The 72,089-nt window shown below is 39.2% G+C and overlaps 2 protein-coding genes, 1 long non-coding RNA gene and 4 other non-coding genes across 8 annotated transcripts in view; 3 read left to right on the top strand and 4 right to left on the bottom strand.

Moving 5' to 3' along the window:
- Positions 1-5,996, top strand: part of odr4 (odr-4 GPCR localization factor homolog) — a 16,864-nt gene extending 10,868 nt beyond the window's left edge. Inside the window, exons 9-14 of one of the 2 annotated variants that reach the window (XM_061890386.1) lie at positions 1,428-1,475; positions 1,706-1,825; positions 1,900-2,011; positions 3,990-4,193; positions 5,466-5,519; positions 5,896-5,996. In XM_061890386.1, the coding sequence (XP_061746370.1) occupies positions 1,428-1,475; positions 1,706-1,825; positions 1,900-2,011; positions 3,990-4,193; positions 5,466-5,519; positions 5,896-5,966 (609 nt within the window). In that variant the 3' untranslated portion in view covers positions 5,967-5,996. Of the gene's footprint in view, positions 1-1,427; positions 1,476-1,705; positions 1,826-1,899; positions 2,012-3,989; positions 4,194-5,465; positions 5,520-5,601; positions 5,859-5,895 lie in introns of those variants that run through there. The other variant, XM_061890385.1, reaches the window with a different exon arrangement.
- A 14,953-nt stretch (positions 5,997-20,949) lies between these two features.
- LOC133545166 (nuclear cap-binding protein subunit 1-like) lies at positions 20,950-31,764 on the top strand. Its single transcript, XM_061890537.1, has 7 exons — positions 20,950-21,568; positions 26,722-26,825; positions 26,912-27,024; positions 27,140-27,242; positions 29,691-29,784; positions 29,848-29,951; positions 30,020-31,764. Exons 1-7 carry the CDS (start codon positions 21,497-21,499, stop codon positions 30,246-30,248), a joined length of 819 nt encoding a protein of 272 aa, XP_061746521.1. The 5' UTR covers positions 20,950-21,496; the 3' UTR covers positions 30,249-31,764.
- Positions 31,765-49,792: 18,028 nt separating this feature from the next.
- Positions 49,793-60,138, top strand: LOC133545007 (uncharacterized). The gene is made up of 3 exons (XR_009804700.1): positions 49,793-50,035; positions 51,332-51,504; positions 57,232-60,138. It is a non-coding gene; the product is annotated as an uncharacterized LOC133545007 (long non-coding RNA).
- Positions 60,139-64,806: 4,668 nt separating this feature from the next.
- On the bottom strand, positions 64,807-64,970 carry LOC133545705 (U1 spliceosomal RNA). Its single transcript, XR_009804922.1, has one exon. It is a non-coding gene; the product is annotated as a U1 spliceosomal RNA (small nuclear RNA).
- Positions 64,971-66,850: 1,880 nt separating this feature from the next.
- On the bottom strand, positions 66,851-67,041 carry LOC133545706 (U2 spliceosomal RNA). The gene has a single exon (XR_009804923.1). It is a non-coding gene; the product is annotated as a U2 spliceosomal RNA (small nuclear RNA).
- Positions 67,042-67,562: 521 nt separating this feature from the next.
- Positions 67,563-67,695, bottom strand: LOC133545709 (U8 small nucleolar RNA). Its single transcript, XR_009804926.1, has one exon. It is a non-coding gene; the product is annotated as a U8 small nucleolar RNA (small nucleolar RNA).
- Positions 67,696-68,564: 869 nt separating this feature from the next.
- Positions 68,565-68,728, bottom strand: LOC133545704 (U1 spliceosomal RNA). The gene has a single exon (XR_009804921.1). It is a non-coding gene; the product is annotated as a U1 spliceosomal RNA (small nuclear RNA).
- Between the last annotated feature and the right edge of the window lie 3,361 nt (positions 68,729-72,089).

Raw genomic sequence — 72,089 nt, 5'->3', positions numbered from 1 at the left:
TGTTGTCAGCACATCTTTCGTTTTTAAAAAATGTATATTATGTTTATAAAGTCAGTAAGTACGTCCCTGGACACATGAGAACTTTGAATATGACCAATGTATGATCCTGTAACTACTTGGTAATATAATATATGTTTATATTATTTATTATTATTATTTTCTATCGTGAGCAAACTGTGGTGCTGAAAATCCCCCAGGGATCAATAAAGTACTTTCTATTCTATTCTATTCTATCCATACCTAAATGTGTGGTATCATCCAAAACTAATGTCAAGTATCAAAGAAGAGAAGAATAAGTGATTATTACATTTGAACAGAAGTGTAGATAGAACATGTTCAAGCAGAAAATAAGCAGATATTAATAGTAAGTAAATAAGTAGATTAATAATATATTTTTTATAGTTTGTCCCACATAATGTGTATAAAATAATAGGTGTATAAATTATGTTACTGCAGACTAATTAGGAGTCTTTGTTTGTTTACTTCCTAGTAAAAGACAAGTTGTTTAGTATGTCCAACATTGTATTTAAGGACAAACTTGCAATAATAAACATATATTTCATGTACACTTAACAATTTTTTGTTAAAAGAAAGCCAATAACGACATTTTTTGTTAAATGATAAATGGGTTGTACTTGTATAGCGCTTTTCTACCTTCAAGGTACTCAAAGCGCTTTGACACTACTTCCACATTTACCCATTCACACACACATTCACACACTGATGGAGGGAGCTGCCATGCAAGGCGCCAACCAGCACCCATCAGGAGCAAGGGTGAAGTGTCTTGCTCAGGACACAACGGACGTGACGAGGTTGGTTCTAGGTGGGATTTGAACCAGTGACCCTCGGGTTGCGCACGGCCACTCTCCCACTGCGCCACGCCGTCCCCTTTGTTGTCCCCTTTATTTAGAAAAGTACCCAAATGATTTTGGTACCGGTACTGAAATATGTAGTCTAGCAGCAGTGTGTAGAGTGTTTTGCATTTTTCCTTATTAATGGGTGTTATTTGGAATTATTTATGCTGATTGGACGTTTTTTAGAATATCCACAAAAGTTCAGTGACCATGTCTGTTGACATTTTGTGTTTGGTTGGATTTATATATTTTTTCATGATTAGGGAAGGTTGTTTGTTTGATTGATTGATTGAAACGTTTATTAGTAGATTGCACAGTACAGTACATATTCCCTACAACTGACCACTAAATGCTAACACCCCAATAAGTTTTTCAACTTGTTTAAGTCGGGGTCCATGCATGGGGTCATATATAAATGAATGCTGTGTATTGAAAAAGTCATGTTGTCCACTAGATGGTGACAAAATGCAGCGTTAAAAATGAAAGCGGGCCAGATTCCTTCCTAAAGTCAGTAGTTTGGACACCTCCGACCTGATGTCAAGTGGGGCTAACATCTTGCTATGACTTTTGCAGAAGAGGAACGTGAGACAGCTTTTCAGCGCCCAGCTGCTCATCACACCGGTGAGACAAACACACAGTTACTTTTTAACTACTTTTTCTGACATGTTTTGTTCAAAATATGAAAATATACAAAGAATGTTTTGAATTAGGCTGATTTGCATATTTAATGCCTCTTTGTTTATAAGTTTTTGGCTGTATATTGATATTATAAATGTATGTATGTATGTATATTGATGACTATACCAGGGTTTCATTGTGTAAAACGAAGGCGCGGTGTGTGTGCCGGACAGGACGAGGGCAGGTTGACCAGTGTGGTCCAGCAGTGCGGAGGCAGCCTGGCCCTCAGAGGTGTGGTCCACAGCCGGGCTTACCTGCACAACAACAGACCCAAGGCCAAAATGGCGGAGAAGGTCACAAGTCGGGGCGCTAGACATTTCCAGCAGAGAGAATGTGCTTGTCACCAATCCTCCTTGTCTTCATGCAGCTGCTGAAGAGAGACGTCCTCTCCACCATGGCCACCAGACTTCATATGTGGCTTGAAGAGCAGCTCAGCTCTGAAAACCTGGTCAAGGGAGTCACCAGAGACCAAGGCACAGGTGTGTCTCCTGACCTCCAGCATCACCTTGGCATGTCCTGTCTGGGATTGTACTTCATGCATGTACCAACCTTAGTAACTTTCATTGAAATTTATTGATTAATACTTTTATGAGTAGATTGCACAGTACAGTACATATTCCATACAACTGACCACTAAATGCTAACAACACCCCAATAAGTTTTTCAACTTCTTTAAGTCGGGGTCCACCTTCATCAATTCATGGTAGCCATAACCTTTTTGCAGCCAACTCTATTCCCAACACTGAATTAGTCATCTGACTCTCCATTTGAATCGTATTCAATTGATTTGTCACAAATATTACTTTGAAGGCTTACAAGCTGATTACAAAAAAATGCTAATCAAATTTACTGCAAAAGAAGGGACTCATTTAAAAACGGATTAAAAATAAATCTACTGTAAATTCCAGACTATGAGACTCTACTTTTTTCCTACGCTTTGATCCCTGCGGCTTATAAAGCGGTGCGGCAAATTTTTTATTTAATTTTTTCCCCCTGATGGCCATAAGTCAGAGTTAAAAAAAACAAAACAAGCAAGTGACAGTAATTAGGGACCGATGTCCCTTTGGAACCGAGGACCCTATTGAACTTCTATGGTTTTATTATTATTATTCCATCCATTTTCTACCGCTTATTCCCTTTTGGGGTCGCGGGGGGCGCTGGCGCCTATCTCAGCTAAAATCGGGCGGAAGGCGGGGTACACCCTGGACAAGTCGCCACCTCATCGCAGGGCCAACACAGATAGACAACATTCACACTCACATTCACACACTAGGGCCAATTTAGTGTTGCCAATCAACCTATCAATCAATCAATCAATGTTTACTTATATAGCCCTAAATCACTAGTGTCTCAAAGGGCTGTACAAACCACCACGACATCCTCGGTAGGCCCACATAAGGGCAAGGAAAACTCACACCCAGTGGGACATCGGTGACAATAATGACCCAGTGGGACGTCGGTGACAATGATGACTATGAGAACCTTAGAGAGGAGGAAAGCAATGGATGTCGAGCGGATCTAACATGATACTGTGAAAGTTCAATCCACAATGGATACAAAACAGTCGCCAGAGTCCAGTCCAAAGAGGATCCAAGACACAGCAGCGAGAGTCCCGTTCACAGCGGAGCCAGCAGGAAACCATCCCAAGCGTAGGCGGACCACTATCCCCAGGTGCATGTCTTTGGAGGTGGGAGGAAGCCGGAGTACTCGGAGGAAACCCACGCATTCACGGGGAGAACATGCAAACTCCACACAGAAAGATCCCGAGCCTGGATTTGAACCCTAACCCTAACTTTATTATTACACTCCCGCCTCTTTGAGCTGTAATTTGACCCCCTTAACATGCTTCAAAACTCACCAAATTTGACACACACATCAGGACTGGCGAAAATTGCAATCTAATCAAAAAACCAAAGCTCAAAATTGCGCTCTAGCGCCCCCTAGGAATAAAACACAGACAAAACTGTCTCTAACTTCCAGTAGCAATGTCGTAGAAACATGAAATAAAAACCACCATGTAGGTCCCGGTTAGACCTATATTTCATCCACTGAGACCCCCCGGCTAAAATCAACAGGAAGTTTGCTATTCCCACTTCAATACAACAACTGCATTACATTCACCATGCATGAGAGTCTCAAAATGGCGGCACCAAAGCGTCCTTATAAAATGCCCAAGCCACTTTACAACTGTGACTACTATGAGACTGATGTATAACACATCTGTATACAACTTTTTCTCTGTGTAATAATCCATCCATCCATCTTCTACCGCTTATCCGGGCTTGGGTCGGCGGAGCAGCAGCCAAAGTGGTCCCGTCCATCGCTGCTTGCAGCTTTAATTTTTATTGTGATTTTAATATTTTTTCTAGCACAGACCTGAGAAATGTGCTTTCAGTAAGAAAGATTGAAGCCTCTGTTTTCCCAAGTGAGCGTTCATCTTCTTGTCTTCTCTTTCAGAGACCTTCTCCCTCCCTCACCGAGTCTTTTCTCCCGTGCAAGTGGGCGGGCCTCTGTTTGTGTGCGACTACCAGTTCAAGGGCGAGGACCCCGTGGAGGTGATTGACAGGTTGAAGGAAATGCTGGACATGGATGCCGCCCACAAGGACTTGGACACCCGGCTGGAGATGGCTGCTGAGATGCTAGAAGTGCACCAAGCGGCAGGTGGGTGAGGCTTTTCCAGGTCCTGTTATGAAGAATTGAAGCCCAGTGGAACCTAAAAGGTGGAACGTTACCCATCGTGAGATGCACCACCTCTTTTTCCCATTTGAAACTAAACGTAAATGACAATAAAAGCCAGGTCCGGTCTATAAGCCGCTACCTTTTTCCTACGCTTTGAACCCTGCGGCTTATAATATATGCAATATTATGTTAGACCCACTCGACGTTCATTGCACCGGTCTCCCCTAGAGGGGCTGGGGGTTACCCACATCCTCTCCAAGGTTTCTTATAGTCATTCTCATCGACATCTCACTGAGTTTTTCCTTGCCCTTATATGGGCGCTGATCCGCAGATGTCATTGTGGTTTGTGCAGCCCTTTGAGACACTTGTGCTTTAGGGCTATATACATAAATGATTGATTGATTATAAAACAGTTTGCCTAATGTGGCAATAATGCAAATAATAGAAGAACAAAACAAGCAAAAAAGGTGAGTTATTGTTTGTGCTACGGCGCCATCTTTTGGAGGAGTTTGCTCACTGCAGGTGCGAGTGTGCCACTCTGTTAGAAGTGGTTTTCAACCGGAAGTAGAAGTGCCGTTCCGTCTTCTAGCCGTCTATAGCGTTCCTGCTCATAAGGATTCTTCATTCATCACACCAAGCAACGATTGTAAGTTTTACAATATAACTAAAACAATTCTTATTTGCTAAAGTGTCTCATGTGCGATGTCTGTAGGAGTGCACATTTGTCATACTATAGTATCTAGCATAGTAAGCTTTAGCTAAAATGCTAACATGTTTGCTAGAGTATTTGTTAGTATTATTAACTTACATTCTTGTTGTATTGTTTCACTTTCACAAATTTCTCAGTAAATTCCCCAAAACGTCAGCGTGGAGTTATTGAGTCTGTTTTGTTGATTGGAGAGCTAACTTGCACAGCTAGTGGGTCGATGACCATGACTTCTGTTTTGTTTAATCAGCCGTTTTACTGCCCTGTTACAGACACCCAATTAAGATATGTAAATAAGCATTTACAGAATATTTTTATGTAAATAAATTATTTCACAACATATATATCTGCGACTTACAGTCTGGTGTGGCTAAACTATTTTTATTAGTGGATGCGGCTTATTTAGCGGTGTGCCATTTGGTCTAAAAAAAAAAGCGATCCATAACATTTGTAAGTGTAGATTTTGGATTGTCAGTGTTTTTAAAGTTATTTAAGTCATTAGAGTATTCATCACGATGTATTTAATGATGATATTGAATTGTTTCCAGAGGCCGCTGTGGAACACACAGAAGTACACGAGCCCAAGACAAAGAAGTACATAGGTAAAGGACAGCTGCGGCACATTGGTTTGCAGCTGGAAATGATTCCCATTCAGACATTGTCTTCTTTATGTCACAACTCCAGATTTCCACAGGATGCCAAATGTCATCTATTCAAGTCAATGCTTTCTTTCTACCCACACAGGGCTTCTAGATTTTCCCGCCGTCGGTGCAATTTTACAGAATTGTTCTTGGGTTGAACAGGAAGTCATGCACCCACACAAAATAAATGATCCGGTTTACTTTCAAAATAAAATAACCCCTCCTTTGCAGCATAAATGTCAGCACTACTCAGCTGCACCGCATCCTGTGGAAATCCTGAGTTAAGGACTAAAGAGCAGCTTCATACTTACACTCTCTGCTCTTCTTTGTTGTCCAGGGGTCGTCATGGCAACAGCTGTCGCCCTACTCGCCGCGGCAGCCTCCACGCTCTATCTGGCCGACCTATGACACGGCAATATAAACAGTTTTTAAATTGTATTGTCTGTGTGCTTCAGTTCATGTCTTTAAACACATGCTGGTCATCTTAGAGCAGCAAACACAATATACAGCTTAGTCGACTTCATATTCTTAGATACTTTTTTTATTTGTTTTTACACATACATATACATTATGTAGCTGTACATATATACATACAATATATAGATGCACATATATACATGCAATGTACATATATACATACATATACTAATATTTGTATGTTTTCTAGAGCTTTTAGCACATCTAATTTAATGATTTCTCATGCCCTTTTTGATACAACTAGAAAAAAATGAATGTCTAGGTGTATGTATATATATATATATATATATATATATATATGTATGTTTGTATGTTTATATATATATGTATTCATTTGCTGCCACTTGTCCCTTTTGGGGTGCTGGAGCCTATCTAAGCTGCATTTGGGCGGAAGGCGGCGTACACCCTGGACAAGTCGCCACATCATTGCATATATATGAATATAGGTAGGTATGTATGTGTATAAATATCAATCAATCAATCAATGTTTATTTATATAGCCCTAAATCACAAGTGTCTCAAAGGGCTGCACAAACCACGACACATGACATCCTCGGTAGAGCCCACATAAGAGCAAGGAAAAACTCACACCCAGTGGGACGTTGGTGACAGTGACAATGATGACTATGAGAAACCTTGGAGAGGACCACATATGTGGGCCCCCCCCAGGGGACCGAAAGCAATGGATGTCGACACTGATTTTATGACCTAGTATATACAATAATATAAACCAAGTCATTGAATTTCATTTAGGATTATTTCATATTTTTATTTAAAAAATATATTTTTTTTTAAAAATATTTTTTAGATACAGTCAATAAATAATGTGAACATGTATCATAACATGGAAATCTAAGAGAACGTGTTGTGAATGAGGATACTTGTGGACTGGGAATTTTTTTTTTTTATACACATGCGCTCTGAATACGCACTATTGATTGATTGATTGAAACTTTTATTAGTAGATTGCACAGTTCAGTACATATTCTTTACAACTGACCACTAAATGGTAACACCCCAATAAGTTTTTCAACTCAAGTCGGGATCGGGTTCCACGTTAATCAATTCATGGTAAAAACATAATGAGTGATCCATCAAGCTGGATTTGAACCAGCCCCCTAAAAAACTCAGCATACGCTAATACAGCTTTCCACTTTATCAACTGAGTTATCGAAAGGATTAGCTGTTACTGCACACCGACACATGCTTTCGTTCATTGAGCTCAACGCATGAGCCTCCCACCAATTATCAATTTGCTTTTACACACACCATCCTGACCTACATTTGGTACTTCTTAAAACCGTAACTTAAAAGGGTTGGCTAAACAGCTACCAAGGTTCGAGGCAATAGGCGACCATGTTAACCACCCAACCGTAACTTAAAAAGGTTGGTTGAACAGCTATAAGGACTGTGCAGTCAATCTGCGGCCGGGCAGCCCTTCGCTGCTGTTGCCCGGTCTCATTAAATATATAATTTATGTTCCAAATAGCATCACTGATGTCAATGGCGACATTTGATGATTATTTGACAAAGTAAAAAATCCTGCGGTATAAGAGTCTTTGGCATCTTTGGCAGTCTGCTCTTTGTAGTTTTACATTCAATCAGGAGGTGTCTTCTGCCAAGGCATTTACTCTCCTGAAGGAATAAATAAAGTACTATCTAATCTAAATTTATTGATGTCTTGGACAATTTCTCAATCGGTGGAGAATTGTTGAAGTAATAACATGTTGAAATGACAAATGGTAATACGGAATTTCGGGAAAACAGAGAATTTTTCCACTTCTGATTAAGAGGAAAGCTTTGACGGTGGAACAGTTAAAACGCGTTGAAAATGTGGAAGGAGTAGTCGACAGGAGAAAGGGTGGAAATAGGGCTTCAAAAAAGCAGGAATTCTGGAAAATCCTCAACTTTTTTGGACAAGGAAAAGGGGAAGTTTGAATTTCCAGAATGGTGCAATGTGTCGAAGGTGGAATGGTTTAATTAGGTTAAAACGTGGAAATGTTGTATTGTTGTATCTTTTTTTGGTTGTTATTTTTTGTTTTTTTTATTAAACTTTAAAAACTAGATGAGGCAATTCCTAAAGGATTTGCGTGTAAATGCTCCAATGCTGAATACAAACTGATATCCTTGAATATTTTTAACATTGTTGAAGTCAAGCACAATTCTTAAACAGACTGAATATTTTGAAGCTGGAACAGTTGGAATCAGATGGAAAATGTGGAACTTTGAAGGATGACCCATTGATTTCAATAGGAATTTCCCAAAATTTAGTCCATGAGTACTGTATCTTCCAACAACAACAACAACAGTAGTGACCTGCTAGTCCTTATAGTTGTTCAACCAACCCTTTTAAGTTACGGTTTGGTAGTTAACATGGACTACGATTGAAACCGTGATTCAAGATGGTGTGTGGAAAAGTTAAATGCCTGTGTTAAAGTTAAATGCGTGTTGTGCCCTCTGGGCAACAGCAGTGAAGGTCTGCCCGGCCGCAGACTGGCTGCGTAGTCCTTATAGCTGTTCAACCAACCTTTTTAAGTTACGGTTGGGTGTTTAACATGGGCGCCAATTGCCTCGTACCTTGGTAGCTGTTTAGCCAACCTTTTTAAGTTGCGGTTTCAAGAAATACCAAATGTTGAAACCGTAGGCCAGGATGGTGTATGTAAAGGCAAAATGCCTGTGTCAGTCTCCCAGCATTGGAGCATTTGTACACAATTCCTTCAGGAATTTCCTCATCTACTTTTAAATGGTTAATAAAAAAAGGAAAGTACCAAAAAAGATACAACAATACAACATTTCCACATTTGCTTCTACACAGTCTTCTTTGCAGCGACTACTCCTTTCACATTTTTCAACATGTTACAACTTTCAAAGTCCAAGGGTTTTGATTTTAATAGAACATTGACAACCTACTTCACTGTCTGACATTTTTTGGACAGCATATCAAAATCACCAGTCAATGGTAAAACAAATATCAAATGTCACATTTTAACAGAGCCTTCGCAAAAAAGTTTGCTTTCACAATTTTATCGTCAGAGAGACTGACACGGGCATTTAGCTTTTCCCCACACCATCCTGACTCACGGTTTCAACATTTGGTACTTGTTAAAACCGTAACTTAAAATGGTTTGCTGAACAGCTATCAAGGTACGATGCAATCGGCACCCATGTTAACTACCCAACCGTAACTTAAAACGGTTGGTTGAACAGCTGTAAAGGCTATGCGGCCAGACTTCCAGGTGACCGGTCATTTCATTGCTCCTGTTGCCCAGAGGGCACAGTATGCATGGGCTGCCTGTGCAATATCTCAATTCCTGATTATTGTGAATGATAATTAGTGGATGACCTGACAACTTCGATGCATCGATGTATACATCGAACCCAATAAACAAAATCCTGTGTTGGTCTGCAGTAACAGCCAATCCTTTTGATAGCTCAGTTAGTAAAGTGGAAAGCTGTATTCGCTTATGCTGAGTTTTTTGGGGCGCTGGTTCAAATCCAGCTCGATGGATCACTCATTATGTTTTTACCATGAATTAATTAACGTGGAACCCGACCCGACTTAAGTTGAAAAACTTATTGGGGTGTTACCATTTAGTGGTCAATTGTAAAGAATATGTACTGAACTGTGCAATCTACTAATAAAAATTTCAATCAATCAATCAATAGTGCGTATTCAGAGCGCATGTGTAAAAAAAAAAAAGAAAAATTCCCAGTCCACAAGTATCCTCATTCACAACACGTTCTCTTAGATTTCCATGTTATGATACATGTTCGCATTATTTATTGACTGTATCTAAAAATTATTTTTAAAAATATAGTATTATTTAAATGAAGATATGAAATAATCCTAAATGAAATTCAATGACTTGGTTTATATTATTGTATATACTAGGTCATAAAATCAGTGTTAGTTGAGTCTGTCCATAGTTGCCTGTAGGGATTTTTAATGTCCAGCAGATGTCAGTATTTAGTGACACAGTATCAATACAGTTTAGCAATGTGTCAAAAGGCCTCATCAACCTATAACTAATGATCACACAAGTCTGGAGATTTCAAGGCTTTTATCTGCACTGAACATTGACAGCCTTCTTTACTTTCAAATATTTTTTAAAAAAATCATTCAATGATAACCACCTATCAAACGACAAATTCAGTATACAGTGTTACATTTCAACAGAAAATTAATTACCATTGTTGTTTGTTATCTGGAAGATTGACACAGGCATTTAACTTTTCCACACACCATCCTGAATCACGGTTTCAATCGTAGTCCATGTTAACTACCAAACCATAACTTAAAAGGGTTGGTTGAACAACCATAAGGACTAGCAGGTCATTGCTGTTGTTGCTGGAAGGCACAGTACTCATGGACTAAATTTTTGGGAAATTCCTATTGAAGTCAATGGGTCATGCTTCAAAGTTCCACTTATTCCATCTGATTCCAAACGTTCCAACTTCAAAATATTCAGTCTGTTTAGGAATTGTGTTCTTGACTTCAACAATGCTAAACTAATTCCAGGATTTCAGTTCATCATCAGCATTGGAGCAATCACACGCAATTCCTTCAGGAATTGCCTCATCTAGTTTTTAACGTTTAATTTAAAAAACAAAACAAAATAACAACAAAAAACTTAAGTCGGGATCCACGTTAATCAATTCATGGTAAAAACATGAGTGAGCTGGATTTGAACCAGCGCCCTAAAAAACTCAGCTTAATCTAATACAGCTTTCCACTTTATCAACTGAGCTGTCGAAAGGCTTAGCTGTTACTGCAAACAGACAAAGGGTTTTGTTCATTGAGCTCAACACATATGGGTCTCCCACCAATTATCATTCAGACTAATCAGGAGTTGAGATATTACACGGGCAGCCAATGCATACTGTGAACTCTGGGCAACAGTAGCAATTGAAATGACCGGTCACCTGTGAGTCTGGCCGCATAGTCGTTATAGCTGTTCAACCAACCTTTTTAAGTTACGGTTGGGTAGTTAACATGGGCGCCGATTGCATCGTACCTTGATAGCTGTTCAGCAAACATTTCAAGTTACGGTTTTAACAAGTACCAAATGTTGAAACCGTGAGTCAGGATGGTGTGTGGAATAGCTAAATGCCCGTGTCAATCTCCCTGATAATAAAGTTATGAAAGCAAACTTTTAAACGAAGGCTCTGTTAAAATGTGATATACGATATTGATTTTACCATTGAACGGTGATTTTGATATGCTGTTCAAAAAGCGTCAGACAGTGAAGTAGACTGTCAACGTTCTATTAACAGCAAAACCCTTGGACTTTGAAAGTTGTAACATGTTGAAAAACGTGAAAGGTGTAGTCGCTGCAAAGAAGACTGTGTAGGAGCAAATGTGGAAATGTTGTATTGTCGTATTTTTTTTGGTAGTTACTTTCCTTTTTTTATTGAACGTTTAAAAGTAGATGAGACAATTCCTGAAGGAATTGTGTACGAATGCTCCAATGCTGGGAGACTGACACAAGCATTTTGCTTTTACACACACCATCCTGGCCTACGGTTTCAACATTTGGTATTTCTTGAAACCGTAACTTAAAAGGGTTGGCTAAACAGCTACCAAGGTACGAGGCAATTTGCGCCCATGTTAAATACCAACCGTAACTTAAAAAGGTTGGTTGAACAGCTATAAGGACTACGCAGCCAGTCTGCGGCCGGGCAGACCTTCGCTGCTGTTGCCCGGCGGGCACAGCATGCATGGGCTGCCCGGCGGCCGGGCAGACCTTCGCTGCTGTTGCCCGGTCTCATTTGATGATTATTTGAAAAATTAAAAATCCTGCGGTATAAGAGTCTTTGGCATCTTTGGCAGTCTGCTCTTTGTAGTTTTACATTTAATCAGGAGGTGTCTTTTGCCAAGGCATTTACTCTCCTGAAGGAATAAATAAAGTACTATCTAATCTAAATTTATTGATGTCTTGGACAATTTCTCAATCGGTGGAGAATTGTTGAAGTAATAACATGTTGAAATGACAAATGGTAATACGGAATTTCGGAAAAACCGAAAATTTTTCCAGTTCTGATTAAGAGGAAAGCCTCGACAGTGGAACAGTTAAAACGCGTTGAAATATGTGGAAGGAGTAGTCGCCAGAAAAAGGGTGGAAATAGGGCTTCGGAAGAGCAGGAATTCTGGAAAATCCTGAACTTTTTTTGAACTACGAAAATGGGAAGTTTGAATTTCCAGAATGGTGCAATGTGTCGAAGGTGGAATGATTTGAATAGGTAACAACACGTGGAAATGTTGTATTGTATTTTTTTTTTATTTAAGATGTAAAACTAGATTAGGCAATTCCTGAAGGAATTGCATGTAAATGCTCCAATGCTGAAGATGAACTGAAGTCCTCGAATATTTTTAACATTGTTGAAGTCAAGCACACAATTTCTGAACAGTCTGATTTTTTGAAGTTGGAACAGTTAGAATCAGATGGCAAATGTGGAACTTTGAAGGATTTCCCATTGATTTCAACATGAATTTCACAAAAATTTAGTCCATGAGTACTGTGCCTTACAGCAGCAATAGTGATGACCTGCTAGTCCTTATAGCTGTTCAACCAACCCTTTTAAGTTACGGTTGGGTGGTTAACATGGTCGCCAATTGCCTCGAACCTTGGTAGCTGTTTAGCCAACCCTTTTAAGTTACGGTTTTAAGAAGTACCAAATGTTGAAACCGTAGGTCAGGATGGTGTCTGTAAAAGCAAATTGATAATTGGTGGGAGGCCCATATGCGTTAAGCTCAATGAACGGAACCATGTGTCGGTGCTCAGTAACAGCTAAGCCTTTCAATAGCTCAGTTGATAAAGTGGAAAGCTGTATTAGATTAAACTGAGTTCTTTAGGGCGCTGGTTCAAATCCAGCTCGATGGATCTATCATTATGTTTTTACCTTGAATTGATTAACTTGGATCCCGACTTAAGTTGAAAAACTTATTTGGGTGTTACCATTTGGTGGTCAGTTGTACAGAATATGTACTGAACTGTGCAATCTACTAATAAAAGTTTCAATCAATCAATCAATAGTGCGTATTCAGAGCGCATGTGTAAAAAAAAAAAAAAAATTCCCAGTCCACAAGTATCCTCATTCACAACACGTTCTCTTAGATTTCCATGTTATGATACATGTTCACATTATTTATTGACTGTATCTAAAAAATATTTAAAAAAATATATTTTTACCTAAATGAAAATGTGAAATAATCCTAAATGAAATTCAATGACTTGGTTTATATTATTGTATATACTAGGTCATAAAATCAGTGTCGACATCCATTGCTTTCGGTCCCCTGGGGGGGGTGCCCACATATATGGTCCTCTCCAAGGTTTCTCATAGTCATCATTGTCACTGTCACCAATGTCCCACTGGGTGTGAGTTTTTCCTTGCTCTTATGTGGGCTCTACCGAGGATGTCATGTGTCGTGGTTTGTGCAGCCCTTTGAGACACTTGTGATTTAGGGCTATATAAATAAACATTGATTGATTGATTGATTGATATTTATACACATACATACCTACCTATATTCATATATATGTTAAGTTAATAATACTAACAAATACTCTAGCAAACATGTTAGCATATTAGCTAATGCTTACTATGCTAGATACCAGAGGTGGGACCAAGTCATTGTTTTGCAAGTCACAAGTAAGTCTCAAGTCTTTGCCCTCAAGTCTCGAGTCAAGTCCCGAGTCAAGACAGGCAAGTCCGAGTCAAGTCCAAAGTCAATACTGGAAAGTCTCAAGTCAAGTCCCAAGTCCTGCATTTTGGGTTTCGAGTCATTTCAAGTCTTTTTAACCACAGACTAATATATGTACACACATTGTGTATGCTTTTAAAACGCTGTATGTATTTATTATTCAAAAAAACAGTGCACTTCATAATAGCACTATTAACCAGTTATTCTAAACATTCAACTCATTCCTTTACAGTATAAACACATCTGAAAAAACAAGTGCAACTGTACTTATTTGCACAAAAGTGTTAACATTGTATTTCCATGGAATATTGCATTGTAACTAGTTCCACAGCAGTTTATATCATGTTGTTACCTTATCTCATTGATCTCATCTCATACTGTATGTGTTTATGTGTGCGAACACATGAAAAACCACAAATACATGAACATAACAATGAACAGTGCTGTACTTGTGAGATGTCAGGGCTCTATGGAATATGTACACATATTCTTATTATAGTATACATTTTAACTGACCTTTATTTGACTATGTTTGTCTTTTTGTAGGTGGCTAAAATACGCGGTCCTGCTGACCGCCGTCTAATGTTACGTTACTGTGTGTGATACATTCATTAACGTAACGTTATGTGTAGGTACCTCATGCAACCCTGCTTAAAAAAAAATCACTTGACAATAAGTATGAATAAGGTAACATCTGCAGTGGACGCAACAGATTGCCGTGTTTGCAATGACGTTATAACCATAGACATCTTATAAGTAGACGCAGAATTGGCTGCTGTGACGCAAACAATTTGGCCGCCATCTTGAGGTGGTGATGAGGAGCCGGCAAACAGCCTGAACTGACATTTGACAGGTAGAAAACAAAGATGCTGGGCTGGTATTCAGCGTTTTCCTGCTCAATTGAGCGGACTGTTGAAAATAGGAATTGGAGGATTACTTTTCACAAGTAAGAATTTACATTAACATACTATTGGTTGTATTTTGTGAAAAGAATATTACCACGGAGTTAAGCAGGAGCAAAGAACTACAATATTTGTATGTGAAAATCACAAAGAAATCTTCTGGGGGAGGATGACCCCCCCTACAGGTATTTGGTTTACAAACTTTCAGGCCCACCTAAAACAAAATTCACCAGCCGCCATTGATTATGATGCATTCTCATTTTATTGTAACCACAGATAAGTCTTCAAGTAACAATATTCAAATACTAACTTTGTTGAGTAAGACAGAATGGTTTTATTCTGAATCCAGTGAAACAGATTGGTGGTTTTAGCTGACATAAAGACTTTCAGGTGTTTATATATGTTGAAGTATTTGGCAGACACTTTTATCCAAAGCAACATACATGAAAAATACATATAAAACAATCACTGTAAACATGATCATTTAAAGGAAGAATGTAATACAAAATATTAATACAAAGTTTCAAGACAGAATAAACTCTCTGCTGTTGCAGCAACAGAGATAAAGTCTATGACAGTGGTTCTCAACTTTTTTTCAGTGATGTACCCCCTGTCAACATGTTTTTAATTCAAGTACCCCCTAATCACAGCAAAGCATTTTTGGTTGAAAAAAAAGATAAAGAAGTAAAATTCAGCACTATGTCATCACTTTCTGATTTATTAAACTGTATAACAGTGCAAAATATTGCACATTTGTAGTGGTCTTTCTTCAACTATTTGAAAAAAAAAAAAGATGTAAAAATAACTAAAAACTTGTTGAAAAATAAACTAGTGATTCAATTTTAAATAAAGATTTCTCCACATAGAAGTAATCATCAACTTAAAGAGCCCTCTTTGGGGATTGTAATAGAGATCCATCAACTTACTTCTAAACATTTCTTCACAAAAAAAGAAATCTTTGACATCAATATTTATGGAACATGTCCACAAAAACATCTAGCTGTCAACACTGAATATTGCATTGTTGTATTTCTTTTCACACTTTATGAATTTACATTCATATTTTGTTGAAGTATTTTTCAATAAATATATTCATAAAGGATTTTGAATTTTTGCTATTTTTAGAATATTAAAAAAAATATCATGTACCCCTTTGCATACCTTCAAGTACCCCCGTTTGAGAACATCTGGTCTATAGGTCCATAAGATATATAGATATGTAATGTATTCATACATTGTTTATGTAGGATATATGCATGTATATATAACCTAATCATATTGTTTCTTCAACTTCAAAATAGCTGACTGTTTTTTCCCCTTCTTTGAGATTATATTCCCAGTTTTGATCTCAGACGTCTGGTCACTTATAGCATATAAGAATATTCTATTTCTGTTAAAGAAATTATGAACACACCAAGACATGTGTCCTTTATCATATGACAAAAAAGCGCGTGAATATAAGTGGTATTCAGTGAAGTAAGATGTATGAAATGCACTGACAGTTCATTTTCCTGCCAAATAAATTGCACTGAGTGGAGGGGATCACCACTCCAAGATGGCGGCCCCGCGTCTCGTCACGTCAGCGCCAGTAGGCAGTAGCGCTCGATGCTGTGTCTACTTATAAGATGTCTATGGTTCTAACGTTAGCAGTGAGTTTACAGCCTCACTGATTCAACTAAACAGCAAATAAAAGTTACGTTACTCAGCCAATAAACGTTAGCTTACATTCAAAACTTACCCTTCTTTGTGCAACTTCAAATGTCGAACAAAGTTGTAAATTGATGCGTCTCCGTCTGTAATCTTCCAACGAACCGCATGCTTTGCTTACTGGAATTCGTTTTTTATTGACCAAGTCGTAGTTTTAATACCCGAACGAAACAATTTTTGGCATAATTTTTCCTCATTGGCGTGTTGTATGAGAGCTCTTCTTCGTTGGTTTTCATGCAATTTGATTGGCTGAATACTCTGTGATGAAAGTAAGGTGGATTTAATTTGATTGGCTGTTGTTCTGACAGGTAGCGCACAGGCTGTCATCGCACACACGCTGGCAGACACGGGGCGCTCCTGAATAACTCTTTAATCGTTGGGTTTTGGGGAAAGTAGCAAGTCATGTCAAGTCAAAAGGCTCAAGTCCAAGTCAAGTCACAAGTCATTGATGTTAAAGTCTAAGTCGTGTTGCAAGTCTTTTTACATTTTGTCAAGTCGAGTCTAAAGTCATCAAATTCATGACTCGAGTCTGACTCGAGTCCAAGTCATGTGACTCGAGTCCATACCTCTGCTAGATACTATAGTATGACAAATGTGCACTCCTACAGACATCGCACATGAGACACTTTAGCAAATAAGAATTGTTTTAGTTATATTGTAAAACTTACAATCGTTGGTTGGTGTGATGAATGAAGAATCCTTATGAGCAGGAACGCTATAGACAGCTGGAAGACGGAACGGCACTTCTACTTCCGGTTGAAAACCACTTCTAACAGAGTGGCACACTCGCACCTGCAGTGAGCAAACTCCTCCAAAAGATGGCGCCGTAGCACAAACAATAACTCACCTTTTTTTGCTTGTTTTGTTCTTTTATTATTTGCATTATTGCCACCAGCGAAGAAAAATTGCTACATTAGCCACTTTGTTTTATAATCAATCAATCAATCAATGTTTATTTATACAGCCCTAAAGCACAAGTGTCTCAAAGGGCTGCACAAACCACAATGACATCCGCGGATCAGCGCCCACATAAGGGCAAGGAAAAACTCAGTGAGACGTCGATGAGAATGACTATAAGAAACCTTGGAGAGGATGTGGGTAACCCCCAGCCCCTCTAGGGGAGACCGGTGCAATGAACGTCGAGTGGGTCTAACATAATATTGCATATATTATAAGCCGCAGGGTTCAAAGCGTAGGAAAAAGGTAGCGGCTTATAGAACGGACCTTGCTTTTATTGTCATTTACGTTTAGTTTCAAATGGAAAAAAGAGGTGGTGCATCTCACGATGGGTAACGTTCCACCTTTTAGGTTCCGCTGGGCTTCAATTCTTCATAACAGGACCTGGAAAAGCTTCACCCACCTGCCGCTTGGTGCACTTCTAGCATCTCAGCAGCCATCTCCAGCCGGGTGTCCAAGTCCTTGTGGGCGGCATCCATGTCCAGCATTTCCTTCAACCTGTCAATCACCTCCACGGGGTCCTCGCCCTTGAACTGGTAGTCGCACACAAACAGAGGCCCGCCCACTTGCACGGGAGAAAAGACTCGGTGAGGGAGGCAGAAGGTCTCTGAAAGAGAAGACAAGAAGATGAACGCTCACTTGGGAAAACAGAGGCTTCAATCTTTCTTACTGAAAGCACATTTCTCAGGTCTGTGCTAGAAAACATATTAAAATCACAATAAAAATTAAAGCTGCAAGCAGCGATGGACGGGACCACTTTGGCTGCTGCTCCGCCGACCCAAGCCCAGATAAGCGGTAGAAGATGGATGGATGGATTATTACACAGAGAAAAAGTTGTATACAGATGTGTTATACATCAGTCTCATAGTAGTCACAGTTGTAAAGTGGCTTGGGCATTTTATAAGGACGCCTTGGTGCCGCCATTTTGAGACTCTCATGCATGGTGAATGTAATGCAGTTGTTGTATTGAAGTGGGAATAGCAAACTTCCTGTTGATTTTACCCGGGGGGTCTCAGTGGATGAAATATAGGTCTAACCGGGACCTACATGGTGGTTTTTATTTCATGTTTCTACAACATTGCTAATGGAAGTTAGAGACAGTTTTGTCTGTGTTTTATTCCTAGGGGGCGCTAGAGCGCAATTTTGAGCTTTGGTTTTTTGATTAGATTGCAATTTTCGCCAGTCCTGATGTGTGTGTCAAATTTGGTGAGTTTTGAAGCATGTTAAGGGGGTCAAATTACAGCTCAAAGAGGCGGGGGTGTAATAATAAAGTTAGGGTTAGGGTTCAAATCCAGGCTCGGGATCTTTCTGTGTGGAGTTTGCATGTTCTCCCCGTGAATGCGTGGGTTTCCTCCGAGTACTCCGGCTTCCTCCCACCTCCAAAGACATGCACCTGGGGATAGGCCCCTCCCACCTCCAAAGACATGCACCTGGGGATAGGTTGATTGGCAACACTAAATTGGCCTTAGTGTGTGAATGTGAGTGTGAATGTTGTCTATCTGTGTTGGCCCTGCAATGAGGTGGCGACTTGTCCAGGGTGTACCCCGCCTTCCGCCCGATTGTAGCTGAGATAGGCGCCAGCGCCCCCCGCGACCCCGAAAGGGAATAAGCGGTAGAAAATGGATGGAATAATAATAATAAAACCATAGAAATGTAATAGGGTCCTCTGTTCCAAAGGGACATCGGTCCCTAATTACTGTCACTTGCTTGTTTTGTTTTTTTTAACTCTGACTTATGGCCATCAGGGGGAAAAAATTAAATAAAAAATTTGCCGCACCGCTTTATAAGCCGCAGGGATCAAAGCGTAGGAAAAAAGTAGAGTCTCATAGTCTGGAATTTACAGTAGATTTATTTTTAATCCGTTTTTAAATGAGTCCCTTCTTTTGCAGTATATTTGATTAGTATTTTTTTGTAATCAGCTTGTAAGCCTTCAAAGTAATATTTGTGATAAATCAATTGAACACGATTCAAATGGAGAGTCAGATGACTAATTCAGTGTTGGGAATAGAGTTGGCTGCAAAAAGGTTATGGCTACCATGAATTGATGAAGGTGGACCCCGACTTAAAGAAGTTGAAAAACTTATTGGGGTGTTGTTAGCATTTAGTGGTCAGTTGTATGGAATATGTACTGTACTGTGCAATCTACTAATAAAAGTATCAATCAATCAATTTCAATGAAAGTTACTAAGGTTGGTACATGCATGAAGTACAATCCCAGACAGGACATGCCAAGGTGATGCTGGAGGTCAGGAGACACACCTGTGCCTTGGTCTCTGGTGACTCCCTTGACCAGGTTTTCAGAGCTGAGCTGCTCTTCAAGCCACATATGAAGTCTGGTGGCCATGGTGGAGAGGACGTCTCTCTTCAGCAGCTGCATGAAGACAAGGAGGATTGGTGACAAGCACATTCTCTCTGCTGGAAATGTCTAGCGCCCCGACTTGTGACCTTCTCCGCCATTTTGGCCTTGGGTCTGTTGTTGTGCAGGTAAGCCCGGCTGTGGACCACACCTCTGAGGGCCAGGCTGCCTCCGCACTGCTGGACCACACTGGTCAACCTGCCCTCGTCCTGTCCGGCACACACACCGCGCCTTCGTTTTACACAATGAAACCCTGGTATAGTCATCAATATACATACATACATACATATATAATATCAATATACAGCCAAAAACTTATAAACAAGGAGGCATTAAATATGCAAATCAGCCTAATTCAAAACATTCTTTGTATATTTTCATATTTTGAACAAAACATGTCAGAAAAAGTAGTTGAAAAGTAACCGTGTGTTTGTCTCACCGGTGTGATGAGCAGCTGGGCGCTGAAAAGCTGTCTCACGTTCCTCTTCTGCAAAAGTCATAGCAAGATGTTAGCCCCACTTGACATCAGGTCAGAGGTGTCCAAACTACTGACTTTAGGAAGGAATCTGGCCCGCTTTCATTTTTAACGCTGCATTTTGTCACCATCTAGTGGACAACATGACTTTTTCAATACACAGCATTCATTTATATATGACCCCATGCATGGACCCCGACTTAAACAAGTTGAAAAACTTATTGGGGTGTTAGCATTTAGTGGTCAGTTGTATGGAATATGTACTGTACTGTGCAATCTACTAATAATAGTTTCGATCAATCAATCAAACAAACAACCATCCCTAATCATGAAAAAATAAATAAATCCAACCAAACACAAAATGTCAACAGACATGGTCACTGAACTTTTGTGGATATTCTAAAAAACGTCCAATCATTATAAATAATTCCAAATGACACCCATTAATAAGGAAAAATGCAAAACACTCTACACACTGCTGCTAGACTACATATTTATTAGTGTTGTCCCCATACCAATATTTAACGCTGTATTTTGTCACCATCTAGTGGACAACATGACTTTTTCAATACACAGCATTAATTTATATATGACCCCATGCATGGACCCCGACTTAAACAAGTTGAAAAACTTATTGGGGTGTTAGCATTTAGTGGTCAATTGTAGGAAATATGTACTGTACTGTGCAATCTACTAATAATAGTTTCAATCAATCAATCAATCAAACAAACAAACAAACAACCTTCCCCAATCATGAAAAAAATAAATAAAGTGTCAACAGACATGGTCACTGAACTTTTGTGGATGTTATAAAAAACGTCCAATCAGCATAAATAATTTCAAATGACACCCATTAATAAGGAAAAATGCAAAACACTCTACACACTGCTGCTAGACTACATATTTATTAGTGTTGTCCCCATACCAATATTTCGGTACCGGTACCAAAATCATTTGGGTACTTTTTTAAATAAAGGGGACAACAAAAAATGTCGTTATTAGCTTTATTTTAACAAAAAGATGTTGAGTGTACATGAAATATATGTTTATTATTGCAAGTTTGGGTGTTATGTTTTATTTTGAAGTATTAGTTTTATTTTGAAGAACCGGATGTCTGGTGCAGGAAGTGACTGCGTTTTTTTCGGATACGTTTTCGGACTTTTGCTTATGAGGTAATAGTTCTTCATTGCTCTGTGTTTCTTGTGTAAATATTATTTCTAAACTCTCATAATACTTTAAAAGTAAGAATATTAATGTTGTAGGTATAAGTGATGTGTTGTTTTAAGTATTTTTTATGCACCATTTTGTTAAGTAAGGATTAGAGCGTCGAATGTTTGAAATGTTTGGTCATAATTACACATGGTATTTACGCAGGTATCACTCCGCCAGAAAAGTAGAGACCTGTGTATGTGTTTCATGTTTCCAAAACAGGTATGTGGATTTGTGTATTATTATTATTATTTGTTTTGTGATAAAACGTTTTTGTTAATGTAATTTAAATTATTATTTTTGTATAATGAATGTTATTTCCTCTTCTATCGGACTCCACAAGTATCCTCATTCACAACATGTTCTCTTAGATTTCCATGTTATGATACATGTTCACATTATTTATTGACTTTATCTAAAAAATATATTTTTATTTAAATGAAGATATGAAATAATCCTAAATGAAATACAAGGACTTGGTTTATATTATTGTATATACTAGGTCATAAAATCAGTGTCAGTTGAGTCGGTCCATAGGTTGCCTGTAGGGATTTTTAATGTCCAGCAGATGTCAGTATTTAGTGACACAGTATCGATACAGTTTTGCAATGTGTCAAAAGACTACACATCGCCTCATCAACCTATCACTGATGATAACACAAGTCAAGAAATGTCAAGACTTTTATCTGCTCTGGACATTGTCAGTCTTCTTTACTGTCCGAGACTTTTTGAATAGTCAATAAATCATAACTATCTTTCAAATGGCAAATTCGGTATGCAGTGTTACCTTTCAACAGAACTTTGTTTAACCTTGTTGTCTGTTATCTGGATGATTGACACAGGCATTTAACTTTTCCACACACCATCCTGAATCACGGTTTCAATCGTAGTCCATTTTAACTACCAAACCGTGACTTAAAAGGGTTGGCTGAACAACTATAAGGACTAGCAGGTCATTGCTAATGTTGCTGGAAGGCACAGTACTCATGGAGAAATTTGTGTTGGAGTCAATGGGACATCCCTCAAAGTTCCACATTTTCCATCTAATTCCAACTGTTCCAACTTTCAAATATCCAGCCTGTTCAGGAATTGTGTGCTTGACTTCAACAATGTTGAAAATATTTGAGGATTTCAGTTTGTCTTCAGCATTGGAGCATTTATACGCAATTCTTTCAGGAATTGCCTCATTCAGTTTTAAATGCTTAATAAAAAAAAAGGAAAATAAGTACAAAAAAAGATACAACAATACAACATTTCCACATGTTTTAAGCTATTCAAACCATTCCACCTTCGACACATTGCACCATTCTGGAAATTTAAACTTCCCCTTTTCATAGTTCAAAAAAAGTTTAGGGTTTTCCAGAATTCCTGCTCTTCTGAAGCCCTATTTCCACCTTTTTTCTGGCGACTACTCCTTCCACATTTTTCAACGCGTTTTAACTGTTCCACCGTCAAAGCTTTCCTCTGCATAAGAACTGGAAAAATTCTCGGTTTCCCCGAAATTCCGTATTACCATTTGTCATTTCAACATGTTATTACTTCAACAATTCTCCACCGATTGAGAAATTGTCCAAGACATCAATAAATTTAGATTGGATAGTACTTTATTTATTCCTTCAAGAGAGTAAATGCCTTGGCAGAAGACACCTCCTGATTAAATGTAAAACTACAAAGAGAAGACTGCCAAAGATGCCAAAGACTCTTATACCGCAGGATTTTTTATTTTTCAAATAATCATCAAATGAGACCGGGCAACAGCAGCATGCCCGGCCGCCCATGCATGCTGTGCCCTCCGGGCAACAGCAGCGAGGGTCTGCCCGGCCGCAGACTGGCTGCACAGTCCTTATAGCTGTTCAACCAATCTTTTTAAGTTACGGTTGGGTAGTTAACATGGGCGCCGTGGTGCATCGTATCTTGGTAGCTGTTCAGCCAACCCTTTTAAGTTACGGTTTTAAGAAGTACCAAAAGTTGAAACCGTAGGTCAGGATGGTGTGTGTAAAAGCAAAATGCCTGTGTCAGTCCCCCAGCATTGGAGAATTCATACATAATTCCTTCAGGAATTGACACATCTACTTTTAAACGTTTAATGAAAAAGGGAAATAACTACAAAGTCCAGGATTGTCCAAAATTCTTGCTTCTACAAAGCCTTTAACATTTTTCAATATGTTACAATTTTCAAAGTCCCAGTGTTTTGCTTTTAAAAGAACATTGACAGTCTACTTCACTGTCTGACACTTTTGGGGCAGCATATCAAAATCACCAGTCAATGGTAAAACCAATATCAAATGTCACATATTAACAGAGCCTTCGTTTTAAAGATTGCTTTAACAATTTTTTTTTGTCAGGGAGACTGACACGGGCATTTAGCTTTTCCACACACCATCCTGACTCACGGTTTAAACAATTGGTACTTGTTAAAACCGTAACTTAAAATGGTTTGCTGAACAGCTATCAAAGTACGATGCAATCGGCGCCCATGTTAACTACCCAACCGTAACTTAAAAAGGTTGGTTGAACAGCTATAACGACTATGCGGCCAGACTCACAGGTGATCGGGCATTTCATTGCTACTGTTGCCCAAAGGCCAGAGTGTGCATGGGCTGCCTGTGCAATTTCTCAATTCCTGATTAGTCTGAATGATAATTAGTGGGACCCGACAACATCGATGTATGCGTCGAGCTCAATGAACAGAACCATGTGTCGGTGCGCAGTAACAGCTAATCCTTTCGATAGTTCAGTTGATAAGGTGGAAAGCTGTATTAGCTTATGCTGAGTTTTTTTAGGGCGCTGGTTCAAATCCAGCTCGATGGATCACTCATTATGTTTTTACCATGAATTTATTAACGTGGAACCTGACACCGACTTAAGTTGAAAAACTTATTGGGGTGTTACCATTTAGTGGTCAATTGTAAAGAATATGTACTGAACTGTGCAATCTACTAATAAAAGTTTCAATCAATCAATAGTGCGTATTCAGAGCGCATGTGTAAAAAAAAAAAAAGAAAAATTCCCAGTCCACAAGTATCCTCATTCACAACACGTTCTCTTAGATTTCCATGTTCTGATACATGTTCACATTATTTATTGACTGTATCTAAAAAATATTTAAAAAAAGGCATTTTTATTTAAATGAAGATATGAAATAATCCTAAATGAAATATAACGACTTGGTTTATATTATATACTAGATCATATATATAACAGGTTGCCTGTAGGTATTTTTAATGTCCAGCAGATGTCAGTATTTAGTGACACAGTGTCAATACAGTTTAGCAATGTGTCAAAAGGCCTCATTAACCTATAACTAATGATCACACAAGTCAAGAAATGTCAAGACTTAAATCTGCACGGAACATTATCAGTCTTCTTTATTGTTAAAGACTTTTTAAAGAATCAATGAGTCAAGACCACCAATCAAATTACAAAGTCAGTATGCAGTATTACTTTCCAGAAGAACTTTGTTTAATCTTGTTGTTTGTTATCTGGAACATTGACACAGGCATTTAACTTTTCCACACACCATCCTGAATCACGGTTTCAATCGAAGTCCATGTTAACTACCAAACCGTAACTTAAAAGGGTTGGTTGAACAACTATAAGGACTAGCAGGTCATTGCTATTGTTGTTGGAAGGTACAGTACTCATGGACTAAATTTTGGGAAATTCCTATTAAAAACAATGGGTCATCCTTCAATGTTCCGCATTTTCCATCTGATTCCAACTGTTCCAGCTTCAAAATATTCAGCCTGTTCAGGAATTGAGTGCTTGACTTCAACAATGTTAAAAATATTCAAGGATTTCAGTTTGTCTTCAGCATTGGATCATTTACACGCAAATCATTTAGGAATTGCCTCATCTAGTTTTAAATGCCTAATAAAAAAAAAGGAAAATAAGTACAAAAAAAGATACAACAATACAACATTTCCACATGTTTTAAGCTATTCAAACCATCCCACCTTTGACGCATTGCACCATTCTGGAAATTCTTTTCATAGTTCAAAAAAAGTTCAGGGTTTTCCAGAATTCCTGCTTTTCCGAAGCCCTATTTTCACCCTTTCTCCTGTCGACTACTCCTTCCACATTTTCAACGCGTTTTAACTGTTCCACCGTCAAAGCTTTCCTCTTAATCAGAAGTGGAAAAATTCTCTGTTTTCCCGAAATTCCGTATTACCATTTGTCATTTCAACATGTTATTACTTCAACAATTCTCCACCGATTGAGAAATTGTCCAAGACATCAATAAATTTAGATTAGATACTACTTTATTTATTCCTTCAGGAGAGTAAATGCCTTGGCAGAAGACACCTCCTGATTAAATGTAAAACTACAAAGAGCAGACTGCCAAAGATGCCAAAGACTCTTATACCGCAGGATTTTTTTATTTTTCAAATAATCATCAAATGAGACCGGGCAACAGCAGCGAAGGGCTGCCCGGCCGCCGGGCAGCCCATGCATGCTGTGCCCTCCGGGCAACAGCAGCGAAGGGCTGCCCGGCCGCCGGGCAGCCCATGCATGCTGTGCCCTCCGGGCAACAGCAGCGAAGGGCTGCCCGGCCGCCGGGCAGCCCATGCATGCTGTGCCCTCCGGGCAACAGCAGCGAAGGGCTGCCCGGCCGCAGACCGGCTGCGTAGTCCTTATAACTGTTCAACCAACCTTTTTAAGTTACGGTTGAGTAGTTAACATGGGCGCCAATTGCCTCGTACCTTGGTAGCTGTTTTCCCAACCCTTTTAAGTTACGGTTTTAAGAAGTACCAGATGTTGAAACCGTAGGTCAGGATGGTGTGTGTAAAAGTAAAATCCCTGTGTCAGTCTCCTAAGTAACAAAATTGTTTAAGCAAACATTTGGGTGAAAGTTCATCAAAAGCTATCATTCCACATTGGGTTTGCCAATGACTGATTAATTTGATATGCTATTCACAAAGAGTGAGACAGCAAATGGATGGACATTGAAACATATCTTGAAGTGCTACAGTACAAAGTAATATTTGAAACATTAAAAGCTTAGCCATTGAAGCAGATTAAACCATCCGTACATCCATTTCTACCGTTTGTCTCTCTTGGGGTCAAACATTAGGACTAAAACGCCATCAGTGAAGCATAAGAATAACAAAACATATTAAAAGTCTATTTATTGTAGTTATTTAATAAAACTCAGTCAAAGGATTTCAGTGTGTGTATAAGTACTTTTGGATCACAATAAACAATACCGCGATGATAACTGTGTGAATGTTGGTCACAATAACAGCGATATGAAAGGTTTTTATTGTTGCATCCTTGTATGATGTGCACAGATCAACGGGTAATTGCACCCACATGACATGATCGGCCGAGGGTGAGGACGCCCTTAATGACCGTGTCTTCCCTGCCTTTTGCAGATTGTCTTACCACCAGAGGATAGTGGATATTGTCCCGCCCACCTTCTCGGCCCTCATCCCGGCCAATCCCATCTTCATCGACAAATACACAGAAGAAAAGGCCTGTAAGCCGTTGGCTGGTTTAAACACCAAACCATAAAGAAAGGTGGCGTCACTTCAAGGTGAATAACCCAACCTTTCCACATGGCAGCTTCGTTGCTGGGCTATCCCATCTCCATCACTGTCGGCAACGCCATCAAGCGTCCAACGAGGAGATCCTGACCGTCCTCAAAGACGTGCCCAACCCAAACCAGGACGACGACGGTCGGTTCTGTTGCTTTTTTTTGTCGTGCATTGTGGTGCTTCAACATCTTTACATATGAGATTGTTAAACCTGAGTGTTCTTTGTGATAAAAGTTTGTCTTTCGTCTCTTCCCAGATGAAGGTGAGAGCTTCAACCCCCTGAGGGTGGAGGTATTCTTGCAGACGCTTCTTCACCTGCCAGCCAAGTCCTTCAGCCACTCTTTCAGCGCCCTCGGAAAGTACGTTCACCGCTTTAAAAAGACTTGGGCCTCATATTATTAACATTGCTTTTGATTGATGTATTTATTTATTTAACATGATTTACATATGTGAACAAGTCACATCAGTGTTTTGCAACCTTTTTTGAGACAAGGCCCATTTCTTTCATTGAAAAAACGCGGAGGCACACCACCGGCAGAAATAAAAAAAATTCAAAACGAAACTCAGTTGGCAGTAAAAAGTCGTCGTCGCAATTGTTGGATATGACTTTAAAGCATAAGCAAGCATGCATGACTACAGCTCTTGTCTCAAAGTAGGTGTACTGTCACCACCTGCCACATCACACCCTGACTTATTTGGACTTTTTTAATCTTTTCCTGTCTGTGGTGCTTTACTTCTTGTCTTGCGCTCCTATTTGTGTGGCTTTTGCTCTTTTTTGGGTATATTTCTGTAGCAGTTTCATGTCTTCCTTTGAGCGACATTTTCCGCATCTACTTTGTTTTAGCAATCAAGAATATTTCAGTTGTTTTTATCCTTCTTTGCGGGGACATTGTTGGTTGTCACGTCATGTTCGGATGTACATTGTGGACGCCGTCTTTGCTCCACATGAAGTCTTTGCTGTCGTGCAGCATTCTGTTTTTGTGTACTTTGTAGCCAGTTCAGTTTTAGTTTTGTTCCGCATAGCCTTCCCTAAGCTTCAATACCTTTTCTTAGGAGCACCTTTTGTTTATTTTTGGTTTAAGCATTTGACACCTTTTTACCTGCACGCCGCCTCCCACTGTTTCCGACATCTACAAAGCAATTAGCTACCGGCTGCCACCTATTGATATAGAAGAGTATTGCACGGTTACTCTGCCGAGCTCTAGACAGCACCGACACTCAACAACTGATAAATATGGGTGAATAAACACGACGTCTATTCTGGTTCACAACTTTTAATCAACTGCCGCACAGAGGAAAAACCGGAAACACTTTTTCCTTCCCGCCAATCAACACTGCGCATGCGTTAACTCCGTATCCCGCCGGTGTGGCGCAGTGGGAGAGTGGCCATGCGCAACCCGAGGGTCACTGGTTCAAATCCCACCTAGAACCAACCTCGCCACGTCCGTTGTGTCCTGAGCAAGACACTTCACCCTTGCTCCTGATTGGTGCTGGTTGGCGCCTTGCATGGCAGCTCCCTCCATCAGTGTGTGAATGTGTGTGTGAATGGGTAAATGTGGAAGTAGTGTCAAAGCGCTTTGAGTACCTTGAAGGTAGAAAAGCGCTATACAAGTACAACCCATTTATCATTTATAAACACTGCGCATGCGTTAACCCAGTATATGGAGAAACATGTTAACAATCTCCCTATCTTTTATATGAAAAAAATAAATAGCACATGTTTCTTTTAAACTACTTTTAAACTTTCATGCAGAGAAGGAAATCACAACTAAGTCAATTTGCCAAAACTGTGTTTATGAAACAGTTATTAGCAGGTGACTTTTCAAATGATGCTACATATTAGCAGTAATGCTACTTCTGGTAGCAACGCTTTTGCCCCACACATGACAAATTCAAGTTGTCTATCCGACATATTCCCGCTTGAAGCCGAACCATCGCCAGACCATGGACCCCCTGCTGTTTTTCTTGGGAATTAATTCTTCCTTCATTTGTTACGAGATTCGCACCTTCTTTCTCCGCAACAACCTGCTAGCATCACAGCTAACGTTAGCCACGCCGCGACCTCTCCGCTGGGCGAGGGCGTGTATGTATGAGGTGACAGTAAGTGACCTATGAATGTGCGCCTGCCGGTCTGTAAGGAGACAGGAAAGAGCGAGTGTAATGCCCGCAGCTGTGTGAGAACGTCTACTCGAATATTACGATATAGTCATTTTCTAGATCGCACAGAGACAAACCCGCGATATATGTCGTATATCGATATATCGCCCAGCCCTAGTTTGAATATTTCATTTATTTTTGGGTTGTACCACTGGATGGATCTTAGTGGTACAGTTTGAGAATCACTGAGTTGGACTATTTTAATACTCTCTGGATTTCCTAAGCAAATATATATTTTAGAATTCTGCAATCATGACAAAACTCAGCTGGACACCTGAGGGCGGGACCACATTACACCAGTTTTAAAGGTAAAACTGCATTGGCTCCCCGTCCATTTCAGGGTGGATTTTAAAAGTTCTATTATTAGTTTTTCCATGTCTCTGTTTATGTCCACAACCTTGTACTATCCAGGAGAGAGAGGCATGATTTCTAATCTAGAATGAACTTTCACCAACTCAGAGGCGATGCAGCAGCTCGGTATGTCAATATAGCAGCAAATGGCAGTTAACTGTGTCTGTGATCAGAGCGCTGGTAAAAATAATTAGTCTGCATTAGCACTTATAACAACAATATCAATAGTACTCCGTTAATTGTGTCACTCTGTCACTCATTGTTGAGCGAGGGAGTAAACTGTTGTCTGCAATCTGCAGGTTTCACAAGATCCTGAAGAACCTGGCGGAGAGCGACGAGGGCAAGCTGCACATCCTCAAGGTGGTCTATGAAGTGTGGAAGAACCACCCGCAGGTACGACGTGAGCATTCACCTCACGGGTAACCTTCCTGCTCACCGGGCCGTTTTCTCTCGCAGACGACCGCCGTTTTGGTGGACAAAATGATCCGGACGCAGATGGTGGACTGCGCCGCCGTGGCCAACTGGCTCTTCTCCCAGGACATGGCTCACGAGTTCACCAGGTAGCTCACGACGGCCATGGTCTTCCTCATCCACAAGCCCAACCACGTTGCATTTGTTTCGCATGCAGACTTTACATTTGGGAGATCCTGCACTCCACCATCCGGAAGATGAACAAACATGTCCAGAAGATCCCGAAGGAGCTTGAGGAGGCCGAGGACAAGCTGGAAAAACAGCAACATAAGAGGGTAGGTCATCTTTTCCCTCCTCGTCGCACTCATGCTTGTGGTGTTGTACGGCGAAAGCCACTTATTGTATCCTGTGGTGCACCCCAGGGGTCAATCCCGGGACCAAAATGATTCAATTCATATATTTAACGACATCTGTATTGCCTCAAACTAATACAGTATACAGATGACTGCATTGTGCTCAGGGGAAAACACAGCAAGTCATGAAAACAATTACTGTAGAATATAAACAAACAGATTATCTTTGAATTTAAGCAAAGCCAAAGTTATTTTATTGGGAAACACGCACAGTCGAGCAGGGCAAATTCCCTGTGTGTTAAACATACTTGGCCAATGATTCTCATTCTGTAAAGATACTTCAACGTAAATAGGTGGCTCAGATCAGGGGTGCCCCAAGCGAATTGTATTCATATAGCGCTTTCCTCTAGAGACTCTTTTAAATAGTGAACCCCGTTATCTACATATTTGAGATACATTTAAACCAGTGTGGGAGGCGCTGGGTAAAGTGTCTTGCCCAAGGACACAACGGCAGCGGGGCTCAAACCTGAAACCCTTCAAGTTGGTGGCACGGCCGCTCTACCAACCGAGTCATGCCGCCACAACAAGTGGGGCCCATGGACCTATATATGGGTCCTTTAGTCATTAAATTGAGGTTATTTGTGTTTCACACTTAAAATGAGAGTGGCCTGATCCTAAACTGACATCGAATATCTGTGTGTTATCAGCCATAAAACAAGTATCGGATCATATCAGTTTGCTTGTAAAATGTCCGATACAAACAGTCCTGCAGAGTGTTTACGCGCGCAAAGCTGGCCAACTATTTAACATCTAAATGTCCTCTAATAAGCACACAAGGTTGGTCTTTTTTTCTATTGAAGTCAGGTCATTTAGAAGAAGTAAACATGCGAGGCTATAAGCTACGAGGAGATAGCAGCTACAAAACAGTGAAGCCCACAATAGCACACAATACTCGGATGACAGGGGAAGCAAAACTAGAACAGTGCATTACATGTTCATAACATGGTCACTACTGCCTACTTTCTTTTGTTATATTCTTCTTTTACTGTTATATTCTTATTCTCATTGTTGCTTTTTATTTGTATTCTTATTGTAATAGTTTTGGATTTTCTTTCCATTTATACCCCCATTATTTGCTTTTTACTTTTTAAATTCAATCTCAATTCTGTACACTGCTGTTGGAATTTTAATTTTCCTGAGGAACTCTCCTCAAAGAATCAATAAAGTACTGTCCATCTATCTACAAGCCAGACATACGTCGTAAATGTCCTTGATTGATCAATATTGCAGTGTAAAATGACACATTTTTCAATATAAGCAAGTATCAAATAATTCTAGTTGCATTTTACTTACACATACAACATTGCCAAAGCAGAAGTGAGTTAGCAAGTATCCAGTAACAATCATGTCCGCATCATTGAACTAATTGCATCATAAGCTTGACTTCACCAATTATTGTGACCAATAAGTGTCGCTAAAAAACAATAACCACTCTACTTAAAAGACCGTATAAGTCCATACCGGACGGTTAATAATAAATAGGTTAGTGTTTTTTATACCTACCATTGTTCTCTTTTTACTTCATTGCACTACATCATTCCACAATACAAAATACAAAATAGTATATATACACACATATATATATATATATATATATATATATATATATATATGTTTGTATATATATATATATATATATATATATATCCACACACATATATATATGTATACACACATATATACATGTATAAATATATGTGTGTGTGTATATATATATATATGTATACACACATGTGTATGTATATACACACAGACCTATATATATATATATATATATATATATTAGGGGTGGGCAAATTAGTGCGTTAATTACGAGTTAACTCATCAATCTATTAACGCCGACAATTATTTTATCGCACATTTGCGTATGTTGTTTACATACTTTTATTTTGTTAACGCCTTTTCTTAAAAAGATGGCGTCGCCCGGATGGGCTTCGGGGTCCAGGGGCTCTTGGTAAAGATGGAACATTTGGCAAAAATACCGGACAATTCTGCAAATTTCCTGGCTGGCTTACAGCGTGGTCACTCCGGGATCACTTACGACCGCCAGACAATTCTGGATGTGGATAGATCGGGCCGTTTTGGACTGAATGACACGTGCTTGCTAGACCGGCTAGCTAGCATGGGAATACTTAGCCGGCTACATCCAGCGGCCTGTGAAGCAGCGGAGTATATGTGTTGTCTGTCTATTTATGAATAATGCAGACCAGGAGTGTTGGCTAAGTTCTTAACGTTTACTTTCAGAGCGTGCATATCACAACATACAAGATGCCATCATGGCGACACAACCTATACCGGGCTACCGCGCATGCTCCTCACTCCTGTTGCATGCTGGGTAGGGTAGTTCTTTTTTTCCCTGGCTCATAACATCACAATATAGTACCATGTATATGCGTTCAGTTTATCAAAGCACCAAGCAAACAATTGGAAAATTCCCATCATATCAATTCCTAGATATGGTCATAATTATTTTAAGTGCACTACGCAGAATAAACACAACATTATTAATATTTCTACTACGGATAATTTGATCCAAAATTCCCTAAAACAGCCCACTACCTATAATATAGGTTTTTTAAACATAAGATCCCTGATAAAAAAAATGTTTCTGCTCTTACCTCAGAAATTGCCTGTTCAGATGTTATGATTGTGGCTCAGAGATTTGTATGTAGATTATATTTATTTTCCATAACAAACAGGATAACTTAAATACCCTGGCAGTGGCAATAAGCTTAAATGTTTGTATTTACATTTTTGGAGTTGATTTTCATCAAATATGCTATTTAACTGCTACTGTTTAACAAGGACTGATTTAAATTGTGTTTGCACAACAAATGTTTTGGCGCTTTTGTTCATGTGGGAGAATATTCCAATAAAGGTGCACTACACACTACTTTTGAATTCATTATTGGGCTTTGTGTATACAATGCAGTTAATCGCGATTAATCGGAGAAATAGTGCGATTAACTTCGATTAAATTTTTTAATCGTTGCCCAGCCCTAAAATATATATATATATATATATATATATATATATATATGTGTGTGTGTGTGTGTGTATACCTACATCCATTTTCTACTGCTTATTCATATCTGTATGTATATATACAGGAGTGTATATATATATATATATGTATACACACACATATATATATATGTGTGTGTATACATACATCCATCCATTTCTGTCGCTTATTCATATGTTATTCTTATTCATATTTTCCTGAATTCCTGCTCTTCTGAAGCCCTATTTCCACCCTTTCTCCTGTCGACTACTCCTTCCACATTTTTCAACGCGTTTTAACTGTTCCATCGTCAAAGCTTTCCTCTTAATCAGAACTGGAAAAATTCTCAGTTTTCCCGAAATTCCGTATTACCATTTGTCTTTTCAACATGTTATTACTTCAACAATTCTCCACCGATTGAGAAATTGTCCAAGACATCAATAAATTTAGATTAGATAGTACTTTATTTATTCCTTCAGGAGAGTAAATGCCTTGGCAGAAGACACCTCCTGATTAAATGTAAAACTACAAAGAGCAGACTGCCAAAGATGCCAAAGACTCTTATACCGCAGGATTTTTTATTTTTAAAATAATCATCAAATGAGACCGGGCAACAGCAGCGAGGGTCTGCCCGGCGGCCGGGCAGAACCATGCATGCTGTGCCCTCCGGGCAACAGCAGCGAGGGTAGTTAACGGTTGGGTAGTTAACTTGGGCGCCATGGTGCATCGTACCTTGGTAGCTGTTCAGCCAACCCTTTTAAGTTACGGTTTTAAGAAGTACCAAAAGTTGAAACCGTAGGTCAGGATGGTGTGTGTAAAAGCAAAATGCCTGTGTCAGTCCCCCAGCATTGGGGCATTCATACATAATTCCTTCAGGAATTGACTCATCTACTTTTAAACGTTTAATGAAAAAGGGAAATAACTACAAAGTCCAGGATTGTCCAAAATTCTTGCTTCTACAAAGCCTTTCACATTTTTCAATATGTTACAATAATCAAAGTCCCAGTGTTTTGCTTTTAAAAGAACATTGACAGTCTACTTCACTGTCTGACACTTTTGGGGCAGCATATCAAAATCTTTAGTCGATGGTAAAACCAATATCGAATGTCACGTATTAACAGAACCTTCGTTTTAAAGACTGTTTTAACAATTCATTTTTGTCAGGGAGACTGACACGGGCATTTAGCTTTTCCACACACCATCCTTACTCACGGTTTAAACATTTGGTACTTGTTAAAACCGTAACTTAAAATGGTTTGCTGAACAGCTATCAAGGTACGATGCAATCGGCGCCCATGTCAACTACCCAACCGTAACTTAAAAAGGTTGGTTGAACAGCTATAACGACTATGCGGCCAGACTCACAGGTTATCGGGCATTTCATTGCAACTGTTGCCCAGAGGCCAGAGTGTGCATGGGTTGCCTGTGCAATTTCTCAATTCCTGATTAGTCTGAATGGTAAGTAGTGGGACCCGACAACACCGATGTATGCGTTGAGCTCAATGAATGGAACCATGTGTCGTGCGCAGTAACAGCTAATCCTTTCGATAGCTCAGTTGATAAAGTGGAAAGCTGTATTAGCTTATGCTGAGTTTTTTAGGGCGCTGGTTCAAATCCAGCTCGATGGATCACTCATTATGTTTTTACCATGAATTGATTAACGTGGAACCCGACCCCGACTTAAGTTGAAAAACTTATTGGGGTGTTACCATTTAGTGGTCAATTGTAAAGAATATGTACTGAACTGTGCAATCTACTAATAAAAGTTTCAATCAATCAATCAATAGTGCGTATTCAGAGCGCATGTGTAAAAAAAAAAGAAAAATTCCCAGTCCACAAGTATCCTCATTCACAACACGTTCTCTTAGATTTCCATGTTATGATACATGTTCACATTATTTATTGACTGTATCTAAAAAATATTTTAAAAAAATGCATTTTTATTTAAATGAAGCTATGAAATAATCCTAAATGAAATATAACGACTTGGTTTATATTATATTATATACTAGATCATATATATAACAGGTCGCCTGTAGGGATTTTTAATGTCCAGCAGATGTCAGTATTTAGTGACACAGTATCAATACAGTTTAGCAATGTGTCAAAAGGCCTCATCAACCTACAACTAATGATCACACAAGTCAAGAAATGTCAAGACTTAAATCTGCACTGAACATTGTCAGTCTTCTTTATTTTTATGCAAATATATTTTATTAGATTTTACAGTTAAAATGACAAACAGTCACATCCACTCATACACACACACATACACACTTGAGGAGAGAGGTGCACATGAACTTTAACAACTCAAGGTTTACAGTACAGACATTATTAGAAAATATACCCAATTATTGTATATATACATACACACACACACACATATATATATCCATACATATATATATATATATATACATATATATCCATCCACCCCGCTGCGGCTCACGATCAGCAGGCTATCGAGATCACAGCAAAATGGATGAACATACCTTGGCATCAAGGATCCTCAGGAAGTGTTCACAAGATCACCTCCCGAGGGCCTGTCCACCGTACACACTTAGAGGGGGAAAAAAAGGAAAAGTTACAGGGCTTGATCAATACAAAACAATAATCACAAAAAAAAAAAAAAAACAGAACAAAAAAGCAAGTAAACCTCGACAAAACCATATCAGAAGTGACACAAGAAAAACAAATGTAGTGTTGAATCAGTACAAAAGATAATAATAAAAATTAAAAATAAAAAAGGAATACAACTACAAAAAAATGGCAGTTTAGTTTTCCTTTAAATGTCTATAAGTTATGCTTCAATATATGTCAGTAAAGGTTTCCAGGTTAATTCCCATTTATTCATATTTGTAGAGTTTATAAATCTTATTTTTTCAAGAGTCATTACATTCACAAGTTCATTTAAGCAGTTCCTGAAGTTGGGTGCAGATAGAGTATTCCAGTCTCTGAGAATGAGTCTTTTGGCCAAAACCGTCCCAAGCAGCAACACAGTTCTAATATGTTTTGGAAGCTTTTGTGTTTCTGAAGACCACCCAAATAAGATCATATTCCTATCAGGGACAATTTTTCTCTGATATACCCCCGAGTAAAAAAAGAAAATGCTGGAGCAAAATGATTGAATAATTGGACATCCCCAAAAGGAGTGAGACAATGATCCTTCAGCAGATTTACATTTATCACAAAGTGGAGATGTATCAGGATAAAATGTGTGTAATAAAACTTTAGAATAGTAAAAAGGATGAATCACTTTAAACTGTATGAGCCTATGTCTGCTGTTAATTGAGCACTTGTGAATTTGAGAAAGTGTCTGTTCCCATTGCTGATTGGGTATTGTTGTTCTTAGTTCCTGTTCCCGTGCTCTTTTAACACTGTCTGCTGATGTCATGGACATAATGAAGCAGCTGACAAATTTAGCGATAAACTTTTTACTTGTGGGTGGTAAATTTAATAGTTGTAAAAGAGGATGTTTTTCATTTACCAGCTGAGAATTTGAAATGTTTTCTTTGATAAATGTTTTTACCTGCAAATAGCAAAACCAACTGAATTGGGACAAATTAAATTTGATTCGCAATTGCTCAAATGACACAAGACTGTCCTCGACATAAATGTCTTTTATGCATTTAATTCCATTTGAGTACCAGTCAAAAAATGTTTTATCTGTTATCGATGGAATAAATGCATGATTGTGATATATTGGTGAATACATAGTTACATTGGAAATATTCAATTGTTTTTTAATTTGAGAAAGAATTTTGATAGAATTTCGTACTACAACACTATGACTTATTGATTTAATTGAAGAGACTGGTTTAGTAAAAAGTAGCGATAGCAATGATGTATAAGGTTTCACTAATGACTGCAGTTCCAATTTCAGCCATAAGGGAGCAGAATTAAGAGATTCATTATTTGGGGACCCCATCTTCCAATAGGTCAGTGCGTTCAGATTTGATGCCCAATAATAATTTTTGTACATTGGAAGACCCAGTCCCCCTTCCTCTGTAGATTTAAATAAGTGCTTTTTGGATATTCTGCGTTTTTTACATCCCCACACAAAATCTAGAACTAAAGATTCAAGTTTTTTGAAAAAATCTACAGGAATTACAATTGGTAAATTTTGAAAAAGATAAATACATTTTGGCAAGGTGATCATTTTAATCGCATTCTCCTTGCCTAACATAGAGAGAGGTAGGGTCTTCCAATACTCAATACACACTTTCAGTTTCTCAAAGGCTTCAATGAAGTTCAACTTTAGTAATGATTCATAATTTTTAGATATTTTTAAGCCAAGATAGGATATGTAATTTTCTGCGACTTTAACTGGATTTTGACTGATCTCAACGTTATCTCCTAGGAACATAAGCTCACTTTTGGACCAGTTTATTTTATAACCAGATATTCTACCAAAAGAGTCTACATATTCTAAAAGAAGTGGTAGTGCAACTTCTGGCTCAGTGAGTGTAACAAGTACATCATCTGCATAAAGGGAGATGAGACTCTCTGATGAGCCCACTGAAAATCCTTTAATATTAGACTTCATTCTTAAACCAATAGCCAGTGGTTCGAGGGCCAAATTGAAGAGTAAGGACGAAAGGCAGTCACCCTGTCTCACTCCGCCATGTAATTCAAAACTATCCGATATTACATTATTAGTTATGACATATGATTTTGGTGCAGAATAAATTATTTTAACCCATTTTATAAAAGTTTCTCCCAATCCAAATAATTTGAGAACATGAAAAAGATAAGCCCACTCAATTGAATCAAAAGCTTTATGAGCATCCAGAGTCAGGACGGCAGCCTTTTTGTTTCCTGTGCAGTCAGAGTACAATACGTTCAGTAATCTCCGTACATTGCCAAAAGAAGGCCTGTCCGGGATGAAACCGACCTGATCTGGATGAATCATTTCTGTTATGTGGTTGCTTAACCTTGTTGCGAGTACCTTAGTTAGAATCTTATGGTCTAAATTGAGCAGGGAGATAGGTCTATAATTGGCTGGATCAAGTGGATTTTTTCCCTTTTTTGGTATTATACATATATGGGCTTCATACAAAGAACTTGGAAGTTTGTTGTTCACAAAAGAATCATTTAACATTCTAAGTATTATAGGGGATAGTATTTCACTGAAAGCTTGATAAAACTCTGCACCAAATCCATCTGGACCAGGGCTTTTATTCAAGGAGAAAGATTTCAGTGCCTTTTGCAGTTCTTCAGTTGAAAGAGTGTTGTCTAAAGAATTCTGATGATTTGGACTCAGTTGAGGTAAGTTTAATGAGGTAAAAGAATCATTTAAATCATTTAGCTGAATTAGATTTATATAATTCTGAATAAAAGTCTTTGAAGACATTATTGATATCCTTTAGATCTGTACATGTTTCACCTGTTTTTGAGCATATTTTGTGAATAGCAGCTTTGGCTTGATCTCCTTTGAGCTGTCTAGATAGAAGTTTTTGTGGTTTATCGGATATTTCAAAATGTTTTTGTTTATTTTTCAGCAGGAGTTTAGATACTTCCCCATGAAGAAGAGAGTTGTATTCATTTTTCAGTTTCAGCATCTTATTGTAATCAGACTGCAAAAGAGAATTTATATGAATTTTTTCCATTTCTTTTTCTAATTCTCTCCGCCTTTTTCTTGTTTCTCTTTGTTTTGAGATTTCAAATGAAATGATATATCCTCTCACAGTAGCTTTAAGAGCTTCCCACAATGTGGGGTCTGAGACCTCTCCGTTATCATTCACCTCAATAAAATCTTGGATAATCTTGTTTATATACTCTTTAAAATCTTCATATAATAATAGTTGTGGATTAAATCTCCATTTTTGTTTGATTTTAAGGAGATCAATTTGAATCTGCAAACTCCCAGGACTGTGATCTGAGATGATTCTACTATGGTACTCAGGATTACTGACATTGGAGAGGGCAGAGGCTTCCACTAAAAAGTAATCAATTCTCGTGTAGGAATTGTGTACAGCAGAGTAAAATGAATACTCCCTTTTATTAGGGTGTTTTACTCTCCATATGTCTATGATATTTCTTGATCTCATAAGATTATTAATAGTTTTAGTTGAGTTAGCAATGACATGAGATTTAGTTGACAATCTATCTAAAGTGGGGTCCAAAAGGCAGTTAAAATCACCACCAATGTAGATATGAGAGGAGCTATCATCAGGAAGTAGACCAAAGACTCCATGATAAAAGTTGAGTCATCAGTGTTTGGTCCATAGATATTCCAAAAAGTTACTGGGTAGGATGTAATATGACCATTCAATAAAATAAATCTCCCATTAGGGTCAATTATTTTTGATGTAAGTATCAAAGGCACATTTTTATGAAATAAAATAGCTACACCTCTAGCTTGTGAAGTAAAGGGTGCGTGATAAACCTGAGATATCCAGCTTGTTTGAAGTTTGTGTTGGTTGTCTTTACAGAGATGTGTTTCTTGTAAGAATACAACATCTGCTTTTAATGAATTTAAATGTGAAAAAACCTTCCCTGCTTTAATATTTTTGGCTAAGCCCCTAACATTCCATGAAACTAGTGTGATTTTTTTCTTCCAAGTTGACATTATGGTGTTTTAGGTTTTTTTTTGTCCTTACATGAAAAAAAACCCTTAGTAATTAGTAAGTTGAAATATGATTGTACATCTCTTTCCTCCACATTCATGCTCAGATTCACACATACACAACACTCACACCCCATTGTTCCCCCTTCCCTCGGTTCCCATCGTGTGTAGTTCAATGTTTTGGAGTGAAATCTCCATTGTGGTGATGTCCATAAGACGTGGTTTTGGACGATTCCCCAGTCCATGAGTCCCCCACCCCCATCTTCAGGCGCAGGGCACATGCTCGTAGCTGCGTTCATTGCCCCAAGCAATTAGTAGCTCGGCAGTGAAGTGTTTTTTTGTTTTTTTTTCCTGCGACCTCCGGTGAAATAAACCTCAGTGAAAAAGTGTATTTCTGCTTTTATACTTATCATAAGCCTTGTGTGGTAGAGCCATTATTGATAATTAGTCACTAAAATGTTTTATAATAAAGGTCTTAGTGTCTGCAGGAGAGGTAAACACCTTTACCTGGTCGTTGTACTCTACATGCAGGCGAGCTGGAAAACGCAGCATAAACTTGATTTCCTTCTCCCGCAGCATGTTCATCGCCTCTCGAAAGGTCCGTCTTTGCGCTGTCACTTCGGCAGTGTAGTCTGGAAACAGGAACACGCGCAGGCCGTTGTAGATCAGCTCCTGGCCGCGGCTCAGTCGAAGAAGTAGCTCCTTATCCTGGTAGAAGTGTATTCTTGCGATGATGCTCCTGGGTCGCTTGCCGTCACCATGGCGAGCGAGCGGGACACGGTGCGCGCGGTCCACCACCACTGGCTTGGAGAAGTTACTCGCTCCAAACAACTTTGGTATCAGGTCCGCAACGAAATCCGTAAGTCTTCCTTTTTCTTCTTGCTCTGGTATCCCGACTATTTTCATATTATTCCGTCTTGAGCGCCCTTCCAATTCGTTTATTTTAGCTACCAATTGTTCGTTCCTCTTCTGCGTTTGAGCCAATTTTTGTTCGAGCGCTTCAATGCGGCGCTCGTGTTCAGAACCTTGCTGCTCCATGTCCTGCACTCGGTTGGTCAGTGCCGACTGCTTGCTTGAAAGAGCCTCAAGCTTTTTCTCAAGCATGTCAAAACGTTTGTTTATAGACTCGAGTATCTTATCCAGCATCTTCTCCAGAGTTGATGACGCCATCTCAGCGCTAGCCTCAGGCTCGTTTACGGCCACAGGTGACTCTGATTGCTTCCCTCTTCGTGTCTTGGGCATAATCGTTGTTATCTATATCTTAATAGAGTCGAATTTACCCAGAGGGATAGGCATGCATATAATTGACCAAACGTTGTCAGTTTAAAAAAAATAAAAGCAGAATTGAGATTAAATCTTATAGTTTTCACCGGAGTAACTGCAGAGTCAAACTGCTACATGTGCATCTTAGCCACGCCCCGGAAGCCTCAGTCTTTTTTATTGTTAAAGACTTTTTAAAGAATCAATGAGTCAAAACCACCAATCGAATTACAAAGTCAGTATGCAGTATTACTTTCCAGAAGAACTTTGTTTAATCTTGTTGTTTGTTATCTGGAAGATTGACACAGGCATTTAACTTTTCCACACACCATCCTGAATCACGGTTTCAATCGTAGTCCATGTTAACTACCAAACCGTAACTTAAAAGGGTTGGTTGAACAACTATAAGGACTAGCAGGTCATTGCTATTGTTGTTGGAAGGTACAGTACTCATGGACTAAATTTTGGGAAATTCCTATTGAAAACAATGAATCATCCTTCAAAGTTCCACATTTTCCATCTGATTCCAACTGTTCCAGCTTCAAAATATTCAGCCTGTTCAGGAATTGAGTTATCGACTTCAACAATGTTAAAAACATTCAAGGATTTCAGTTTGTCTTCAGCATTGGAGCATTTACACGCAAATCCTTTAGGAATTGCCTCATCTAGTTTTAAATGCCTAATAAAAAAAAGGAAAATAAGTACAAAAAAAGATACAACAATACAACATTTCCACATGTTTTAAGCTATTCAAACCATTCTGGAAATTCTTTTCATAGTTCAAAAAAAGTTCAGGGTTTTCCAGAATTCCTGCTTTTCCGAAGCCCTATTTTCACCCTTTCTCCTGTCGACTACTCCTTCCACATTTTCAACGCGTTTTAACTGTTCCACCGTCAAAGCTTTCCTCTTAATCAGAACTGAAAAAATTCTCTGTTTTCCCGAAATTCCGTATTACCATTTGTCATTTCAACATGTTATTACTTCAACAATTCTCCACCGATTGAGAAATTGTCCAAGACATCAATAAATTTAGATTAGATAGTACTTTATTTATTCCTTCAGGAGAGTAAATGCCTTGGCAGAAGACACCTCCTGATTAAATGTAAAACTACAAAGAGCAGACTGCCAAAGATGCCAAAGACTCTTATACCGCAGGATTTTTAATTTTTCAAATAATCATCAAATGAGACCGGGCAACAGCAGCGAAGGTCTGCCCGGCCGCCGGGCAGCCCATGCATGCTGTGCCCTCCGGGCAACAGCAGCGAAGGTCTGCCCGGCCGCCGGGCAGCCCATGCATGCTGTGCCCTCCGGGCAACAGCAGCGAAGGTCTGCCCGGCCGCCGGGCAGCCCATGCATGCTGTGCCCTCCGGGCAACAGCAGCGAAGGTCTGCCCGGCCGCCGGGCAGCCCATGCATGCTGTGCCCTCCGGGCAACAGCAGCGAAGGTCTGCCCGGCCGCAGACTGGCATCATAGTTCTTATAGCTGTTCAACCAATCTTTTTAAGTTATGGTTGGGTAGTTAACATTGGCGCCATGTTGCATTGTACCTTGGTAGCTGTTCAGCCAACCCTTTTAAGTTACGGTTTTAAGAAGTACCAAGTGTTGAAACCGTAGGTCAGGATGGTGTGTGTAAAAGCAAAATACCTGTGTCAGTCCCTCAGCATTGGAGCATTCGTACACAACTCCTTCAGGAATTGCCTCATCTACTTTTAAATGTGTTTGATAAAAAATGAAAATAACTACAAAAAAAAGATACAACAATACAACGTTTCCACATTTTTTAACCTATTACACCATTCTGGAAAATCCAGGATTTTCCAAAATTCTTTCTTCTACAAAGCCTTCTTTGCAGTGAATACTCTTTTCACAGTTTTCAATATGTTATAACTTTCAAAGTCCAAGGGTTTTGCTATTAATAGAACATTGACAAACCTCTCCAAGGTTTCTCATAGTCATCATTGTCACTGTCACCGAAGTCCCACTGGGGTGAGTTTTCCTTGCCCTTATGTGGGTCCTACAGAGGATGTCGTTGTGGTTTGTGCAGCCCTTTGAGACGCTTTTGATTTAGGGCTATATAAATAAACATTCATTGATTGATTGATTGATAAATGTGTATCTATATGTGTGTGTATATATCTGTATGTGTGTGTATATATATATACATACACATATATGTGTATGTGTGTGTGTATATATACACACACACACATATGTGTATATACACACATATAAATATGTGTGTGTGTATATATATATATATATATATATATACACACACATATATTTATATGTGTGTGTATACATCCATCCATCCATTTTCTACTGCTTATTCATATCTGTATGTATATATATATACACACATGTACATATATATATATATATGTATACACATATATATGTGTGTATACATACATCCATCCATATATAAAAGCAACCACATATTTATAAAAATATCAGTAGTGCAGAAATCTGCCTTTAACGCTGCTATCATGTTTATTTGAGCTGTAAACAAGCCCCGCCCACTCCGCTCGTGTCGGGTCCTTTTCATGCTGGTTTGGTAACACTCGTGTCACGTGATTTCAAAACTGACGTCTCATTGGCTGGTTCCCACGCAGGCGCGATTTATGCAAAAGAAGCCCATTTTTTCACGCTGATTTGCTTTTGTCCAACACATCTGCGGAGGTGAGTAGTAACGTGCGACATTTACTCCGTTACATGCACTTACGTCACTTTGAAAACAAAAATGTACTCGTCAGAGTAGTTTTACTGCAACATACTTTTTGTGCTGATAGTTGTCTTACATAATGGCGCCACTAGATGACGCGCTAGCATAAAGCAGCAGGTGTATGTCATTAGCTGATGGCATGTTTGGGAATGATCAAATAATTGTCTTGCATTTGTTTTCACTGAAAACAGAAGACTTTTTACTTTGACTTGAGTAGTATTGTGAAGAAGAAACCCTGCTTTATTTCCCTTCCGTGTACTTACATCATAATTATCAACCATTAGGCCAGGGGAGTCCAAACTTTTTCCACTGAGGGCCGCACAGGGAAAAATAGAAGTATGCGGGGGCCATTTTGATATTTGTCATTTTCAAACCATAACAAAATACCGTATTTCCTGGAATTGCCGCCGGGGCGATAATTAATTTAAAGCCTCTTCTCACTCCTGCGATTACCAAAGGCATGCGGTAAAAGTAAGCATGCGCTAATTATTTTAAAACCTCTTTCACTCCGGCACTTACCAAAGGCATGCAGTAAAAATATGACTGTGATGTAAGTATATAGATTTTTAAAAATTATTTTACCTTTATGGGTCCCGGGGACCATAAAGGGTCTCAGTTAATAACATGTTAAAAACAAGTCAAAGTTTTATTTTTTTATTTAATGCTTACAGTAAATCTTTATATCGACATTAAAAAAAAAAAAAGGTTTTATGGCATTTCTGTCAAAAACATCTTTGTTTTTTTAATAGTAAAACAGAAATATGCAGTATTTAGTAATTAGAGCCCTAAAAGATCAATAATTCAGGACACCATTGATTTGAATTCTTTATTATTTTGGAGTCATCACAGTGAAAAGATAAATAAAATACCAGTAAATATATTTGGGATCAAAAAGGTGCCCCACTCAGAAAGTGATACATTTTTATTAGGTTTTTTTTTTATAACTTAAGTTACGAGATCAACTTCAGATATATCTGTTGATTTTACATTTGAACTATTATTTTGTTTGTTTTATGCTCTTTTGTCAAAGAAAACTTGGTTTTTATATGGCAACTGCACAATATATGCAATATTTACCACATAAAACATTTTAAAGTGAATATTTTGAACTGATTGTAGCTTTGAAAAGAATTAATTATAACATGGCTTTTTTGTTGTCATTATTTTTTGTTTAGAGCAATGGCAAAAAATACTTTAAATTGTATTTATTTACTAGCAAGCTGGTCTCGCTTTGATCGACATTTTTAATTCTAAGAGAGACAAAACTCAAATAGAATTAAAAATTCCAAGAAAATATTTTAAAGATTTGGTCTTCACTTGTTTGAATAAATTCATTTGTTTTTTTACTTTGCTTTTAAATAAATTCATTTATTTTTTTACTTTGCTTCTTATAACTTTCTGAAAGATGATTTTAGAGAAAAAATACAACCTTAAAAATGATTTTAGGATTTTTAAACACATATACCTTTTAAATTCTTTCCTGAAAATTGAAATCAATGTTCAAATAAATGTATTATTTTTTATTGTAAAGAATAATAAATACATTTTAATTTAATTCTCCATTTTAGCTTCTGTTTTTTTCAAGGAAAAATATTTGTGAAATATTTCTTCAAACTTATTATGATTGAAATTCCCCAAAAATTATTCTGGCAAATCTAGAAAATCTGTAGAATCAAATTTAAATCTTATTTCAAAGTCTTGAGTTTCTTTTAAAAATGTTGTTCTGGAAAATCTAGAAGAAATAATGATTTGTCTTTGTTAGAAATATAGCTTGGTCCAATTTGTTATATATTCTAACAAAGTGCAGATTGGATTTTAACCTATTTAAAACATGTCATCAAAATTCTAAAATCAATCTTAATCAGGAAAAATTACTATCAATCAATCAATCAATGTTTACTTATATAGCCCTAAATCACTAGTGTCTCAAAGGGCTGCACAAACCACCACGACATCCTCGGTAGGCCCACATAAGGGCAAGGAAAACTCACACCCAGTGGGACGTCTGTGACAATAATGATTATGAGAACCTTAGAGAGGAGGAAAGCAATGGATGTCGAGCGGGTCTAACATGATACTGTGAAAGTTCAATCCACAATGGATCCAACACAGTCGCGAGAGTCCAGTCCAAAGCGGGTCCAACTCAGCAGCGAGAGTCCCGTTCACAGCGGAGCCAGCAGGAAACCATCCCAAGCGGAGGCGGATCAGCAGCGCAGAGATGTCGAGGCGGATCAGCAGCGCAGAGATGTCCCCAGCCGATACACAGGCAAGCAGTACATGGCCACCGGATCGGACCGGACCCCCTCCACAGGGGAGAGTGGGACATAGAAGAAAAAGAAAAGAAACAGCAGATCAACTGGTCTAAAAAGGGAGTCTATTTAAAGGCTACAGTATACAAATGAGTTTTAAGGTGAGACTTAAATGCTTCTACTGAGGTGGCATCTCGAACTGTTACCGGGAGGGCATTCCAGAGTACTGGAGCCCGAACGGAAAACGCTCTATAGCCCGCAGACTTTTTTTGGGCTTTGGGAATCACTAACAAGCCGGAATCCTTTGAACGCAGATTTCTTGCCGGGACATATGGTACAATACAATCGGCAAGATAGGATGGAGCTAGACCGTGTAGTATTTTATACGTAAGTAGTAAAACCTTAAAGTCACATCTTAAGTGCACAGGAAGCCAGTGCAGGTGAGCCAGTACAGGCGTAATGTGATCAAACTTTCTTGTTCTTGTCAAAAGTCTAGCAGCCGCATTTTGTACCAACTGTAATCTTTTAATGCTAGACATGGGGAGACCCGAAAATAATACGTTACAGTAGTCGAGGCGAGACGTAACAAACGCATGGATAATGATCTCAGCGTCCTTAGTGGACAGAATGGAGCGAATTTTAGCGATATTACGGAGATGAAAGAAGGCCGTTTTAGTAACGCTTTTAATGTGTGCCTCAAAGGAGAGAGTTGGGTCGAAGATAATACCCAGATTCTTTACCGTGTCGCCTTGTTTAATTGTTTGGTTGTCAAATGTTAGAGTTGTATTATTAAATAGAGTTCGGTGTCTAGCAGGACCGATAATCAGCATTTCCGTTTTTTTGGCATTGAGTTGCAAAAAGTTAGCGGACATCCATTGTTTAATTTCATTAAGACACGCCTCCAGCTGACTACAATCCGGCGTGTTGGTCAGCTTTAGGGGCATGTAGAGTTGGGTGTCATCAGCATAACAGTGAAAGCTAACACCGTATTTGCGTATGATGTCACCTAGCGGCAGCATGTAGATGCTGAAGAGTGCAGGGCCAAGGACCGAACCCTGGGGAACTCCACACGTTACCTTAACGTAGTCCGAGGTCACATTGTTATGGGAGACACACTGCATCCTATCAGTAAGATAAGAGTTAAACCAAGACAGGGCTAAGTCTGACATACCAATTCGTGTTTTGATACGTTCTAATAAAATATTATGATCGACGGTATCGAAAGCAGCGCTAAGATCGAGGAGCAGCAACATAGATGACGCATCAGAATCCATCGTTAGCAATAGATCATTAGTCATTTTTGCGAGGGCTGTCTCCGTCGAGTGATTTGCCCTGAAACCGGATTGAAAGGTTTCACATAGATTGTTAGACGCTAAGTGTTCATTTAACTGCTCCGCAACAATTTTTTCGAGGATTTTTGAAATAAAGGGAAGGTGAGACACCGGTCGGTAGTTTACCATGAGGTCAGGATCGAGGTTAGGTCTTTTAAGAAGAGGATGAATAACCGCTTTTTTGAATGCTAGGGGAACAGTGCCCGAGGAAAGTGATAAGTTTATAATATTTAGCACTGATGGACCTAATAATACAAAGAGCTCCTTGATCAGTTTCCCAGGAAGAGGGTCAAGTAAACATGTTGTTTGTTTTATTCCATTTACACGTTGTAACAATTCCTCTAATGTTATTTCCTCAAAACGAGAGAAACTATTTTGGAGGGCAGTATCCGCCGTATATACAATCGTGTCAGTGTTAATAGAACCCCGTTGTAGCTGGGACGCATTGTCTTTAATCTCCTTTCTAATGACTTCAATTTTCTTACTAAAGAATTGCATAAAGTCATCAGCTGAGTGGGTGGAGCTACTGGAAGGAGTCCCTTGTTGGGTAAGCGATGCTACCGTACTAAACAAAAATTTAGGATCGTTTTTATTACGGTGGATGAGATTTGAGTAATAATTAGCTTTAGCTAAGGTAAGCATGCGTTTATAAGTTATTAAACCATCACTAAATGCTTGATGGTGCACCTCAAGTTTAGTCGTGCGCCATTTGCGTTCCAGCTTTCTGCATAATAATTTCTGAGCTCTAGTTTACTAATGATGTTCCATAAATTTTTTTTTTTTTTCAAAAAGATTCAAATTAGCTAGTTTTTCTCTTCTTTTTTTCGGTTGAATTTAGAATTTTAAAGAGTCGAATTTGAAGATAGAAGTTGGCGACTTGTCCAGGGTGTACCCCGCCTTCCGCCCGATTGTAGCTGAGATAGGCGCCAGCGACCCCAAAAGGGAATAAGCGGTAGAAAATGGATGGATGGATGGAATTTGAAGATAAACTATGTTTCAAAATGTAATTTTCATTTTTTTGTGTTTTCTCCTCTTTTAAACCGTTCAATTAAGTGTTTTTTTCATCATTTATTCTCTACAAAAAACTTTCAGTAGAAGGAAAAAAAATGTACGACGGAATGACAGACAGAAATACCCTTTTTTTTTTTTATATTTATCTGTTTCTATATATATTTATTGTGAGAAATCATTAAGATGATCAGTGTTTCCACAAAGCTATATATCATTATTTTTTAATAATAACATAGAGTTAAAGGTAAATTGAGCAAATTGGCTATTTCTGGCAATTTATTGAAGTGTGTATCAAACTGGTATCCCTTGGCATGAATCAGTAGCCAAGACGTAGCTCTTGCTTTCAAAAAGGTTGCTGAGCCCTGCATTAGAGGTAAGATCATGGAAAGTCCAACTCCACATGCTGGTGTGAAAATAGAAGAAACTGAATGATTTGAAAAATCAGACTAACTTAGTAGATAGAAACATACTGACTGTAATTGTGACATGACGTCAGAAAAGGCAGCAAAAATCCTCAATTGTTCCTTTTAAACGAGCAAAAAGAGCATTTATATCATGTGTGTCAGTAGAAATGTTCACATTTCAGCCTACAAGAATTCCACTTCCAACATGTTGCAATAAAGTGTGATTTTTATATTTGACACACACCAACTACAATTGTATTCCAAGACCATTACAAAATCAGCTCTTGAATAAATCAGAAGTTACTCGCAAGTTACTAAATACTTGAGTGGTTTTATCACCAAGTCGGGAGAGTGGCCATGCCAGCAACCTGAGGGTTCCTGGTTCAATCCCCACCTTCTACCATCCTAGTCACGTCCGTTGTGTCCTTGAGCAAGACACTTCACCCTTGCTCCTGATGGGGCCTGGTTAGCACCTTGCATGGCAGCTCCCTCCATCAATGGGTGAATATGGAAATAGTGTCAAAGCGTTTTGAGTTCCTTCAAATAAAGGTAAAAAAGCGCTATACAAGTATAAGCCATCACACAATACTTGCTCAACTAATTATTGTGATCAACACTTTTTACTTGAGTCATATTTTAAAGTAACGCTACTCATCTGTCAGCATAATTTGGAGTAAATGTAGCGCGTTACTGCCCACCTCTGTCCGAAACATATCATGTCTCACAAGAGATTGGTACACTTCTTCATAATGACAGGACACATCAATCAAAGACCTCAAACAGTAAGCTGCTCAGATTCAAGTTAAAGTAGCAATGATTGTCACACACACACACACACTAGGTGTGATGAAATTTGTCCTCTGCATTTGACCCATCCCTTTGATTACCCCCTGGGAGGTGAGGGGAGCAGTGAGCAGCAGCGCGTCCGGGAATGATTTTTGGTGATTTAACCCCCAATACAAACCCTAGATGCTGAGTGCCAAGCAGGGAGGGTAACAGGTCCCATTTTCATAGTCTTTGGTATGAGTCGGCCGGGGTTTGAACTCACAACCTACCCATTTCAAGTTAACTGCTATGAAATGTTGATATTGCGTGAGCAGGTGAATAAAAGGTGTCCTCACGTTGGTGTATCCCTGCACACACAGGATCTGGTCCAGCAGCGTGGAGAAGCAGGTGAACACGGCCACGCCCGAGCCAAAGCACAGCAGCAGCAGGTACGCTCGGTTCCTCAGCAGCTGGGCGGGACAAGGACAAAGGGCGGCGAGTCAGGTGTGTCCCACAACACGGCACCACACTGCAAAAACTACAATCTAAGTAAGATGAAATGTTTCAAATAAGGCTGATATTTGCTTCTTTTCTGTCTGATAAGATCATTCTTCTCACTAAGCAGATTTGATGTTAGTGTTTCACTTGTTTTAAGGGTTTTGCTCCTAAATGATCTCAGTAAGATATTACAGCTTGTTGCTGAGATGTTATAGAATAGAATAAAATACAATAGAATGGACTTTATTGTCATTATATTTGCATATAACGAGATTAAGGACTCCAACTTAAGGTGCGGTAGTGGAAACAAATATGGGCACGAGAGGTAATAAAGGAAAAACTATCAATTGAAATAAACAGACTACAATCCAATAAAAATAAGAAGCAATCCTGTACAATATACAAAACACTATAGAAATACAAAATACTGTACAATATACAGAACAAGACAAGAGTACCAAAGTAATAACAATCAGTGTCGGACGTATTGCACTTGAAGGGAATAAGCGGTAGAAAATGGATGGATGGGTAGTATTGCACAGTAGGGTATTAGGGTAGGATATTGTATAGGGGTGAATTATTATTATTATTAAGTTAGAGTTCAACATGGTGACAGCTCTGGGAAAGAAGCTGTCTCTGAGTCTGTTTGTTCTGGCTCTGATGCACCTGAAGCGCCTGCCCGATGGTAGCAGGTGGAACAGGTGGAAGCCGGGGTGTGTGCTGTCCTTGGTGATGCTTTTTGCTTTGTTGAGGTACCGGGAGTTATGTCAATCCTTCAAGGAGGGCAGGGGGCAGCCGATGATTTTTTGTGGAGACTTTATGACCCTCTGAATCGCCTGTTTGTCTGCTTCGGTGCAGCTGGCATACCACACTCTTATGACCTATATTGAGTAAAACATGCTTGAAACTAGAATATCAACTGTTGCAAATCTGTGTCATCAGCACAAGTATAAAACTGCTTTTTTAAAGTAAAAAATGTCTTACTTCAAGCATGAAAAAAAAAATCATGATGCCGAACGCATATCGTTACGTCAAGATAATAGCCTTTGCGTTTACTTCATGTAAGAATACTCTTCAACATATTGAGGAAAAAGGTCTCTTTTTTTCTACCAAGAAAAGTGCACTTGTTATTAGTGAGAATATACTTATTTTAAGGTATTTTTTGGTCCATAGAGGTTTGCTAATTTGACCTGTTTTGGAAAGTCTTGACAAGATAAACCTTCTTGTTTTATTGGCAGATAATTTTGCTTAGTTCAAATGAAATACCCCTAATTTTTGTTTTTGAACACTGACTTTTTGCAGTGCAGGATGTTTCCTACCAGTTTGAAGCCATGTCTGAAGGGTTCGGAGGTGGAATGTTCTGCGCTGGCCGATGGCGGCGTCGGGGGGGGGGGCACTGCACCGCATGCCCATGGTGACGAGGAAACAGCTGACGCAGGCAACAACGGCATAGACCAACATCTGAAGGATGACAGGTGAACATTTATTTTTACCTTGAGATCCTTTAATCAGCTATTCAGTAATTCTATATAACTCACCAAAAGTGGGAGTTGTGCCGTGCGAGCGATCTTTGGAGACGCCATGTTGGCGATGAGGATGCCCAGCGGGTTGGCTGTGGAGGAACAGCGGGCTAAAGATGATCACCTCCATGTCAAGTGTCTCCCATAAAATTGCTCATAGACACCTTGTAACTCACTTGGTCTGCCAGAGCATAAGACCATGTAGCAGGAAGGGATCAGTGATGCCAACGTAACCACTTTCTTGCTATATTGAGTAATCAGACCTCTTTTTCCAAAAAGTGACTCATCCATTGGAAAGACTTTTGTAGACCATGAATGCATGTGACCAGCGAGTGCATCTGTGGGCCCCTCCCACATCTAAAATCACTCTAGGGATGTAACCATGAATGGTATTAATGATAACCGCGGTAAAACACCCCACAGTTAGTATTACCATTTTAAAGGGCGGTACAGCTTGGTTGGTAGAGCGGCCGTGCCAGCAACTTGAGGGTTCCAGGTTCGATCCCCGCTTGCGCCATCCTGGTCCAGTGGTTCTCAAATAATATGACCTCTTTAAATACTTGACAGTTTGAAGCAGTTTTCAATAGAAGTAGTGAATTCAATAATTAATTAATGTTTTAAAATATACAATATATATTTACATATGTAATAATATTGACCAATATTATTGTAAATTTATAGTGAATTTAAAAGTACATTCGTTAATTCTGGAACTGTGACAACACTCATTCTAAACATGAATGTTTTGCATTTCATGTTTTTTTACAGCCATTTATGCAAAATAGTGGATTATTCCAAGGCAAACCACCGCCGCCAACAAATACACTATATTGCCAAAAGTATCTGGCCACCTGCCTTGACTCACATATGAACTTGAAGTGCCATATCATTCCTAACCCATAGCGTTCAATATGATGTGGGTCCACCTTTTGCAGCTATTGCAGCTTCAACTTTTCTGGGAAGGCTGTCCACAAGGTTGCGGAGTGTCTTTATAGGAATTTTCCACCATTCTTCCAAAAGCGCATTGGGGAGGTCACACACTGATGTTGGTGGAGAAGGCCTGGCTCTCAGTCTCCATTCTAATTCATCCCAAAGGTGTTCTATTGGGTTCAGGTCAGGACTCTGTGCAGGCCAGTCAAGTTCAGCTGCATCAGACTCTGTCATCCATGCCTTTATGGCCCTTGCTTTGTGCAGTGGTGCACAATCATGTTAGGAGCGTGGAATTGTCCAAAAGGTTTTGGTATCCTGGAGTATTCAAAGTTCCTTTCACTGGAACTAAGGGGCCAAGCCCAACTCCTGAAAACCAACACCACACCGTCATTTCTCCGCTGACCCCTCTCTGTCAGTTTACATGGTCTACTAATTGGTGGCTGAGTTGATGTTGTTCCCAAACTCTTCCATTTTCTTATAATAAAGCCGACAGTTGACTTTGGAATATTTAGGAGCGAGGAAATTTCGCCACTGGATTTGTTGCAAAGGTGGCGTCCAATGACAGTTCCACGCTGGAAACCACTGAGAGCGGCCCATTCTTTCACAAATGTTTGTAAAAACAGTCTCCATGCCTAAGTGCTTGATTCTATACACCTGCGGCCATTTCAACATGTTATTACTTCAACAATTCTCCACTGATTGAGAAATTGTCCAAGACATCAATAAATTTAGATTAGATACTACTTTATTTATTCCTTCAGGAGAGTAAATGCCTTGGCAGAAGACACCGCCTGCCAAAGATGCCTATACCGCAGGATTTTTAATTTTTTAAAATGATCATCAAATGTTGCTGTTGACATCAGTGATGCTATTCGGACCAGAAATTATATATTTAGTAAGTAGAGCGAATAAAGAAGGAGACCGGGCAACAGCTGCCCTGCCCTGCCCTGCCCTTTCCTGTAGGGAATTTTAATGTCCAGCAGATGTCAGTATTTAGTGACACAGGATCAATACATTTAATAAATGTGTCAAAAGGCTGTGCAACGCCTCATCAGCCCATCACTAACAATCACACAGGTCAGGTAATGTCAAGACTTTAATCTACACTGGACATAGGCAGTATTCTTTACTGTCAAATACTTTTTGACGAATAAATCAAACAGAGCCCCCGGTCAAATGACAAGTTCAGTATTACTTTTCAACAGACATTTATTTAGTCTTGTTGTTTGTGGTCTGGACATTTGACACAGGAATTTAACTTTTCCACACACCATCCTGAATCACGGTTTCAATCGTAGTCCATGTTAACTACCAAACCGTAACTTAAAAGGGTTGGTTGAACAACTATAAGGACTAGCAGGTCATTGCTAATGTTGCTAATAGGCACAGTACTCATGGACTAAATTTGGGGGAAATTTCTATTGAAATCAATGGGACATCCTTCAAAGTTGCACTTATTCCATCTGATTCCAACTGTTCCAACTTCAAAATTTTCAGACTCTTCAGGAATTGTGTGCTTGACTTCAACAATGCTAAAATAATTCCGGGATTCCAGTTCATCATCAGCATTGGAGCAATCACACGCAATTCCTTCAGGAATTGCCTCATCTAGTTTTTAATGTTTAATAAAAAATAAAAATAATGATAAAAAAAGATACAATACAACATTTCCACATGTTTTAAGCTATTCAAACCATTCCACCTTCGACTCATTGCACCATTCTGGAAATTCAAACTTCCCCTTTTCCTTGTCAAAAAAAGTTGAGGATTTTCCAGAATTCCTGCTTTTCCGAAGCCCTATTTCCACCCTTTTTCTGGCGACTACACCTTCCACATTTTTCAACGTGTTTTAACTGTTCCACCGTCGAAGCTTTCTTCTGCATAAGAAGTGGAAAAATTCTCTGTTTTCCCGAAATTCCGTATTACAATTTGTCATTTCAACATGTTATTACTTCAACAATTCTCCACCGATTGAAAAATTGTCCAAGACATCAATACATTTAGATTAGATACTACTTTATTTATTCCTTCAGGAGAGTAAATGCCTTGGCAGAAGACACCTCCTGCCAAAGATGCCTATACCGCAGGATTTGTAATTTTTTTAAACGATCATCAAATGTTGCCGTTGACATCAGTGATATATTTAGTAAGTAGAAAGAAAACACAAGGAGCCCGGGCAACAGCATGCATGGGTCTGCCCGGCCGCCGGGCAGGCCCATGCATGCTGTGCCCTCCGGGCAACAGCAGCGAAGGTCTGCCCGGCCGCCGGGCAGGCCCATGCATGCTGTGCCCTCCGGGCAACAGCAGCGAAGGTCTGCCCGGCCGCCGGGCAGGCCCATGCATGCTGTGCCCTCCGGGCAACAGCAGCGAAGGTCTGCCCGGCCGCAGACTGGCTGCGTAGTCCTTATAGCTGTTCAACCAACCTTTTTAAATTACGGTTGGGTAGTTAACATGGGCGCCAAATGCCTCGTACCTTGGTAGCTGTTTAGCCAACCCTTTTAAGTTACGGTTTTAAGAAGTACCAAGTGTTGAAACCGTGGGTCGGAATGGTGTGTGTAAAAGCAAAATGACTGTGTCAGTCTCTCAGCATTGGAGCATTCTTACACAATTCCTTCAGGAATTGCCTCATTTACTTTTAAATGTTTAAAAAAAAAGGAAAATAACTACAAATAAAGATACAACAATACAATGTTTCCACATTTTTTAAGACACAGATATATACATGTTGTCAAATGACTTATTTACACAGAATGTTTATTTACATACCTTAATTGCTTCAAAACACTATCTGTAATAAGGCAGTAAAACAGGCGATCAAACAAAACAGAAGTCATGGTCATGGAGCCACTAGCTGCGCAAGCTAGCTCCCCAATCAGCTAAGCAGACTTAAGAACTCCACGCTGGCTTTTTGGTGAATTTACTGAGGAATTTGTGAATGTGAAACAATACAAAAATAATGCCGTTGTAAGTTAATAACACTAACACAGACACTGGTAAACGTGTTAGCATATTAGCTGATGCTAACGACGCTAGCAGGTACAAATATGCATGAAAACAGACCTCACACATGGGACACTTGAGTAAGTGTTAATAGTTTTAGTTATATTGTAAAACTTACCAACGTTGTTTGGAGTGATGAGTGAAGAATCCATACCAGTAGAAACGCTATGGACGGCTAGAGGATGAAACAGCACTTGTACTTCCGGTTGAAAACAAACACTGTACGCAGTCATCCAGCAGCACATGCAGTAAGCAAGCTCATCCAAAAGATGGCGCCATAGCACAAACAATAATACACCTTTTTTAGTGTCTTTGCTTGTTGTTTTTTTTAAAACAATTTTTATTATAGCAGTCAGAGAAAAAATAAAAGACATATATTAGGTGCACCCTTTTATAAGCCGCAGTGTTCAAAGCGTTAAAAGAGTAGCAGCTTATAGTCCGTAATTTACTGCACACTATGTAAGTCTAAACCAGTGCTTATTTTTTTACACCAAATTTGTATACACTGAATTTTTTACAGTGAATTTTTATAAATTGCAATTTTTTTACACCAAATTTTTACACCTTGAATTTTTATGCACTGAAATTTTTTACACTGCATTTTTTTCACGCTGGATTTTTTTAAACTGAATTTTTTTTGTGCTGAATTTTTATACCCTGAATTTTCATACACAACACTTTTATACGCTGAAATTTTTTACACACAGAATTTGTATGCACTGAATTTCTTTTCACATTATTTTTTTACACTGATTTTTTTTTACACTGAATTTTTATACACCAATTTTTTGTACACTGAAACTTTTACTACAAATATTTATCCACAGAATTTTTTACGCTGAAATTTTTCACACCTAATTTTTTTTACGCTGAAATCATACACTACATTTTTATATACTGATTTTTTTTTACATCAAATATTTATGCACTGATTTTCTTTACAAAGACCTTTTTTTACACTGAATTTTTACACACTGACTTTTTATGCACTGAAATTTTTTACACTGAATTTTTTTCAAGGTGAATTTTTTTACACTGATTTTTTTTATGCTGAATTTTTATAACCTGAATTTTTATAACTCAACACTTTTATACGCTGAAATTTTTTTCACTGAATTTTTATGCACTGACATTTTTTACACTCAATTTTTACACACAGAATTATTTTTTTTGCACTGAATTTTTTTCACACTGATTTTTTTTTTTACGCTGAATTTTTATACACCAAATTTTTATACACTGAAATTTTTTACTATGAATATTTATACAAGGAATTTTTTTACGGTGAAATTTTCCCAACTCATTTTCTTTACGCTGAAATCATACACTAAATTTTTATATACTGATTTTTTTTTAACATCAAATATTTATACACTGAATTTCTTTACAAATACTTTTTTTTACATTGCATTTTTTTACCCTGAATTTTTACACACTGAATTTTTGTGCACTGAAATTTTTCCCACTGAATTGTTTTACGCTGAATTTTTTGCACTTATTTTTTTTCACGCTGAATTTTTTTACACTGAATTTTTTTTACACCAATTTTTTGTACACTGAATTTTTTTACACTGAATATTTACTTCTTTGTTGATTGAGTACAAAAAAATGCAGATGATTGTGTGCGTGTTGATGTCATTACATCATGTGTCCACAGGGGGCAGTGTAGTGTTGGTCACACACGCACAGGTGTGGGGGATTACAGGTATTAGCCGGGAGTTCATTTTTTTGCTTTTGTGTTTGTTTTACAAGGGAAAAAAAGCTCCATCCCCCTGGAAAAGAAGGAAAGAAGGGAAGAATAATGTGGATTTATTGAGGAGAAAGAGAAGTAAATATTTGGTGGCGTTTAAGAAGTGTTTGTGTTCCACCTGCATGACAAGATGAGGACTTTTTTTAAGGCAGCCCTTCCAACAAGAAGAAGGTGAGGACATGTTTGAGGCAGCACTTCCAACAAGAAGAAGATGAGGACATGTTTGAGGCAGCACTTCCAACAAGAAGAAGATGAGGACATGTTTGAGGCAGCACTTCCAACAAGAAGAAGATGAGGACATGTTTGAGGCAGCACTTCCAACAGGAAGAAGATGAGGACATGTTTGAGGCAGCACTTCCAACAAGAAGAAGATGAGGACATGTTTGAGGCAGCACTTCCAACAAGAAGAAGATGAGGACATGTTTGAGGCAGCACTTCCAACAAGAAGAAGATGAGGACATGTTTGAGGCAGCACTTCCAACAAGAAGAAGATGAGGACATGTTTGAGGCAGCACTTCCAACAAGAAGAAGATGAGGACATGTTTGAGGCAGCACTTCCAACAAGAAGAAGATGAGGACATGTTTGAGGCAGCACTTCCAACAGGAAAAAGATGAGGACATGTTTGAGGCAGCACTTCCAACAGGAAAAAGATGAGGACATGTTTGAGGCAGCACTTCCAACAAGAAGAAGATGAGGACATGTTTGAGGCAGCACATCCAACAAGAAGAAGATGAGGACATGTTTGAGGCAGCACTTCCAACAGGAAGAAGATTAGGACATGTTTGAGGCAGCACATCCAACAAGAAGAAGATGAGGACATGTTTGAGGCAGCACTTCCAACAAGAAGAAGATGAGGACATGTTTGAGGCAGCACTTCCAACAGGAAGAAGATGAGGACATGTTTGAGGCAGCACTTCCAACAAGAAGAAGATGAGGACATGTTTGAGGCAGCACTTCCAACAAGAAAAAGATGAGGACATGTTTGAGGCAGCACTTCCAACCAGGAAGAAGATGAGGACATGTTTGAGGCAGCACTTCCAACAAGAAGAAGATGAGGACATGTTTGAGGCAGCACATCCAACAAGAAGAAGATGAGGACATGTTTGAGGCAGCACTTCCAACAGGAAGAAGATGAGGACATGTTTGAGGCAGCACATCCAACAAGAAGAAGATGAGGACATGTTTGAGGCAGCACTTCCAACAGGAAGAAGATTAGGACATGTTTGAGGCAGCACTTCCAACAAGAAGAAGATGAGGACATGTTTGAGGCAGCACTTCCAACAAGAAGAAGATGAGGACATGTTTGAGGCAGCACTTCCAACAGGAAAAAGATGAGGACATGTTTGAGGCAGCACTTCCAACAAGAAGAAGATGAGGACATGTTTGAGGCAGCACATCCAACAAGAAGAAGATGAGGACATGTTTGAGGCAGCACTTCCAACAGGAAGAAGATTAGGACATGTTTGAGGCAGCACATCCAACAAGAAGAAGATGAGGACATGTTTGAGGCAGCACTTCCAACAAGAAGAAGATGAGGACATGTTTGAGGCAGCACTTCCAACAGGAAGAAGATGAGGACATGTTTGAGGCAGCACTTCCAACAAGAAGAAGATGAGGACATGTTTGAGGCAGCACTTCCAACAAGAAAAAGATGAGGACATGTTTGAGGCAGCACTTCCAACCAGGAAGAAGATGAGGACATGTTTGAGGCAGCACTTCCAACAAGAAGAAGATGAGGACATGTTTGAGGCAGCACATCCAACAAGAAGAAGATGAGGACATGTTTGAGGCAGCACTTCCAACAGGAAGAAGATTAGGACATGTTTGAGGCAGCACATCCAACAAGAAGAAGATGAGGACATGTTTGAGGCAGCACTTCCAACAGGAAGAAGATTAGGACATGTTTGAGGCAGCACTTCCAACAAGAAGAAGATGAGGACATGTTTGAGGCAGCACTTCCAACAGGAAGAAGATGAGGACATGTTTGAGGCAGCACTTCCAACAAGAAGAAGATGAGGACATGTTTGAGGCAGCACTTCCAACAAGAAGAAGATGAGGACATGTTTGAGGCAGCACTTCCAACAGGAAGAAGATTAGGACATGTTTGAGGCAGCACTTCCAACAGGAAGAAGATTAGGACATGTTTGAGGCAGCACTTCCAACAAGAAGAAGATGAGGACATGTTTGAGGCAGCACTTCCAACAAGAAGAAGATGAGGACATGTTTGAGGCAGCACTTCCAACAAGAAGAAGATGAGGACATGTTTGAGGCAGCACATCCAACAAGAAGAAGATGAGGACATGTTTGAGGCAGCACTTCCAACAAGAAGAAGATGAGGACATGTTTGAGGCAGCACTTCCAACAGGAAGAAGATTAGGACATGTTTGAGGCAGCACTTCCAACAGGAAGAAGATGAGGACATGTTTGAGGCAGCACATCCAACAGGAAGAAGATGAGGACATGTTTGAGGCAGCACTTCCAACAGGAAGAAGATGAGGACATGTTTGAGGCAGCACTTCCAACAGGAAGAAGATGAGGACATGTTTGAGGCAGCACTTCCAACAGGAAGAAGATGAGGACATGTTTGAGGCAGCACTTCCAACAGGAAGAAGATGAGGACATGTTTGAGGCAGCACTTCCAACAGGAAGAAGATGAGGACATGTTTGAGGCAGCACTTCCAACAGGAAGAAGATGAGGACATGTTTGAGGCAGCACTTCAAACAAGAAGAAGGACTAGAAGTGACGTCATACCTGAGGTGAGTGCAAACTGTGAAAGAGGTGACTTGTCTTAAAGCGACAGTACACCCGTTTAAATGAGTGACATGCAATGAAAGATGTCTCGGAGACAAGAAGAAGGACAAGTAGTCTTAAAGTAATAATATTCATGGCTGAAAAACTGCAAAAGAAGAGACAAAATAATCTAAATGTTTAATAAATCTAAACACATCTAAATAATTAGTTAAATGTGTCATTAATTATTGTTATTAAATAAATTGTATAATAGGAAACATTAATTTATTTAATTATGAATTACAATTTAATGATTTATTTATGTAATGATTTAAGAAATTATTGATTTAATTATTTAATGGTTGAAGTAATGATTAAATTATGGTTTTAATATTTAATGATACAAATAATGATTAATTTAATGTGATATGTGTCTTAACAATTTAATTAATTATTTAATGATTTAATGGTGTAATATTTAATTTAATGATTCAAATTGTTTAATTTAATTATTTATTGATCAAATTAAGTATTGATTCAATGATGTCATATTTAATTTAATGAGTCAAATTATTTAATGATTCAAACATGCTTTAACTCTTTGATTAAATTAAAAATTGAAGCATATTTCACGATTTCATTTATTTATTATGATTTAAATAATTAATCATTTAATGATTCAAGTCATGATTACATTACATTTTTACATTAAATTTAATGATCAAATAATGATTATTTTAATGCGTTATGTATTTAATTTAATTTCACGATTTAATCACTTATTTTAATGATTTAAGTAAGTATTAAATATTATTAATATTAATTATTTAAGTATCAATATTTAATTATTTAAGTATTAATATTTAATTTATGATTCAAATACTTGTTTAATGAATACTTTGATTATTTATTGATTCATTTAAGTATTGATTCAATGATCTAATATTTAATTTAGTGAATCAAATTATTTAATGATTCAAATAATTATTTATGATTGATTTAACTATTTGATTAATTTAATATAATCTAAGCTTATTTCAATGGTTCCATTATATAATTATTTTTTAAAATAATTAATAATTTCGCCACACCTCTTGTGTGTGTGTGTGTGTGTGTGTGAGTGTGTGTGTGTGTGTGTGTGTGTGTGTGTGTGTGTGTGTGTGTGTGTGTGTGAGACAATCATTGGTACTCTAATTTTTTTTTTGTTTTTTTTTCCTCCATATAATGTGAAAGTTGTGTTATGGTTTGTGTGTTTTTGTGTGTTTTAGTGTGTGTTGCTGCACGCAGATAATGAACTGTTATTATCTGAATTAGACAAATGTGTACAATTTGTCACGATATTGTCTTCTCACAACATGAAATGCAATCATCCTAAATGTGAGGCAAAATCTGCCAAATTGTTTTCTTTTCTCTTTTTTTTTTAACAAATCTTTGTTTACATGCCAATAATATGCAAGATGTAATTATTTATTATATTAAAATAAATCAATTCCCCAAAATGCATAAACAACAAAAGTAACTTAATCAAACAATATTACAAATTATATATATATATATATTTATAAATGCATTCCTCCTATGCAAGTTTATGGATTGTCAATATTTGCAACCTGAAAATTATTATTTTTCTCATCAATCTTGCAAACTTTTGTCTTCAGAGATGCTAATAGTGTGTGTGTGTGTGTGTGTGTGTGTGTGTGTGTGTGTGTGTGTGTGTGTGTGTGTGTGTGTGTGTTTGCAGCACAAGTCAATTGGTTGTTGTGGCTGTGAGTTTATTTGTTGCTAATCAGACTAATGATCCCGCGGGTGTCTGCTTAAGTGTAAAACAACATTTAGAGTGCGAGCAGGAAGTGTGCACACATGATGCTACAGTTTGTGTGCAAGGAAGGGAGAAAAGAATGAAATAGATCATGATAATAATATTAATAATGATGCTAATAACAGCAGTAGTCATGTGTTGTTTATGCCAGGAAGTCAAATGTTGGCTCATAGAAACAGGAACTTAAACTAGGGCTCTCTAAACCTTTTTAGAAATCAAAGCATCTCAAACTTTTTCATTTTCAAAACCAATGTTTTTTATTTATTATTATTATTTTTTTTTTTTGTAAGCTTCAAGGCTTCCCTCAAGTTTTGCCCCGAGGACCCAAAGGTGTCTCAGTCATTAAAGTGTTTTTTTAATGCTTAAATTCTTATCTAACGTTGGCTCCGTCAATATAAGGTTTTAATATTTTTGTTTTATGCCTTTTATGTTTTGTTCATGGATGAAATATGCAATATATATATCACCTTGAGGGGAATATTTAATTTGCAATTCATTTTACAGGAAACACACAAAAATACGCAAAATGTTCCTCCAAATGTTCTCCCACTGCGCCACGCCGTCCCTTTGGACGGCGTGGCGCAGTGGGAGAGTGGCCGTGCGCAACCCGAGGGTCACTGGTTCAAATCCCACCTAGTACCAACTTCGTCACGTCCGTTGTGTCCTGAGCAAGACACTTCACCCTTGCTCCTGATGGGTGCTGGTTGGCGCCTTGCATGGCAGCTCCCTCCATCAGTGTGTGAATGTGTGTGTGAATGGGTAAATGTGGAAGTAGTGTCAAAGCGCTTTGAGTACCTTGAAGGTAGAAAAGCGCTATACAAGTACAACCCATTTATTTATTTATTTAAATATATTTAAAATGGAATATTTGATTTGAATCCCAAATCATTTAGTGAACCAGCTACAAATCATTTTTTCACACTGAATTTTTGTACATTGCATTTTTTTTTACACTGAATATTTACTTCTTTGTTGATTGAGTACAAAAAAAATGCAGATGATTGTGTGCGTGTTGATGTTATTACATCATGTGTCCACAGGGGGCAGTGTAGTGTTGGTCACACACGCACGGGTGTGGGGGATTACAGGTATTAGCTGGGAGTTCATGTGTTTGCTTTTGTGTTTGTTTTACAAGGGAAAAAAAGCTCCATCCCCCTGGAAAAGAAGGAAAGAATAATGTGGATTTATTGAGGAGAAAGAGAAGTAAATATTTGGTGGCATTTAAGAAGTGTTTGTGTTCCACCTGCATGGTGGTTTGTGCAGCCCTTTGAGACACTAGTGATTTAGGGCTATATAAGTAAACATTGATTGATTGATTGATTCATATATATGTATATATATATATATCATATATATATATATATATATATATATATATATATATTAGGGGTGGGCAAATTAATGCGTTAATTACGCGTTAACTCATCAATTTATTAACGCCGACAATTATTTTATCGCACATTTGTGTATGTTGTTTACATGCTTTTATTTTGTTAACGCCTTTTCTTCACAAGATGGCATCTCCCGGATGTACTTCGGCGTGGAGGGGCTCTTGGTAAAGATGCAACATTCGGCAAAAATACCGGACAATTCTGCAAATTTCATGGCTGGCTTACAGCGTGGTCACTCCGGGATCACTTACGACCGCCAGACAATTCTGGATGTGGATAGATCGGGCCGTTTTGGACTGAATGAGGCGTGCTTGCTAGACCGGCTAGGTAGCATGGGAATACTTTGCCGGCTACATCCAGCGGCCTGTGAAGCAGCGGAGTATATGTGTTGTCTGTCTATTTATGAATAATGCAGACCAGGAGTGTTGGCTGAGTTCTTAACGTTTGCTTTCAGAGCGTGCATATCACAACATACAAGATGTCGTCATGGCGACACAACCTATACCGGGCTACCGCGCATGCTCCTCACTCCTGTTGCATGCTGGGTAGGGTAGTTCTTTTATTCCCTGGCGCATAACATCACAATATAGTACCATGTATATGATGCCTTCAGTTTATCAAAGCACCAAGCAAACAGAGACAATTACTCGAAGCCTGGACATCTTCCTAGCGAGATCACAAATCATGGCTATGTTTCTCTTTGTAATCTCTGACTGTCTCATGCTAGTGTAATTGGAGCCAACGTGTATAAACATGTTCGCATAACTACTGCTGCGATTAGCCTGTCGTACGTGTTTACTAGGCCTGTTGCGAGTTAGCTCCCTAAGATTAGCTTCGATCTCAGGTGCTCTGGCCCCGGGAATACACTTTATCGTGGCTGGTTTGCTAAGCTTTATGTTTCGGGTGATGACTAAAGTGTGGTGCTCGGTGGACTAGGGTGTAGGAATAGCTAAAGGGTTAAATCTGTTTTCCAGTATATTCACATCTTTATTACGTCAAAGAATGTTTAAGAAACAGTAGTTTGAGGATCTGATCATATATTTTGGGGTAGATTTATTTATTTCAAATTATAGTAGATCCATCCATCCATTTTCTACCGCTTATTCCCTTTCGGGGTCGCGGGGGGCGCTGGCGCCTATCTCAGCTACAATCGGGCAGAAGGCGGGGTACACCCTGGACAAGTCGCCACCTCATCGCAGGGCCAACACAGATAGACAGACAACATTCACACTCACATTCACACACTAGGGCCAATTTAGTGTTGCCAATCAACCTATCCCCAGGTGCATGTCTTTGGAAGTGGGAGAAAGCCGGAGTACCCGGAGGGAACCCACGCATTCACGGGGAGAACATGCAAACTCCACACAGAAAGATCCCGAGCCTGGAGAGTGATGGATTAATAGACTGCTCTTCAGGGTTGGAGAGTTTTCTTAGATTACAATTTGAGGATATTAGCCGAAACCATTATAGTCTACTGAGTTATGTTACCATAGGGTAGCAGCAGCTGTCATACATAAGTACTGTTTTTATGTAAAGTTACTATTCGGATAAAATTAGAAGTACATATTGTAAAACTTTTGACTGACTTTCTCACTTTGAGATATCGCAAGTAGACATTTTCATTACACAGAAGATCAGGGGAGAGCGCGAACGCAGTCCCCCACTACCACAAATTACGCAGTCGAGATTCCCACATTTGGGGAATTCGTAAGGGTCAGCACAGCCGGAGTGCAATGGCTGAGCCTCACCCTAGGTGAACCACCTTCTTGATCATGGTATCTCCCCTGCCAGGTAAGTATGAGTTGTACACGTCTCACACACACAAGTCATTCACACACACACCATGTTAAGTGATGGCATCATCACGTGCACACTAGTAAACACACACACTCAACAAGCCTGCACATATACAAGAGTCTACTACACAACACTGTCCGATCATTACTATATTATTACTATTTATATTACACATTTGAACACAACTATGTGTTCCCATCATGCAATGGGGCTTTTTCTGCACGCCCCAGCTCAACCGGGAAGAGTCCCTGCCCCCCTTCATAACCACTTCCGGTTTACTAGTACAGACACACTTGTCCGTGTGTGCTGGTGTGACAGTACAGTTATTAGAATCTTTAAAATGACACAAAAGTTTATGGGAATTAATACGGTTGTTATTTTTGAAAACTAACCTGTGTTGTTTCATCAACTGAACGACTCAACTAGGAATTCTACCTTCCCCCTTCTACTGCAACTTCCTGTTTCTTTGTTTGGACAGGATCACATGCTAACACTACTGCCATCCTGTGGTGAGTACTGCACACTGCACTGTTTATGGACAGACTATGTTAGTCAAGGAGGTTTGATTGATTGATTGAAACTTTTATTAGTAGATTGCACAGTTCAGTACATATTCCGTACAATTGACCACTAAATGGTAACACCCGAATACGTTTTTCAACTTTTATAAATTAATCAGTTCATGGTAAAGGTCAGTGAACTTGTTGTGGCATTGTCATTTTGACAGAGGAAAACTTTGCTGACGTTCATGGCCTAGTGACGTTATTGTTAAGCACATTGAAAAATTTAAATAGCAAAGCCATGTTGAATATCTTACGCAGTGACGTCATGTGCCTGCGTGCACTGAAATGGTTTTTGTGACCATGCGCAAAATAAACGGTGCAGTAAGTTCCTGGACCAAAGAAATAATCGCAGTTTGTTTGTTTCCTCATGTGACTATAAAGTGCTAGCTAACCACATTGGTGACTGTTATAACGATTGGTCTGCTGCAGAAAAGAGTAATGCTACAAGTTATGGGCCCAATCATTCAGGCCAAAGGTGGTTTAGACTTTTATTCGACGGCGACGACAACAGTTCCGAACTCTGGGAAACGAGGTTCCGCGCACACATGGAGTTACGTGGTCTCAGAGAAGTTATCCTGGGTTACCCGCACATAGATGAGGAAGACGAAAAAGCTCTCGCGGAAGATGAGGCAAAGAACGGGTAGGCATTTGCGGAGCTGGTGCAGTGTCTAGACAATAAGAGTTTGTTGTTGAAAATGAGGGAGGCGAAACGTGACGGAAGAGCAGCACTAGAGATTCTTTGCGAGCATTACGCGGGAAAGGACAAACCCCACGTTGTAAGTTTGTATTGTGAACTTTCCTCGCTCCACAAGACTGGCAATGAAACAGTTATTGACTATATTATTAGAGCAGAGACTATTTTCACGTCATTAAGAAGAGCAGACGAAGAGATAAGTGATGGGCTTCAGATAGCCATGGTAGTAAAGGGGCTGCCTGACTCATATAAGCCATTCGCCGTGCACATTACCCAGACAAATGACACTGTAACGTTTGGCGAGTTTAAAACGAAACTGCAAAGTTATGAGAGTACAGAAAAATATGGGAAGAACGACATTAATGCAGAAGAAGATAATGTGATGAAGGAGAGTGGGGCAACAAGATCACATGGAAGAGGAAAGAAAATGGATCTACAAACGTACCTGCAAGTACCCACATCATTGTAGTGGTAGTCGTGTCATGCATAATGTACATGCGCACAATGATGACCATTTTACCTCAGTCTAAGCCTTCCATGATTATGCTGTGGAATTCAAAGTACTGAGTCTGATTATCTGCATTTCAGTAGTAAAGAACAACAATTTAAAGAATTTTGACTAGAGAGGAGGTGCACTGTTCCTGGGGGTACTGCAATATCAGGTCAATGCATGGAGTAGATGAAGCATACCCTTAAGTAATTTCCCTGTTCCAATAATCAATTTATTATTTAGACCCCACATAGAGGATGCCTCAGATACTACACTGATGAGAACAGACACTAACGTTGATCTTGGCCAAGAGACTGAGAAGCAGTGCCACTAAATTGTCAGAAGGGAGGATGTCATTCCAGACACAACAAGCTAAAGTGAAGGCAACACATTTATTAGCCACCACGTCACATATCAACACACCAAACAACAACCATGCACTTTTTGAATGACTGCATTGTTTTGAAGGCTATAAAATACTTTTAATGACTGGAAGTGTTTGATCACTCCTGCTCCTCATGGTTGATTTACTGTGACAAAAGTTAATCAGAAGTGGTCTTAAGTTGACATAATGATGCTTTAATAACATGTGAATAATGAAGTATTGTAAATTGTTTGTTTTTGTTTACATTTGCATGTTATTTGAAAATGTTTACTTCAGTTAATGATCATTGCGATCTTGTCTTTAACTTTTCTGTTTAGTTGTTTGTTTGTTGTGCAGAATAAGGAGGACTTGAATAACATCTAGAGCAAAATGGAATGACACACAACCACTTCAGACAATCATTTATAAAACAAAATAATTTTTTAACCCGTGTATATTAATAAACTCTGTAAACTTGACAAGGTCAGAATGAGTTTTGCAAAGTGTTGCTGTTCTCTGCAAACAAGAGACATTAATCATATCTCATGATTCTCCATTCATCATGTTCTGTGACTCCATTGCTGGAGTAACAGGTAAGGATGTACCTCACTGAAATTATTTCCCAACTGACAGAGCAATGTTTTTTATATTCCAGGGCAAAGATAACAAAGTTGTGGTTTCATGTTACCATGGTAACATTCCTTTTTACACAAACTCACATACATTCATATATTTACCAAAAGGCAAACATGCTAGTTTTTAGTTAAATGCTCACATTTCGTGTTTTGGATCAAAGCAATTTGTAAGTAATGACGCATGTCATATAGTCAAGAAACTCACTATCAAACCCAAGGATGGAGCTTTTTTCACCAAACCCTTATAGATCATTAATTTATTACCTAACAAAATATCCAAAACATACATTTTTTTGGGGTATTATTTTTATTCAAGAAATAATTAAAACACACAACCGAGGCAGAAATATAGTACCACGGAAGAAGAAAATGGAGGATTTTACTTCCTGGTTTGATCCGAACATTTAAGTCTTGGATTACTCACTGAGTGATCACACTTTTTATATTTCTTTATTTTGTAGTTATGTACCAAAAAACGACTTAAATTGCAGTCCCTTACTGCATTGGTTAGTTTAATAATAGACAATAGGTGACATAACATCAGAAGCGGCCATGTCGGTGTTCGGCAAGCAGGCAGATGTCTCTGCTGAGTTCAACCCTTCCAGAATGAAACTAACCATCAGATAATGACATCAAAGGGTTCCAACATTTATGCGAGTCATATATTTTTACGTTTACTAAAATATGTGATAAGTCATCTTGCTGTTGCCTCATTAGCTTGGCATTTGTCAAAACACCATAATACCTAAGTATCTGTGATTAAGACACATTGCTTTAGATGAACTACATGTGTCAAGTTTTAAACTTGACACAATAATGTTGCCTAAGAAATTGATATTTAACAGAATATCAGGGGAGAGCGCGAACGCAGTCCCCCACTACCACAAATTATGCAGTCGAGATTCCCACATTTGGGGAATTCGTAAGGGTCAGCACAGCCGGAGTGCAATGGCTGAGCCTCACCCTAGGTGAACCACCTTCTTGATCATGGTATCTCCCCTGCCAGGTAAGTATGAGTTGTACATGTCTCACACACACAAGTCATTCACACACACACCATGTTAAGTGATGGCATCATCACGTGCACACTAGCAAACACACACTCAACAAGCTCATTTTCCCTCACGTAAAAAACTTTTTAGCACAAAAGCATTTTAACCATATAGAACAATTATACAAAAATATTAAGTAAGAATTTGTCAAGTGTGGTGCTAAAGCGTTGCTACCAAAAGTAGCATTATCAATCAATGTTTATTTATATAGCCCTAAATCACAAATATCTCAAAGGACTGTACAAACCACTACGACTACGACATCCTCGGAAGATTTACTGCGAATATGTGCGTCTGCCTCACAATACGAAGGTCCTGCAGTCCTGGGTTCAAATCCAGGCTCGGGATCTTTCTGTGTGGAGTTTGCATGTTCTCCCCGTGAATGCGTGGGTTCCCTCCGGGTACTCCGGCTTCCTCCCACTTCCAAAGACATGCACCTGGGGATAGGTTGATTGGCAACACACAAAAAATTGGCCCTAGTGTGTGAATGTGAGTGTGAATGTTGTCTGTCTATCTGTGTTGGCCCTGCGATGAGGGGGCGACTTGTCCAGGGTGTACCCCGCCTCCCGCCCGATTGTAGCTGAGATAGGCGCCAGCGCCTCCCACGACCCCAAAAGGGAATAAGCGGTAGAAAATGGATGGATGGATGTAGCATCATTTAAATGGTCACCTGCTAGAGAATGAAGAGTGCGTACTCCGCATGTCAACATCTCCATTTGGTGCCATATGCCCACAAAATCATGCACAAAAGTGCACTTTATTCATCTTAAACTATTGTAGTGGCGTTCTGTACAAATAGTGCACCTTAATTTAGTGTTGTTTTGATATGTCATCTTAGTGACATCTTGCACAAAAGTGCACTCATAGCTTGTTTTAAAATGTCTCTGACAATCTTGCACTTTCTGTTTTGGAAATGACATGAATGTTGTTTGCCACTGCTTAACAACTGTTTGATAAATACAGTTTTGGTCAATTGACTTAGTTGTGATTTCCCTCTCTGCATAAAAGTTTAAAACGAGCATATACTAATGCGGTATGAAGAACAATGTTTTAATGTAGACACATAGAATCATCATACTGCTGTGATTATATGTATCAAGTGTTCATTCAAGGCTAAGGCAAAATATCGAGATATAGTAGGGGTGTAACGGTACACTAAAATTTCGGTTCGGTACGTACCTCGGTTTAGAGGTCACGGTTCGGTTCATTTTCGGTACAGTAAGAAAACAACAAAATATACATTTTTTGGTATTTATTTACCATATTTGTAAACAATGGCTTGATCCTTTTAACATTGGGAACCATCTAATAATTCTGCCCACGTTAATCCGCATTAAACCGCTTCAAGTTGTTGCTTTGATTAAATAAAATGACACAACTTTTCTTCTACATATATAAAGTGCAACATTAAACAGTTTCAAGTCAACTCATCATGCTTAATTTATTACAGCATTGGGGAAGCCTGTAGTTGATTTTTATTATGTAAATGTTGTATTTGTATCAACATGTGATAGCAGGGACCCTGCCATTCAAAATGATGCTGTTACAGTGTTACATTACTAATGATTCATGTAACTATAGCTAAAAATTCATCCCTGACAACCATGGAGTTCATGTAGGCTTTATGATGCACTTGAATTATTTTATACACTATCAGAGACAGAAACTCTTCATTTAATGTCCTTTTTTGCTGCTTAAACACCTCAAACAACACTGTCCGTAACACACACACACACACACACACACGCAAACACAGCACAATGAGCTAACGTTAGGCTAAAAGCTAACTAGCCTTCACTTAAAGCCAACTGCGAGTGAGCTGAGCCGAAGTTTGTTTCTAGAAGGTCAACGGGTTCGTAGTGATGTTTAGAAAGTAGTTGACTTGGAATATATTTTGGGGAGAGTGCGTTGCTCCCCTGCTAAACACCTATCTGCTCGACATCGACACTAAAGCGCTGACGACATGCGCTCTGAATACGCATTGCTGATTGGCTTTGTATGTAACCAATCACATGGTTGGTTGTGTGGGCGGGACAATGCTGGGTGCTGTGTACAGACACATAGGCAGAACGGAGCGGAGCAGCTTATTAAGACTTTAGCATAGGCGGCTACTTCATATGTTCGTGTGTAACTCGTTTGGTACTGCTACGCACCGAACCGGAACCCCTGTACCGAAACGGTTCAATACAAATACACGTACCGTTACACCCCTAAGATATACGTATATCATGTATTGAAATACCCTCCAATGGGCTCACCACCCATAGCAGGGGCCATAGAGGTCGGGTGCATTGTGAGCTGGGCGACAGCCGAAGGCAGGGCACTTGGCGGTCCGATCCTCGGCTACAGAAGCTAGCTCTTGGGACGTGGAACGTCACGTCACTGGGGGGGAAAGAGCCTGAGCTAGTGCGCGAAGTCGAGAAATTCCGGCTGGATATAGTCGGACTCACTTCGATGCACAGCAAGGGCTCTGGAACCACTTCTCTCGAGAGGGATTGGACCCTCTTCCACTCTGGCGTTGCCGGCAGTGAGAGGCGACGGGCTGGGGTGGCAATTCTTGTTTCCCCCCGGCTCAAAGCCTGTACGTTGCAGTTCAACCCGGTGGACGAAAGGGTAGCCTCCCTCCGCCTTCGGGTGGGGGGACGGGTCCTGACTGTTGTTTGTGCTTATGCACCAAACAGCAGTTCAGAGTACCCACCCTTTTTGGAAGCGCTCGAGGGAGTACTGGAAAGTGCTCCCCCGGGTGATTCCCTTGTCCTACTGGGAGACTTCAACGCTCACGTTGGCAACGACAGTGAAACCTGGAGAGGCGTGATTGGGAAGAATGGCCGCCCGGATCTGAACCCGAGTGGTGTTTTGTTATTGGACTTTTGTGCTCGTCACAGTTTGTCAATAACAAACACCATGTTCAAACATAAGGGTGCCCATATGTGCACTTGGCACCAGGACACCCTAGGCCGCAGTTCCATGATCGACTTTGTAGTTGTGTCATCGGATTTGCGGCCTCATGTTCTGGACACTCGGGTGAAGAGAGGGGCGGAGCTTTCTACCGATCACCACCTGGTGGTGAGTTGGCTGCGATGGTGGGGGAGGATGCCGGACAGACCTGGGAGGCCCAAACGCATTGTGAGGGTCTGCTGGGAACGTCTGGCAGAGTCTCCTGTCAGACAAAGTTTCAATTCCCACCTCCGGAAGAACTTTGAACATGTCACGAGGGAGGTGCTGGACATTGAGTCCGAGTGGACCATGTTCCGCACCTCTATTGTCGAGGCGGCAGATCGGAGCTATGGCCGCAAGGTAGTTGGTGCCTGTCGGGGCGGCAA

This window comes from Nerophis ophidion, linkage group LG28 (assembly GCF_033978795.1).
Source record: "Nerophis ophidion isolate RoL-2023_Sa linkage group LG28, RoL_Noph_v1.0, whole genome shotgun sequence".
In the NCBI taxonomy this organism is placed as follows: Eukaryota; Metazoa; Chordata; class Actinopteri; order Syngnathiformes; family Syngnathidae; genus Nerophis; species Nerophis ophidion.
The sequence above is the reverse complement of the archived record's forward strand: the minus strand, read 5'-3'. Positions and strand labels throughout refer to the sequence as shown.

Excerpts from the sequence above, each read along its gene's own strand:
- LOC133545166 (XM_061890537.1), top strand. The coding sequence starts at position 21,497 with ATGGTATTTACGCAGGTATCACTCCGCCAGAAAAGTAGAGACCTGTGT. Across the intron at positions 26,826-26,911 it reads ATACACAGAAGAAAAGGCCT|CTTCGTTGCTGGGCTATCCC; the intron begins GTAAGCCGTTGG and ends TCCACATGGCAG. Across the intron at positions 29,785-29,847 it reads TGTGGAAGAACCACCCGCAG|ACGACCGCCGTTTTGGTGGA; the intron begins GTACGACGTGAG and ends TTTCTCTCGCAG.